At 45.3% G+C, this 72,089-nt stretch overlaps 1 protein-coding gene across 1 annotated transcript; it reads right to left on the reverse strand.

Annotated features, from left to right (window-relative positions):
* Positions 1-20,938: 20,938 nt before the first annotated feature.
* LOC146186013 (disintegrin and metalloproteinase domain-containing protein 10-like) lies at positions 20,939-59,528 on the reverse strand. The gene is made up of 12 exons (XM_084607970.1): positions 59,523-59,528; positions 57,785-57,956; positions 51,129-51,270; positions 50,183-50,301; positions 49,238-49,488; positions 47,610-48,008; positions 45,684-45,876; positions 37,998-38,160; positions 35,266-35,364; positions 34,804-34,994; positions 32,029-32,234; positions 20,939-21,115 (listed from the first exon to the last, which is right to left on the reverse strand). The coding sequence occupies exons 1-12, from the start codon at positions 59,526-59,528 to the stop codon at positions 20,939-20,941; spliced, it is 2,118 nt and encodes a 705-aa protein (XP_084464096.1).
* Positions 59,529-72,089: the final 12,561 nt, after the last annotated feature.

Consider the following 72,089-nt stretch of genomic DNA (forward strand, 5'->3'; position numbering starts at 1 on the left):
CAGAAAATACAACAGGTTCTAGAAAGGTAATTTATTTTTTCTGCTTGCAGAGATGTTTTATGCGTCGCGATCAAGGACTTAAATACAGCCATACCTTCATTCAAAGAAGGAACACTGTCGTTCGCCCTGGATGTGATCCTGAATAATTCAGTGGGGGCTTCTGCTTAGAAAGCCGCTGACGAGGAGGTCAAAGGTAAAAAGGAATTCGGCTGCCAATAACAACCCAGATTAGACATTTTAGGCTGAGATAATACGTCATCGTGTCGGCACTGCTCAATGCAAGACCACTTCACCTACTCTCGGCTTCTGTTGACATGATCGAAAGCAGTGAGCTCGTTCTGCTTTGCCACCTCAATTCCAGCAGCCGACACAGACGTCCTAAGCTACAGGAAAGCCACAGCAGGCGTGGCTTGAAGCACGGATACAGAGAATAAACAAAGGAGCTCTTACTCATTGGCTTTCCTTCAAAGCTGCACAGGTCTCAGGAAAACAAGACGCATACACAACTAAAGAACGAGCAAGAAAGAAGACTGGAGAAAATCGAAGCCATGGGTCGGGCAGCACCGGATGTTCCTCTAAGATGTTGGGAGACTGAAGGTTTGATCATAACTCAGAGGAATGTAGTTTATGTAAATACAGCCGTGGTCCTAGACAAAAGCGGTGCAATTTGCTTGCATCTTGTTTGTGCGGTTGTGTGCCGCGGATCAGTCAGAAAACTGCCCCTTTGTGGCTTTGGTCTCGATGATCGAATCTTCCTGCTCCAATTTATGTGTCGCTCGGCTGCAGAGAACTGGGACAATCACAACGACGGAATTGGCATAAAATACTAGAGGCAGGTACACCACAAGTAGTCGTTTTGAGAGCATAAGTACAGGAGATGTAAACGAATCAATTGTATGCCCGTGCTTATTAGATCAAAAAATGTGATTAAGAAACTTAACAAGCGACGCAACAGCCTGTCACGGGATCTAAAGCTTGTTGCAACTCACGCTAAGCAAAATGCACCAACGAAAATAAGAAACAACCAGCACAACAGCTCAAAAGAATAAATTGTACCTTGCGTGTGTTCTATACATCATCAGTGGCTTCCTGGAAAGTCATTTACTTTGATAAATAAAAACAATCACAGAACTTATCTGCTCAGCAGGACTGAAATACTTGCCACAGTACCTGAAAAGAGAAGCAATTTCTTTGACCACAAAGTCACATGTTACAACTCGCCTAGTGTGTAACGCACCGAAAAAATATAAATAATACAGACATAGAGTATTGGTGACCAGGTTTGGCTTTAGGTCAATAGAATGAAAAGCTAGACATTTCTGATCATGCTGTGGTCCGCCTCGGTACCTTATGCACACCAGGCGATTTTTCACTATTTACAGATTTGTACTAAAAGAAACAAACTAAGATATGTAGGCACAGTGTTTGCTGGCGGGTTGTACAGTAAGGTTGAGATTTTGTATATGTTACAGAACCTAGTAATTATGCGAATAATTATTTAAAATTATTTAATCAGCACCTTCATCCAGTTTAAGGGGCAATATTGTAAGGTGAAATTAGCATCTTGGGCAAAAAATGAGTCCCTTCTTATATTTATTTTTTTCAGAAACGTGGCTAGAAATACCGAAGCTTGAGATACGTATATGGACGCTCGTTGAGTTGGCTCACGTGCATCATACAATTATAAAATTGGGTCACTGCGTTAGGTATTGCTCCCAGAGTTATTTTGACGATTTTGCAATCAGCAAATGCGCAAGTCGGCGTTTGTATTTGAAACATAAAATAATGCAATTGGCTCATTTGCGAATACACAGTGCAAGAAAGAATTCTACCAACTTACGGATGCGTATTAAAGCCGTAGTTTGGGTTTATTGGACTGGTGTTATGTTTTGAGGGTAGATGACGAGAGCATGAGGACTTACACAGAAGCTGAGAGGGCAAGGGCGGAATTATCAAGAATATTTTCGGAGCACCGAGCAGCTTTTTAACGCCTAGCAAGAGCCTACGTTAAGCCAGGAAAAAATCCCTCCTCTCCTTTAATCTATAAGAGATGTAGGCATTAAATGGTGAAATGCAAAGCACATCGTTTGCAGATGGTATAAGACACGGTCTTGAAGTGGGTTTCGTGCACAGCACAGCACAGCACAGCACAGCACAGCACAGCACAGCACAGCACAGCACACCTTCAGCTTTTCTTCTGCGAACAAGGTAGCGCTCTGAGTCGTTCTCGTAGGTGTTTCTTGCCACTAATAAGTTATCGCTTGCCATAGTGTGGCCTGATGTAGAAAGTTGCTTTCGTCCGTGATGGCCTTGTCCTCTTCGTGAGCGACCGGAAGATTAGGGCGTTGTCGGCAGCGGCAAGCTGACTTCTCCCGTAGCGTAGAATTCGCAAAATGATCGCTTTCCGCTAGACGCTTCCAATCTTTCTTTTCACCGGCCTTCATTGATTGGCTTAAGCAGCTTTGACGACAGCGGCAGTAAAATGCGGAAAGAGGCAGATGCGTATGCAGCTACGAGCAGACGCTGGCTTGTCAAGAAGGTAAGAGAAGCACGACGTTCTAGTGCTCTCCGAGCGTTTGTACAACCGTCTATGCAAAACGAGAAACGCCATGAGCTGACGATGGAGTACAGCAACAGACTCAATTCTAAATGGCCGAACACTCTTCGAGCTGTTGCAGCCTCGACAGGGGTAGGAAACTTCCATAGAAGCACATTGTTCTCCGTTTAGGAAGCTAGCGCCAATTTATTTCACAGCAGCCGGAGAAAAGCTTATGGAAGCATTGTAAAATAACTTCGTCCTCTAGAGCGATTATAATCCCCACCGTTGAAAAAGGAGTACTTCCCGATGCCTTGTGGTTTAGACAACTCGGCCATCGCCGTATCGTATCGCGCCGCATGCGTGAATGGGGAGTCATTCTTTAATAAAAGTCAGTTTCCTTCAGTCGCTGTGTGCGCTGAAGTAGTTGACACCGAAACTAGCCGGAGTTACTCATCCCTGGCCTGGACGGCCCGCGTTGGTCGGTGTTCTACGCGCGGTTGTGGCAGCGCGGCGCCATCGTTGGGAAGTGAGCAAGTGAACTCGTCTCGTGAGATCTCGTTCGATGCCCGGATGAAGGAAAATCGGTGCCGAATGTTGGTTAGCGGTTTTACTTCGACGTCTGTTCAAGGTCGCCGTCAACGGGAGGCAAAATGATTCCATGCTTAAAACCGTAAAAGCGACTGAAGCAAATGACATCTTCACATTAAGGCATAACCATTCATGAAAGGCCCCATCAAACGTTGGCACGAGCAAAGCAAGACATCGACACCCGGCAGGCCCCGTGAGTCAAAATAAAGGCTAATTAATAATTAGAAACGATGTTTTTAAGCTGAAAATTAGAAAACGGAGCCGGATAAGTGTCAAAAACAAAGTACAGAGTTGAAAATACAATTAACAGGAAAAACGTATAATAAATTCAAAACTAAAAGACACGAGAAATAAAAACATTTTAGCGTGGATAACAGAACGCAGAGAAAGGCGAGTCGGGAGTGCGCAACCAGAACAAGAAGACAGCTGTTTTAACGGAAGCCTGCAGAAAATAATAACGCGTAGGCAAAGTCATTGCATAAATGCAAGCGCTGTGTCAAAGCTGACGACGTTCAAGGAAACCGTAATCGTCACCAGTCTAAAATTGGAGGTGGTGACACACTGACTCCCGACTTTGGTAATCAAGAGAGGCTCAATGATCATTGCTTGCTTTTCAGTCGAGACAAGTGTTTTGCTTCGTGTACGTATGTACAGTTGCTCACACATTTTACATTTTACATTGGCCGTCGAAGCGGCCGCTCGCTTTGTATGCTAGAAGTTGAGATTGTACTAGTAAACGATTAAGGCGAAAACACTTACGCCTGATGAGTGCATTGTGCGCCCGCGCAGGGTGTGATATCGTCATTGTCAAGAAATGAATGATTTTTGAGTAAAATAATAGTCGTATGAGGTATAGGATAAAAAAATGTCCTTGTGTGCAAAATTTTGTTGATGTGGAATAAGTAGTTAATTACAGTTAAAAACGTCAATTTGACGTCAAAGTAGCCAATGACGTCTATATTGTACGTAGACGTCAAAACAGCCACGGACGTAAAAATTGTGCAAGAAACATGAAAAAGCACTGCAAAGATTTAATGTCAGGCCTTGTCATTGCGTTACAACATCGAAAACAGGCAGTCAATAGCAAAAGAGGTAAAAGTAGTAAAAAAGAAAGGAGTAAAAACCGTAAAAGAAGGAAAAAAGAGAAAAAAAGTAGAAAACTAAAAAAGAGAATAAGAGAGAAGAAAAATATCAAAGGTGCAAAAAAAAAAAAGAGAAAGAAGGGAATGAGTAAAACAGAGGAAAATCAGTGCAAAGAGTCGCAGAAAAGGCTTTCGCCTTGCCGCACTTAAAAGAGATTGAAGTGCCTGCAACAAATATTTATTTATACACCTGCCGGTTTGGTCTATGTACACGTGTCAGCACTTCAGAGGGATCTCGTAGATGACGCATGTTGTGCATTCCGTCAAAGTATAGACGCGTTACTGAAAAGGCAGCAACAACGTTGTTTCGCTTCGCTATCTTCTTAAGTAGTGGGAAAGCTTATGAAGGCACCCCAAAACAGCCAGCGACGTCCTCCTTATCTTCTCTTGCGTCGTTCTTGAGCTTCCGAAGTAGGGTTTACCGAAACGCTACGCAAGTACCAGGCGTTATTTTAACTGGGCCTTTCATGGATGATGTTTTGATGTGAAGATTTATTTGCTTCGATTGTTTTTATTCTTTTTTTTTGTTGCCATGGTGACTTTGGCTAAAATTTAAAAAGATGCTCCTTCTTTTCCATAAATTGGTGGTAATTGAGCGCCTGTCCTGTCTGCTTTTTCTGTCAATTATCTCATTTTGCATTACTTACCCTGACCATGCTTCATGTGCGATTTCGGCTTTCGATATTTCGAAGCAAATTTTCCGATGAAGAAAGCTTCAAAAACAAACCAACCGTCAGCGCTTACGGTGTAAATTTCCAATATAATAGTGCCTGTTAAGATGAAAATCTAAGTATCTAATATTTTTAAATTATTTGTCTAATCATTGGCTTTCTAGTGCCAAAAACTTATGCTTTGTGTACAACCCAACTGCACAGATTACACCGAGGTATCAATTATAGGTTGTAAAATACAGATCTGTAAGCAGTTAAAACACCTTGGTATGCAAAAAAGGACTGGCGAAGAGATGCCAAATGGGGTAATTCCGCGAAAGAAGCTCAACGTATGCTCGATGACTAATGTGATGCTTTGAATTCAATTAGTGCCCTCGCTGTAAGCCGAGAGCACGCACTCGAAGGTCTTGTAAAAGATCGCAGTATCAATAAATAAAAATAAATCAAAAAATAATAAAATAAAATTAAGAATAGATGACTGTAATTGACATTCAGAGAAAAATAGAGTTTGTATGAGTTGATGCTGTAAATGATATGCTTCACCACTGCGTACGGACAGTAGTACTCTCATAAAGAGGATGGAGACACAAAACATAACGATACCACAACAAAAGACGCTCTTACAAGACTGCCTCTTTCTGAGTATAAGAATGACAGGATCAAAGAAAGACGAGCTTTGTGTAAGCGCGCTTAAATCGTCGAGGCAAACAAAGGGTTTATTCATTCACTCCCACTATTCAGTGTTTTGCTTCCTTGCTCTTTGTAGAACTCTGTGGATTCTTCATTACAGCTATGAGAAAATAACTGCTCCTCAAAGCAAGGCGAACCACAGCCGAACGTCGCGATAAGAACGTGCGAGAAAGATGACTCCGTCTCAGTGGAGTATTTACAGTGCCTTTCTATTCTCTGCGCATTCTATTCCACTCTCCATTATAAACACGAAAATAAAAGCAATGTAATGCAGATGTGTAATTTATACAAAGCAGAAGAATAACATGGGTTGACTGGTACACGCTGGCGGCAAGGAAGTAACAGCGCTAATACGACGGGACAACAGAACGACACAGTGCAAGTGTCTGCCTCGCCCTGTTGTCCCATCGCATTAGCGCTGTTGCCTCCTTACAATTAGCGAAAATAGTATCAGTAATTAATTTTACCTTTCTCACGGTTACAAATAATAGCTTGTCAGTTTCCTAGAAAGCGCTCAATAAACAGCTTTGCGATCCTAATATAGTTAATCTTCACTTATTTTCAGACTTCATTTACGCTGCCTTAAAGGAACGTGAACACATTTATTCTCAACGTAGCACCCCGTTAATGAATAAATGTGAAGTTTTGCATGAAAGGGGGCCGTGCTGTAACGTCGAATAACTAATTGCCCCTCTATATGGTAAGAGGTACTATATTCACCGAACTGTCAATATGCATTATTCCGGAAGTATTTGCAGGCTTCATTATCTGTTGGTTTTAGTTTTTGAGTCCTTAAGAAGCGAAATGCACCGACGTAATTTATCCTGAAAAAATAAAAATAAAAACTACAATATGTGATACTTATGAACCAAGGCTCAATTGAGTTCTGTCCTAATCTGCTAGAAAATAGTTTTGTAACCTCATGATTCATAAAGTTGCCATAGAAGAGTGGGAATTTCGCATTTTTACTGTTCTAAACCGACCGTAGTAACCCGAATCGGGCTTGCTCTGTCCAAGTCGTAGTTTTAGTTTTTGACGATACTCACATGTTATATACCTGCTCCTAGTTACTGGCCTCTTAGTGAAATCACGACAATATGGCGTTTCGTAGCAGACACAAATGGTATCGCTTTGTTATAGACAAATATGTTTAGACTTGATCCGAACTTGCCGCGGTAGCTCACTCCTTTTGACGTTCGGCTTATCAGCGCGGAGACGAATGGTCGTATTCTTGCTGTAGTGCCTGCATTTTGATAGCGGCGAAACCAAACAAAATTGCTTTCCATGAAAGACAGTACGCTTTAACTATGTTTCGCTTTTTTGCGGCCACATCAACCACGTCATGACGTAAATGATGATGGAAATAACGCTTTAAAGAAAGGAGAGGTAGAAAGGAACGTGATGAGGGGCACAGTGATAATTTCGTGCACTTAGCTATAAAATCACGCATACGCCTCTTGCGGATAGTCTTCATTGAATGCTATCGTTGAGATAGGGACTGAATCTGTGTCTTGTGCCTTCCCAAGTAGCACACAATACGTGACCCTCTGGGGCCTGTACGGGCAAGCCCAAATTTGGCTTTTGCCTACTTTTTCCATTTGGGCATTACATAGGAGTGGCAAGGGCTAACTGAGTACATATTCCCACATCTGGCCATCAAGGGTAGGGTTGATGCAAAGCGAATTTGGGCTTTGTGTAGAAAAAGCCGGGGCTGATATAAATGGGGCTGCCCACACAAAAGCACAATAGGTCCCGTATGGGCCGCGATAAGTTAAAAACGGGCATGCCCGCACACTGCCTACGTGGGACCCTTGAAAGGGTACACGAGGGAAGGTCAGACAGGAAAGTGGACTTCATGCAGAAAACTTCTGGGCTGCCCAAAATGGGGCTGCCCTCTTAAACCGAAATAGTTTCCGCATGACCTGTAGCGGGGCTGGAATATGCTCATACCAGCTTCTGACCACATCGGTCTCTTGCGGGACCCTTTAGCGCAGATGCGATGCAAATTTGGGCCTGGAGCAAATAGAAGATAGGCTAGCCAAAATGGGGATGCCCACTCAAAAGCCGAATAGGTCCCGCATGATTTGCTGTCGGGCTGAAAAATGAGGCAACTGCCCACATCGTTCTTTCTAGGGGTACTTGCGGGTGTAACATATTCGCATTATATGCGATAAAAATATAAAGAGCCGAATTGGAGCTACCCATGAAAGGTCGCATAGGCCCCGTATTGGCGACGTTAAAGTAATTGATAAATAATTGGGGATAAAAGAAAAAAAAATATTCAAATGTGGTGTTACGGCTACGTATAATATCCTCCTCGGTTCACACATTCATTTATCTCGCCTGTTATGGCGTAGTTATGTTCACTGTGGATATAAACCACAATTTCTTTTATGTCTCCTCTCAACAACTCGAACAGAAAATTTGAATCTGAACTGGATTGCGACGGCACAAGTCTGTCAGGTGTAGGTGACGTTTTTTGTGCTGATAAAATTAAACAGTGAAAAAGCTACCTTAAAACGGCAAACTTGCCCTAAAGTCCTTTAAAGTACCATAATTGCAGTCTTGAATCTGCGACCCCGAGATACACGGCGCCTGATTGAATTGCTTATTCGTTGTTGCCCGAATGGTAGATAAAATTCTCTCATGCTTTTTGCCTTTTTCATCTGAGACTGGGGTGTTAATTGTTTTCCCACTGTCGTCATTTTTCCATAGCCCTTGATACTGTTTCGCTCTTTTTGTTCAGCTAGTCCTTGATGACAGAATCTATAGGAGACTCATTCAGAGAGGGAGACTCCTCGCAGAAGTAAAGTATTGCGGGCGGTCGGTGATGATCGGTGGGCGCCTTTAAATAGCCGTTATTCTTTATTATGTGGCGTGTATTTCACATTTCTTGCACACTTCTACGAACTGAGTGCATCTGCATGCAGGCCTCTGCGATTCTTCTCGGACTTTACGAATTTGAGCCAGAAAATTCTACGTGTGGATATAGTATCTGTCCACTGAACATGAACAGATTGTGTGTTTGTGCTTTTAACCACGCAACAGCTGGCGGGCGTCGACGGCACCATGCACTGAATATGAATGCCCGCACAAGTTGTTTCCACAGAACAGGTAACAGTGCAAAAAATCCGCTCTCTTTCAAGAAGAAACAAAGAAATAAACAAAAGGCATGCATACGCCTTTTCGCGTGAGGCCTACAGTCATCAATTTACGAACGCTGTGATAAGTAAGAAAGACAAATCTAGAATATATTACTTATGTAAACCGCTGACAGGCTGTATTTGCCGAAATTACACAAGCTGCCCGATAAACAATTCCACGCAAAGTTTTGTGCGAGGCATGGGCTATTGCAAGGGAAACGTTTACAGAAGCTTACGATAAAAAATTAGGCCTTAAAAAATAACCTGCTAAATGCAGGAGGGCTGTGCAAGCGAAGGCAACACATAAAACATTTGGCTACTGGAAGGCTACTACAGCAGCGGTCGTTCGCACTTTCACCCTGAAAGCTTAGTTTCAGCGTATAAAGATAATATTTTTACGAAGGGCTCACGAACGCAGGAGGACAAGTTAGTTTATACGCAGGGTTCGTGTGCAAGAGAATAACTTCGTGCATTTTCCACGAGCAGTGACGCTGGCATCTGGTTTTTTCGCACGACGTTCTAAAGTGTTCCGCTTATTGACGTTTGTATATGTTCGCGTCCAGATTCCCCCCGTGCGGAGAGTTCTGCTTTAATTGAATTCGGTATTGGTATGCTTTCCTTAAGCCAGTTGTCTTGGCAATGATTTAGATAACATTCGTTACGTTCGAAAGGTCACCCATCGAATGGAAACTTATTATCAAGGCAAGGGATAACGTGAAACGCTCAGGAAAGGAGACACTTCTTCAGGGAGGCTCTTTATACCATTGCTGATCACGACGGTGTTGCTTCGATTTCAGCAACTGCCCCGGATTTTGATGCACGTGAAACGCAAGCAGTCCTTGTGCTTCAAAATGTCACCGTAAGTTAGGATGCTCTAGAGTTTTCCGCAGCCAGCACTCCGGCACTGCCACTATGAGCGTGATTCGTTGGCCCACACGCAATAACTGTCTATCTATCTGAGGTTAGAGGCTTCGCGGTAACGTCCTAATGCAGTATTCCTTGTTTATTGTTTCAAGCTTGAGGCAAGATTCTTGTAACACACAATGAATTCTGAAGCGTGTTTATGGGTTTTGCGTGAACCTTAGTGCTCCCGCCGGCTCAACAATAAACAGCAAGAATGGCAACGCCCGACCTAACAACATCTTCTTAAAGCAAGGACACTCTGCTCTGAATATAAATGTTCCACTGCTGCGCGTGCTTCCCTCATTTCAGTGCTCTAGTTTTTTGCATCATATACGTTGCTCTTCAAATGCAGGCGCTGTTAGAAGCGCACCATTTCACGTGTTTTCGCCCTCTTCTGACAACATAGCTATTGGCTGATAAAAAAAGAAGCTCCAAGCACCTGTTGCATACGTTCAGATGAATAAAAAGTCGGTAGTAGGCCGTTCGGACAGTTCAGCAATGAGGCGTTTCCTATGTCTGAACGTGACCTGTGTTCGTGGGCAGCTAGCCGTGCTCATTTTGGTTGCTTCAGTCTCTTGTTCATGCTTTGTGGAGGTACAAATGAAATACATAAATAAAGGAACGTCTAAAAAGGCGGCTAATAAAAGGCAGCATTTGTCTGTCTTGGAATTCACTCCTCTGCTCCTTGAATTTTTGCCCTTCATCAAGAAAGGAATCGAATCCCGGTCGCAGTGGCTACTTTTAGATGGAGGTAAAAAGCAAGGCAACCATGTGCTGTGTGTTGTCAGTGCACTTGAAATTTCTGGAGCACTCCACTACAGCGTCTATCGTAGTCTGGATTGATTTGGGGCAGCAAACAACATAAACCAGAGGAAACATTTATCAGAAAATCTTTAACTGGTGTATTTTGATCTAGATGGACCGATGTTAAGTCGTTAGAAAATAGCGATTTGGGCCTAGCATAAAAATATTCAAAATAAAATGTACATTACCTCAACCATGATTCCGGAGGTATACACGACCGTAATGTGGGTCTGCTTGTTTGGCAAACTTCGTATGCTTATTTTTGGCGCTGGGGCAGGCTGAATAATAAGGCAAACTGCGAGTGCTTCCTTTTACGGCGCAGTTCGCAAAATCCCCAGTAGATAGTAAGCTACTTTTATGCGTATGATATGAGCATGCGCAGCAAATCATTCCAGCGCCTTTCATACGGCTTGCACTCAGGATTCACCCAGACTAATCGTTCACGCTCTAAAATGCCAACACGAAGCTGAACATGCATCATAAGTAGCAGATTTGTTGCCTTCCACATCCACAGCAGATAGCGGCACATGTCTAGCGAAAGCAATCTCGCTATGAAGCCGCCCGTGGCATCACTGTCATATGGTGGCGCGACAATAGCGTGCCATGTGCATGCCGTTATGGCGGTTGACGTCCGTAGCACCTCACTGCGTTTGTTTGAAAACGTATCAATAATGTATAAATGTGCAGAAGTTTTCGCCGATATCTTCGTGGCAAAACGAGTGATAAGTCGTGCACATAAGTATAGTAAGTCCTGCATAAAAAATGATCCTGTTCAATGAGCCGAAACAATATTCACATTTCACCCCTTCACAGGGCTTGAAATAAAAGCTTTTATTACCTTTTAATCAGAACCACACCATCATTCCAACCGGAAACACTGCTAAAACGCGCACTTCTAGGAAGCATGTCTGAAACTCAGAGGCACAAAAAGTGCAAAGAAGACAATTGTTTCAGCAAAGCCGTATTTAATGTGTAATGCCATCAGAGTTTACGTCCGCAGGTGTTCGAAATTTTATGTAGTCAGGGTTTAAACAACAACAACAACAACAAAAAAGAATAATATTCTCTTGGAATTGGGGAATATACTTTGTTTAGGACTTTACTGTATTCACGAATTCACTGTAATCTGCGGCTTGTGCAGCTCGCACATGAATAAAGCCATCGTCAAAGGAAGGAATAGGTACATTGGTACTTAGCTGCGCTTGAAAAAATAAAATTAACACATATTTTCCCGCAAAATATGGATCTATTTTTGTAATATACCTTTGCGTCTTGAATGCGTCTTTATCTTCCACATTACTCCATGGGGGGATCAATTTTGAGGAACATGAATTCTAGGTCTGGGGAATAAAGATACCTTCGTATGTCAGCGCTCCCTCTTGGCTCACTCCAGGCGGAAACATCTAATGTTAGCTAATGTCGACGCCGCTGGTGCGGCCTGTTTTCACGTGTTATGAAGTCGGAAAAAGAAATATTTACTGTCGATTGCTTTCGGAGCAGAAAACAAACCTTGGCGTCCATTTTCCTCATTTTCCTCTCCGTGAAGGGCTGCCTGCGCAACGCGGTGTCAACATCGGCTGAGATTGGAGTCTTCTCTTCGTTTCGAGGACCCCAATTTTATAGGATGTGCTCTTCGTGAAAATAAACTGGAGCAAATATGTTCAAATTCCTCATGGGACATTGTATACAAAACATTTCCATCACTTGTGCTCAAATCATTTCATTAGATCTAAGATTCTAAAATGGACATTTTCATCAACGTTTCCAAGTACACAGTGCTGTAATCTGCACCTATCTTGACAACAGCCTTCTTGAGGGTCAGCTGCGTCTTAGACGAAACTATGGGGGAGGTGACGATATCTGATTTTGTTTTTTATTTACCGTTTGTCAGTGATGAAAGTCTTGTTTTCCTGAAATGAGCCGCTTCTACAAGGACGCGCTAACGCACCGGCTGAGCAAACATCGACTTTCTTTCAGTATTCCACCGGTACCGCTAGCGAGACGTTAAGTTTCACATAAAAATCATTTATCTAAGGAGCAGGTTTAAATAACCGTCCACAGAATGCAATGACTACTTCATCGTCAGATGGAACAATGAAGCAAGTGTATTACTAGGATACTTTACAGTGTGTCCTAGCCGAGGAGGCTTCTTCATTGCCATTACCACCACCACCACCACGACCACCACCACCACCACCACCACCACCACCACATCATCATCATCATCATCATCATCATCATCATCATCATCATCATCATCATCATCATCATCATCATCATCATCATCATCATCATCATCACTACCCCCCCCCCCCCCCTCAGCCCGAATATCCCCACATCCGAGCAAACGACACTCCCGTATGCCTCTAAATAGTCCAGTTCTGTGCTAACTGCACCCATTTAATACCAGCAAAATTGCTGATCTCGTCTGCCCACCAACTTTCTGGTGCTTCTTGCGTGCTACGTTTGCCTTCTTTTGAAATCTATTCTGTCACTCTTATAGAGACCACCACACAACTTTCCCTCGCATTATATGACCTGCCTTTGCCCATTTACTCCTAAGTTCTATTTAAATAGCAATATGCTTCGTTTGTTCTGCTGTCCATTCCGCGCGCTTCTTATCTTTTAACGTTACACCTACCATTTTTCATTACGTAGCCCACTGAGTGGTCGTGAATTTAAGCTCAGTTCTTTTCCTTAGCCTCCACGCTTCTGGTTCATAAGTGAGTACTGGTAAGTTACAGATGTTTTGTACTTTACTCTTGGGTGATATTGGCATCCTCCTATTCATTAGGAAGTCTCGAGAAGTACGTAAGTAGCAGAGATTTTCTCTGTAGGTTGAGGGAAACAATCACGTTAACGAAAAAAAAAGCCATTGGATAAAAAAAGCGCTGCGGAGATTGAGCCAGTTATATAAGAGAAAGGCGCAGTAATGAAACATAACAGCTCGTGCGAATCGAAAGCACACTACACTTTAACAAACAGCTGTAAGCAAAATCTAAAAAGCGTATTCTGAAAAAGATTATTATAAGCTATTATTTCAGTAAGTGCTCATGGTAGCGAATCGAAATACTGCTTCAGAATGTCAAAAATTCGACTGCGTTTGCGCGGATAACTTGAATGTTTCATGTTCAACCAAAGCATAAAGTTCTGATACATTCTGAAAAATTGTGAATGCGCTTCTAGAGATAATAAGATAAAAACACGATACACTCTTAGAAGCACTGGCGCTTGCTCCTACCAGTCAGTGTAGGAGCGGCCTATGTTTAGCACGCCGGCTGATGAAATTAGCCTTCAGTCCCTTGCGCAGCTACTGACAGGCTATACTTTTGGTTGTTAAATTTTGTTATCACCTAATTGAGTTTTGCGAATTGCAAGCGGTTGTAGTTTCATGTATGCTCATATCAAAACTAACAAAATGCAGTCTCTATTCAGCTGATGCCTGCCTTAGTCTCTGCTCTGCTTGAGTGTTAGCTCACTTACAATGGCAGTAAACCATCGTTCGCACTAAACGGACAGGAATGAAGAGCCAACACCTTAATAACGTCACCAGACGCATAGGTGCAAGCAGGACTTATCACAGCGCATGCAATCAGATCTCAATTGAGACAAACAGCTTCTTGCCAGTCGTGGGCGAAAAGCGACTGAAGAAGATCGGGCGACAGCTCTGCCTTTATACCTCGCGGGCAGCGATGATCCGGGCAGACTATATACCGAACCCTTCATGCAGCCTCTATTGATGGGCTACGCGAAGCCAAGAGCGGGTCTCAGGGTCTCATAAATGTCGAACGAGCTTCTCCGTCTTCCCTGCAGACTCCCACCGCCTGCGTGCACAGCCAATCAGAGATTGCCACACTTCCACCTCTGGCGGTAACACCTGTGCGACTAGAGCCAATCTGTTCGCTTGGTCTCAGCAGGGAACACTCAAGATCCATTCGGAATGAAACGATGAAGGCTTTAGGAGAAAGGCCAAAGCCATCGTGTCCTTCTCCACTGAGGAATGACATGTAGCAGAGGCAAACTGCTCTCATTGACGCAAAGCCAGGTGTTCCTGACACTGTGGCATTGGCCGGAAGAAGCAACACCAGGAAAGTGCTTGGCGGGTTCTGTATGATCCTCAGAAGCGGGGATAAGGTGCGGTTTGTATTAACGTCAATTGTCGTAATGCGAGAGAGCCCACTAGTGCTTTGTCCAGTTCAATAAATTTTGCAGTCACTACAGCTATTAATAACAAGAGTCTTAGAAAAAACAACTACACGCATGAATGTGCGCACGAACTACGCGCAGAGACTACGTATACACTTGATAAAATGAATCGCATTGAGGGCAATGTCATCTGCTTCAAAAGGATCTGCAAGCATTCATCGAAATGCCTGAGTGGCTGCCAGCTGGCTATTGCTGCACGGCGTTGCTTCCTAGCTTAGCTTAACACACGGGAGAAGGTAAAAAAGCGACGCCATAGCTGACGATTAAAAGCAGTGTTCGCACGCGTAACATTGCAAGCACTAAAAAAGCTTCCACATTAAACTGGCCATTACAACCAAGGTAGGATCATGTACGGGAGTTCACATTTATTTCTCCCCGCCGTGGTGGGGCAGTGCTTAGGGTGCTCGGCTGCTGTACCCAAGGCTGCGGGATCGAATGCTGGTCGCGGCGGGTTTTTCTCGTGGAGGCGAAAGAACAAGGCACCCATGGGGTTGCGATGTCTGTGAACGGTAAAGAACTCCAGGTGGTTTAAATTTCCGCAGCCCTCCACTACGGCCTTTCATAGCCTGGGTTACTTTGGGGCGCTAAACCCTGTATACCAAACCAAGCATATATTTCTCAAGGGATGAGGAAAACCCTGTGATTACTAAGTGGTGATGAGTATTGCTGGGGTTATGAGGCTGGCTCACAGATTTCACGCGAGTTTAACACGCAGATTTCTCTGCGCAGATGCAATGGAATCTACAATTTTCTTCTTCGTGCCTTTGAGATAACGACGTCAACGACGTTATAATGCCTTGTGCTGGGAATATCTAGAGCAGCACTTCTTTCAGGTTGGTGTTGAATTCTCAGGTAGTCTTTCTTTTACTAGATAGAATACACGCAAATTTGAAAAGAAACATGGCTTTGGGACTGTCAATATAAGGTAAAGACACAATTGGCGTAGCAGAATGCTGCTTGCAACTGAAGAAAACGACATAGCATCTTACGAAGCGCCGGTTGTGAAACGGAGCCATCGTTTTCAACTTTCTACCTTTGGCACTGGTCTGAGGACACGTCTCTCACGGCGGCTGTATAGTTACCTTGTGATTACCGGCACAAATGAGAAGTACATACGTTAAACACAAAAAAACTTCAAGCGGTGCTCAGTGCGATCCAGACTGGCTTCGCCAGCTTCCTAATATTACTGATCTTTTAAAACAACTGTATAGCGCGCAAATTAGCATTGTGTTTATTGAGATAAACTACAGGGAAATCTTTGACAAGTGACCATTCCCTCTTGTTTCCAGCGTCTCCCTGTGTAGTTATTTTCCTTGTGAACTAGTCCTTCTTGCAATTTTTTTTTACGTGAGGATTCCCCTTTGTAGTTTATAAAGAAACGGCTCCACGGCCCGCGAGCCGTTATTCCCCTGCGCAGGACTGAGAGGTAGCTATTCGAAGGCAAGCGTAAAGCTCAGTAGACAAGGACTACTCATGCTCGCAGGCCAGTTCAGCCGAATTAGCGTCAGCTACTAAAAAAATGAAAAAAAAAAAGAAAACCGTCATAAGTGCTGCAATCTCGCCTGTGATCGGGAAAAACTTCTCCAGACGCGCGCTGGACCCGGCCACCAGCGCGTGTAGATTTCACAGCATAGTGGAAATCAATAAGCGATATTAAGTTCGCGGCTGCACCGTGGAGAGGGAAGGATTTCCGCACATAGAGCGCCAGAAACAAAACGAGAGACGCCAGTGAGGAATCGAACAGAATAGCTTGCTCCGGTCTATGCTCCGAAAGGAAAGCAGATTACAAGCATACCAGCCAGGACATTAGCTCAACCTGGAAGTAAGACGCGTTAGTCTTTCCCTATATAACGAGGAGGAGGAGTATGAAATCTCAGCCGTTGAAGTCAAGACAAAGCAGAATTGGGCCTGAAAGAAACAAAAAGTCTCATAGGGACCTGTATATGCATGATTGGTCTCCTCCTGTGAAAAATGTTTAACGATGAATTAACGACTGCTAATGAAAAGTGTCCGCGCCAGGTGAAAGGCGATGACTGTTAGGAGAAATATGCAGCCTGTTTCATGATGATGTTCGCCCATGTTTCCTGTCCCATGTCCCCTTCCCCACAACACCAGAACGAAATAGGCAGAGCGCAAAATTCTTTAACGGAAATGAGAATTTAGCTGACGTTTTGAATTCCTTGCTATTCTGTTTGGGGACAGAAATTGAGTTTTCACGGAAGGAGAGAAGTGTCGAAAAAAATGAGGTGGAATTTATGTTCCGCCTTCAAGAGTATGCTGGGAAAAGTTTATGGCTTCTATTTGCCGGCTTCTTTTTCGAAGGATATTTACGTTTCGGGTGGTACACGTGCTCGCATGGTTCCGCTGTCACTCCCTCCTAATAAGTTACTGCGTTACGGCTACGCACGTGATCAGCAAAATCTGTCTTGTCAAGAGCACTGCGTGGGTTAAGGATTAAACTTTGAGCACGCAAGGTGGTGGAAATACTTTATGATAGGGAAGGAGGAAGCTTGCACAATAGGCAAACACGGACTACGTCTAGATCGCAAAATGTTTCTTCTCCTGCCCTTTTCCCATTTCGGCTCTCAGCGTGAGTGTGCGGACGTTACCGTCCGCGAAGGTATTTAAGAACGCGAGCATTTATCGGGCAGTGCAGACCTGCGTCTGCGTGGCACATTCAGAGATACACGGTATGATCTTCTTGAACAAATAACCGAGGTCGAATGTAACATTGTCTCAACGATGAAGAAGTATTGCTGCACTGAGTAATACTGAGTAATTCCGCTTTTCTTGCTCTACACCTGGTTTCGTCCTTTTTTTCTTCTAGGTTTCTGTATGAATGTCTGCAGTACGTGGCAGAAGCCCGATTACTTTCTTAGCTGACCTCCTGTGTTTTGGATTCGCACATCTTACTGTCGGCAGTGAGCGTAAGTATGAACTTGATTTGACAGTATGTATTTCTATAGCGTCAAGTTCAGGGCTCGGTCTCGGAACCACAAATAGTTTTAAGTGCAAACGTTTTACGAGCACATTCGGTAAATGCCTATGCTGGAGGATTTAGATTGCGCAGACATGTTAGATATTATTGAAGGTTTTAGCGCGAGTCCTAGCATGCATTCGATTACTATCAACAAAGCATTCCTTTTATAACCTTAATCTTGGAGACATGTTTCATTTATGGTAAGCGTTGTTGTCCTTTTAAGTTACGTTCCTTCTTGTCCTTGCCTCATTCACGCCATTTTTCTGTTTCAAACACGGATACGAACCAACTAGCCCAAAACAAAGTATTCCTAAGGTAACTAAAACGTACTCCTAAGGTAACGAAATCTGCATGCTAGCAGTACGGAGATCGGCTTCCTTGTAGAAAATATTTTGGAAAGCTTTTTTTTTTGTCTTCAGGATTTTGTTTTTTCGCTCAGGTGATTATCGCATTATGCCAAGACAAAATTAGGAATGTTGTAATTTCTGATGTCTGCAGGAGAAAGACATGCAGCCAGATGTGTCTATTTCCACTCTGCTTAGGGCTGCAGCAAAGAAGATGTAGCAAAAGCACTCAACCTATAAGGACGCTTGCGGCGAAAAAAACTGATGTTCCTTTTGGTGGTGTTCTTGTTCCAGTTCGAAAGTGGGCTATTGCTCACGGGCTTTTAGCTGGAAGATGGGTGATGAATGTGTCTGTTACATGCAGAGTTGCAATGACAGGCTGGAGAAAATGAAGAAGACGCTGGCGAGATTGTCGAGAACTTAAGCCCTTCAATTAAGGGCTTCCTTTGCGGTCGGGAGTGCAGAATATAAACCGAACAATCGAGAAGCAGCGCTAGCAAAGGCTAATGCCAGCAGACCGATATTGGCATTTGTAGTATGTCTGATTCATTTGTGAGCGCAGTTGATTGCATGTGTATTTTTGGTGATAGCATGTCTTCTATGTGATACAGTATATTCTACAGATTCCACAATTAAGTTCAGGAGAGTTCTCCTCTAGCCATTGATTGGGGTTGCCTGTGCACTACACAGTTCGTTGCTATTCAATACCACAATACAAACGTCTAGCAAAATAGGACGCTTTGTCACAACGTGCAACAGCCCAATTAAAAGCGCTTATCTTCATTGGTCCCGCGGCGCAAAGAATAACTGCTCCTTTTTATTTCGATAGTCTCGAATGCTGTACAGTGTCGGTATCGCATGAGTTTGTGGGAAACTCCGTTCTGAAAGCGATGTAAGATGTGTAGAAGAGAAGGATCTTCTAATAGAAGTGAAATAAATCTGGAATTAGGATGCAATAGGCTAGTGAGTGAAGAGAAAATGCTGGCACATTTTCTCCAAATAAATCGGAATGATCACCCATGCATTTTTGAATACTTGAAATAGATAAGTATTCTTATAGAAGTGAACTTCTTCTATTGCTCCTTTTAAAACGCCACAAAGGCACAGGAAACAGGTCATTTGGCATTTTATTTAGGTTATGTAATGTTACAGTTGCGCGTTGACACAGTCTTTAGCAAAAGGTTTTCACATTGCACTATTACGCGTCGTTTATTCCAGTGCGCCCACAGGGGAGGTTTAGAAATACGCATACTGGTGTGTGCCGTCACCACCTTGAAATCCCGTTATTACCGGAAAGGAAAGAGAAACGCGTATTCAAGAGACTCTAATAAGAAATTGAAGCTAATTTCTATCGATAGCGCGCCAGCTCCTAATCACAAACAGGCAGCTGTCACCGGTTTCGTCCAATCTCGCAAGTAGAAGCGGCATGATCTGGGACGCTGACCAAGATTACGCATGTAAATATTGACAGATGGGGAGATAGGACAATTTAATAGTACGGAAACATTTTTAAAAATGTTATGCCATCGTGCGTAAGCTTCCGCGGCTGAAATTTCTCGCACACAGCAGTCTAGCAAAAGCTCATTGCCGGCCAAAAGTCAATTAAGTAGAGGGGCAGCCAGCATTCCGTACGATGCCCTTGAATAGTTACGGGTGGTTGGTAGGTGGCTGCTCGCTCATTTACACCTAATGTTGTTGAGTGCTGAAACTGTTTTCGTTTTCGAAACTGCTAGTTAGCTTTTATCGCTCAAAGAAGGCGGAAAAACCTATACTTGCGGCCAGTTCTCTTTAAGTATATCTGCTTTTGGCGCTTCCTGGCTATGTTCATTGCGTGCCCGCTTAGAACGATTTTAAAACGGAAGCCCTACTTCTTTCTTCGCAAACCTCGAGATCATCTAGCTCCGATCATTTGACATTGAACTCCCGCGCTGTGCAAGACAGCATCGTCATTTTTATTCTTCAAGGTCACTCATTGTGCAAGGAAGCTACTTCTCATGCGCCACAGATGCACTGCAAAAACATTGTGACGACTACGTTTCGAACCAGGGCTCTTAGCACAGGCACGAGAAGAGTATTTTAACTCCGCAGCCGATCATGCCTCGTGTAAAAGTGTGACACAAGTTGCGCTGTCTACTCAACCAACATCATTGTTTTCATGAAGTTCCAACTCCAACACACCCTGACGCTGTGCAGTGAACATCACGGTGTTAAGTTTCATCTATGTCGCTTCTTTATCTAAACTAGGCAAATACTCCATACACATAAGCCATCCGCAATGCATAGCATGCCCACTAACTCTACTTTTCAAGTTGCATCTAATTCGTTTGACGAAAACTAGCACTTCAAGGACGCGTAGAAGTTTGTGTTCGAAAGGTTAATCGAAGTTACTAAACAAGGAGAAAAGCGAGTTCGTACAGTCAGATGTATAAGGGGGCAGAGTGCATATGAAGCGGTAGAAAAAAAAAAGAAAAACCTTTCTTTTTTAATTGACATTGGGCTGCCACTCAGAAACGTACGTCGCGTAGTGGAGATATAAAGCCAAGAAGGTAACTCCAGTCTAAGTGAGCAGTTATAAAACTGAAAATAAAACTATTCGCTATCTTAATCGTGTTGGTAAGTTGTGTTGCTGTCTCGTCGTTATCATATTGCAGTTATTTTCACGTCCTTATTTTCTACAGGAACAACACTTGTCGAATCGTCTCTAAGCGTTTTATTGTCGTTGGATTACTATTTCAACACTATCAGCGTTAACAATAATTCAACGCTGCAGCGCCATTTTCTGCTCCGCACTTATTTAAAATTGTTGTGCCATGGTTGACTCCCACTTCTACCTGTCGCTACATCAGGTACGACGCAGTTTTCTGAAGCCGTGCCTCGAACGGGTATATTGAGAGGGCGCTGCTTCTTGAAGAGATGGTTCGTAGCCAGTCACAATTGCGTCATCTCCTTGAGGAAGGAGATGGGGTGGCGTGCGCTGTACCGCAGGCTCCTCTCCGGTGGCATGAGGGGGTTGGTGCTGGGCATGTGCACGGCACAGGCACGCACGAAAACCAACGTCGCCGCTCCGATCACCAGGACCCCCGCCAGCGTCAGATACCAGTAACGCTGCAAGCAGCCGCGCGGAGCAAATTTTACGACGCTTTCCATTAACAAATCAATTGAGTGAATCTGTTTATCTTCGAGGGAAACACGTAGTTAGTGACCCAGTGTGGTTGGGGAAAAGGCTGCCTGTTTTTGCAATGCATTTATGTTTCAGCTATATCACAAGGAGACAAAACGTACAACAAACCGCTATCACACGCAGTAAAAAAAAAAAGAGGACCTTCAAGTTTCGCCTAAGAGTAGACGCGGAATCGTCATTGAAATCACCTTTTCTTTCCGTGAATACTTCTATAGATATTTTTGTATATACGGTTTTGGGATTAAGAAAAGCGTAGTATCTGTCTCGCATCTCAGAAGACATGCCACTTATCTTAGATACATGTCATCGGATCGAATTCGTATAGCAAGATAACCTCTAGCATGACACGCAGGTGGACGTTAAAGTAGTGGCGCCTTTATTGTGACGCGAAATCACGTGCGTATTTATTCCGATACAGTTTTTCTCAGTTCTGTGGTATTGCGACAATGAGGCCTTTTCGACCGAACGAGCTGTATGCGCTTCGCATAAAAGCAAGAGGTATCAAGAATGATGTCTAATAATAACCAGAGACACTGACTTCCATTACCTCGGCTTATCCTAGACACTTCGTGGCGCAAGTAAACGTTTAGATCAGGTTAAAAAAATTTTTTCGAGTTGATTTGCGTAAAGTCTGGTTTAGCGTAAGCAGTTCAGAAGCTTATAAATTCGGGCGTTCCAGTATAGTAAGCTTAAACTAACAACGCTATTGGCTGGACCTCTATAAGGAAGCGATTTGGTCACAGAACCCTTCCAGGGCAGCTAAGAACAGAGGAGTGTAAGCTGGTTCCTCGCTGAAAAAAAAAAATTATCTTGTAATATTTCTATTTGCCTCCTGTTTGTTTCAACGTTCCTTCAGTTGATTTGTCTTGGTATATTTTTTGAGCGAGTGTCTGAGGAAGTTGCTTGGTCAAAGTGAACCGGGATACATAGATTGATTATTTCGTATGTTTAAAATACGATTAAGGGCACAGCTAATATGGTCAGTAAAAGAGTGTATGACTAGTAAGATCCCCCTTGGTAACGAGGGCACTGATTTTCAAAACGCCCTTGATTGCTTATTTAGTGCAGTAGAATGAACCTTCGGGGTGTTATGCAATTTGATTTCATATTGGTTTCAGAACTAACACTGAAAATATCAGGACAATAGGCTTAAACAGTTAACAGTTCGGGACCCGCATGAGCCATTCCTCAGATATAAAATAAAAAGGAATTAACTCGAAAAGTCATTTCTTTCACGAGATTCCGTATTTGGCGAGTCTGTTTTAAAGTTGAGCCTTTCCTAGTCAGACGAAGTTTTGCCGGATTGGCTTTTACGCAATTGGTACCAGAACTAAAAAGTCCTTGAAACGCCCTTGGCCGCACCTGTTATTGCTCTGTTGGGCCTACCTGTCTAACTTTTAAGGAAGCAGTGGCGTAAAGGCTACGAAGTAAGGTAACACATATACTTCTCAGGCAAATCTTGTTTTGCTACTGCGTGCAATAAGGACACATACGCACACACACACACACACACACACACACACACACACACACACACACACACACACACACGCACGCACGCACGCACGCACGCACGCACGCACGCACGCACGCACGCACACACACACACACACACACACACACACACACACACACACACACACACACACACACACACACACACACACACACACACACACACACACACACACACACACACACACACACACACACACACACACACACACACACACACACACACACACACACACACACACACACACACACACACACACACACACACACACACACACACACACACACACACACACACACACACACACACACACACACACACACACACACACACACACACACACACACACACACACACACACACACACACACACACACACACACACACACACACACACACTGAGAAAGCAGCAAAAAGAAAAAATTGGGACGATGATAGCAAGCCACAAGGGAAAAACAGCGTGATGACGAAAGCGCACAGAACAAAACTGGTATAGCTGCAACTCTGTTAGGTAAGATCAGCTTACGTTGGATTAGGTTGTAGGAGAAAATACTTAGGAAAATGAAATTGTTTTTGTGATGTACTCGTCTATCTTGGCTGCTTTTTTACCTAAAGTACGGCTGCGCAGCCTCACAATTAGGCGTCGATGCGCCAGCATCAAACTTCATTACAATTTCGTGTACTCGTTGAAAAACCCAAGGAAGCAATTGCACCCTGTCGTCTAAATGAAAATCACTTCACCTTAAATTTACCTAGCCTGTGGGCTTAACCAGGTAAAGTAAAAGCGAAACATAAAAAAATAAGCTAGATAACAAAGCAAATTTAATCCTATTCGTTGTCAGATTCTGCTTCTGTAATGAAGAAACTACAAAATTAAAGCCAAAGAAGTGAGGGCTACATAACCCTTTGTTCTGTCACAGATACTTTCAAGCAACGCTGAACGCTGTTACGCTACGTTATGGTGATTTGTCTATGGGGTGATCTTTTGCTGTGCTCTTTTTTCTTTGTGGTGTTTTGTCATTAGGCTGTATTTTTCCTGTGTCGTCCTCGTCTGTCTCGAGCTTCGATTCATTAAAAAGGGCCAGCTTGGTTGTTCTGCTGCTCGCTAGCTGTGTTGGTGACATTTGGTGGATTGTGCAGAATAAAATCGCATGTACAACCTCGTCCACTTACAGCTATAACATGGTCACTGCTTTCAAAGTGCCATTCCGTCCGAACTGTCCGCACAGTAAAGCGAACTGGCAGTTCATGTGAAGCAGCACTTCCGGGTCTCTCTGTGCTTGCATCGCTTTGCATCGATATGCACCTGGGTTGGACTTAATGTTAGCGAGCCGTCGCCTCCGAGGCCTACAACCTTAGTTAGAACCACTGACCACACCGCTGCGAACCATGACATCCACGACGGGCAGCCAGACAAGTCAGCATTCCAGCAACGCCCCACCGTTCGTCCTTCTCGCACCTCTATCACCGCCATCATTCCACGGTGACCGGTTCGAAAATGTCGAAGACTGGTTGGCCAGTTTTGACCGTGTGGCTGCATTTAACCAATGAGACGACGAGCGGAAGCTAAGTGTACTTCGCGCTGCAAGACTCGGCCAAGACGTGGCTTGAGAACCGCGAGGCGTCCTTTGTCAACTGGGCAACCTTTCGCCGTGAGTTGCTTACAACATTCAGCTCGAGTGCGCGCAAAGAAAACGCAGAGGTTACAACAATTCGTTCGAGGTCGCAGCACTCAAATGAGCGTGTGGCCATGTTTTTGCCGAGGACATGAAGCGACTTTTCAATCGGGCCGATCCTACCATGCCCGAAGCAACGAAAGTACGGCCCCTCATGCGCGGAGTGAAGGAACAGTTCGCTGGCCTCATTCGCTAACCTTCAAGAACTGTCGAAGATTTCGCGAGAGAAGCTGCTAGCATATGGAACGTTCACTGCAGGAACGGAGTACCCATTACGGCCGTCAGGCAAGCGTAGCGGCTACGCCCTACTGCGCGTCCGTGCCAGCAGCCAGGAACGTGGTATTGCGGAAGCTTGTGAGGAGCATTGTCCACGAAAAGCTGCGGAACCTCCACTTGAATGCTCCACCTGCAAAGAATTATTCTACCGAAGACGTCATCCGTGATGAGATCCGGCGAGTGGTGCAGCAACCACCAACATCACAGCCGGAGCCATGCATATGGCTTAGAATGATGTCCTACGTCGACCTGCCCCCGAGCCCCATTCATTCCGCCCCGTTGCCGGACCGCCTTGCTACCTGCGCCCCGTCGAGCAGCAACAAGATCTGCGCCCTGTCGAGCCCCAGCAGGACCAGCGTCCCGCTATCAGTAAGGCGAACTTGTGGCGCACGCCAAACAGACGGCCGCTCTATTATCACTGCGGTGAGCCTGGCCACATTCTTCGCAATGGCCCATACAGAAGAATATGTTTAAGAGGATTTCCACCAAACTCGCCTCGACCCCGCTATGACGAAATACCACTGGAGGCTCAGAAATACTTGGCTGCTAACGAGATGCACCCGACGTCACCGTAACGGTAGTCGCGGTCGCCATCCCCGAGGCGTTTTGCTTCACCCATTCGATACTCTTCCTTTGGGCAATTCAAAGACATGTCCCGCCGCCGGGAAAACTAAACACGGCGACCACCGGGGGTGAGGCCGGCGCTAAGTGTCAGAATTAACCGCCTCCACCCGACGATTTGACGCGACGGCCCGAGCGGAGACGACCCGATCCGATGAACTTACCGACGTGCTGCGAACGGATTGTTTCCGGGGAAATTTTTGCAACCGCCGACAGATGGGTTGTGACCGCACCGTTTTTCCGTCATGAGCAGCCAGCTAGCCACGGCACTCTGTAAGGTTCTGACGCCTTGGTGTGGGCCAATGATGCGCACCGCCGGTGGCCATGTGATGACGTCGATTGGCATGTGCTTGCCGCATAGAGATCGGCGGTTTTACTTTCACTGGCACCTTTGCCGTATTGCAAGAGTGCTGCAAGGATGTGATTCTCGGCATGGATTTCCTTAAAGAGTACGGTGCTGTTATAGACCTTCGGGAGCAGCTTATGATATCGGTTTCAACCAAGCGAGCCATTGATAGCAACACGCACTTCCGGAAAACGTTGTTGCGCGTTTGTGACGACCACATAGCGATCCCTCTGCGTGCGAGGAGGTTCGTCATAGTCGAATGTGATCACAGCACCGGCATGCGTGGCATTGCTGAAGCTAACATGTCACTGCTTCTCACTCGACAAGTTTGCGTAGCTCGGGGCCTTGTCGAACTCGTCCGTGAGCAAGCTTAAGTGTTAGTGACGAACTTCACGTGTGAACCCCAACTTATAACGGCGAACACGACAGTCGCTTCGTTTGAAGAACTTGGAGAATGTACAGGCCAGTACGCTTTATCCAACACGTCAGGCCTCGACAATGGGACGTCTGCAGCCATTCAGACCAATGTGAATCCGCACATCTTGCCCAGTCAGAAACGCCGCATAGAGAATCTTGTCAATTTGTTCCGAGATTGCTTTGCATCAACCTCCAAGGTCCGACAGACGCCACTAACGAAGCACCGAATTATAGTTGCCGACGGCCAACGTCCACTATGTCAGCGTCTTTACTATGTGTCTTCAAAAGAACGTGACGCCATCCGCCACCAAGTAACAGAAATGCTCCAGGACGACGTTATCCAACCGTCGAGGAGCCCTTGTGCATCGCCTGTTGTCTTTGTCGCGAAGAACAATGGAACCTTGAGGTTCTGCGTGGATTACAGACGCCTCAACAACGTCACGAAAAGGGATGTGTACCCCCTGCTGCGCATAGACGGCTCCCTCGATTGCCTTCGCCGCGCCACTTACTTTTCGTCACTTGACCTCCGAAGTGGTTATTGGCAAATAGGGGTTGACTGGCGAGAGCGTGAGAAGACCGCTTTTATTACGGCGGACGGTTTGTATGAGTTTAAAGTGCTCCCGTTTAGCCTGTGCTTGGCCCCTGCCACATTTAAAAAAATGATGGACACCATACTCTCCGGCCTGAAGTGGCAGTCATGCCTCGTATATCTCGACGACGTTGTGATTTCCTCGGACACGTTCGACGAGCACCTGAAAAGCTTGCGCGCTGTTTTCGAGGCCATCCGATCTGCCGGTCGCTCTCTAAAACCCGAAAAATGCCACTTTGGTTTTAATGAACTAAATTTCTCGGCCACATAGCGCTCGAGGTGTTAGGCCAGGTCCAGAAAAGACGGCTGTTGTCGCTTCATTCCCCAAATCAGCGGATAAATGAAGCTTGCGTTGATTTCTCGGCCTCTGCGCGTACTATCGTCGCTTTGTTCACAATTTCTCCAATATCGCTGAGCCACTGACCCACCTAACAATAAACGCCGAACCGTTATTTTGGGCCCCGACCAGGAAAAAGCCTTCACGGAACTCAAGTCCTGTCTCCAATGTACGCCTATACTTGGCCACTTTGACGAAGAGACCGACACGGAACTGCACATAGATGCCCGTAGCATTGGCCTCGGTGCGGTCTTTGTTCAGTGGCAGGACGGTGCAGAACGCGTCATTGCTCACGCCAGTCGCACGTTGTCCCGTTCCGAAGTTAATTATTCGACTATGGAAAAGGAGCGCCTCGATGTTGTGTGGGCAGTCATGAAATTTCGTCCGCACTTGTACGGTCGTCCATTTCGTGTCGTGAGCGACCATCACTCACTGTGTTGGCTGGAAAACCTAAAAGATCCATCGGGTCGGCATGCTCGATGGAGCCTTCAGTTGCAACACTTGACGTTACTATCATGCACAAGTCCCGCGAGAAACACAGTGATGCTGACTGTCTGTCTCCCTGCCACACGGACGGTTGCGAAGACGATTTCGTTTTCCTCGGTGTTATCACGACGTCCACCTTAGCCCGAAAGCAGCAGGCCAACTCTGAACTTTTGCCCCTCATCAAATATCTCGAAGAACCATGTCTCCCTTCCTTCGTGTTTCGTCCCGTTCCTTGCGCTGTTTTCTTTCATTATGCAGTACCAACTAGCCCGGCATCTTGCACTTCATGTCATCTCCTCCTCAGCTCTTCAGGCGCGGACTGTCGTCATTTTGCTTGCGCGATGGTGTGCTCTAGAAGAAGAACTACGGTCCAACAGAAACTGCTTATCTGCTGGTAGTACCCACAACGCTTCATTGCCACGACGACCTTTTTTCCGGCCATCTCGGGTTTTCTCGCACATTGGCACGGATACGCCGAAAGTACTATTGGCCCAGGCTAGCTGCCGTTGTGTACCGCTACGTTCGTACCGGCCGTGAGTGCCAGCGGCAGAAGACACCGCCCAATAAACAAGATGGGCTCCTGCAGCCTATCGATCCTCCGAAATTCCCATTTCAACAGGTCGGCATGGACATACTAGGTCCATTCCCGAAGTGCTCCATGGGTAAGAGGTATATAACGGTTGCCACTGACTACCTCAGCCGCTACTGTGAGACCAAGGCCGTTCCCCGTTGTACCGCAGACTTGCGCATTTCTTCATTCACAACATTCTACTCCGTCACGGTGCCCCAACAGTCGTCTCAACTGCCAGGGGAACCTTGTTTATGTCGGCACTCACGAGTGAAGTCTGACTCAGTGGCACCACCCATGGCAAGACAGCAGCCTATCATCTTCAAACTAATGAACTAACTGAGCGCCTTAGCAAGACAATTGCCGATATGATTTATATGTATGTAGACGTCGATCATGGGAACTGGGACCGAATTCTGCCGTACATCCCGTTCGCATACAAAACTGCGCTCGAGGATACTACACGCTTCACTCCATTTCATTTGGCCCATGGCCGCGAACCCTTGACTATGCAGGATGCCATGCTTCTTCCGGATTCTGCTTTGTCCACTATCGTGGGGGCTGAACCAATTTATTCGTTACTCAGATGCCGCACACCAACTTGCCCGACAGCGAATTCGGCACCAACAAGTACACGATGCCCAGTGCTACAACTTGCGACACCGAGAGGTGACATACACGCCCGGCGACCAAGTCTGGGTATGGAGCCCAATATGGTTGCGAGGGCGCTCTGAAAAGCTTCTGCGGCGTTACTTTGGACCCTACGAGGTGTTCCGCCACCTCAGCGCGGTGAACTACGAGGTGCTATCACAAGGTACTGTCCACTCCTGTCGGCAGCCGAAGTCGGAAATAGTTCACGTCGCCAGAATGAAGCCCTATTACAATCGTTAAACGGTTTTTTAGGGTCCAAACGAGAGCTAGAGACTCCCGTATAACTTGCCCCGCTTTTCTATTGTTCCCCTAGGTTTGCGGCATCGGGTCGATGCCGAAATCTTGCCACGTGACTGAGCGTCGTCCTCGTCTGTCTCGAGCTTCGCTTCATTACAAAGGGCCAGCTCGGTTATGTTGCTGCTTGCTACGTGTGTTGGTGGCAATATAGGACACAGAGCTCAATAAGTGCACTATATATAGCAAAATATTGCTAATGAGGTTTTTCTATTTTAAACTTTCAGGTTCAATAGTTTCTTGCTAATTGAAAATACCACACACCCACAAACCCCGCAAATCAACCAATTGAAAACAGTTAAACTGAAATGAAAATTTTTAAGTAATCTTAATCGGCAGCGTGGCTCAAATAATCGAACGTCAAAAATACGGACCTCTAACATGGTTGTGTTGGCTTTGACGGATTACGGTAATACAGTGGAGTTGATGTGCGCAATATTCACGCCAAAATCACTTTAAATTCTTCGGCACATTGCAATACACAAACGTCGTAGTTCAATTCAATTCAATTCAATTTATTTGCCATCCTGGTACAAATGATGGCGGGAGCCCAGGGTAAAAGCTGCCGTTTGACAGCTTGACAGAGCCACGGGCCCCCACTTTGGGAGCACCACAGAAGTCAGGCATATATGAAAAGCACATGTCATGTGAATTTAAACACAAGGTAAGGAAACATTGAAATAATAAATACAGCTCTTGTCAGTGTGCAGTTATGAACGCAAAGTACACAATGAAAACAAGCAGATAGAAGCCCACACTTATGGCGAGAAAAAAAAAAAAGGTGAGGAAACATTGAGATAATAAATACAGCTCGTGTCAGTTTACAGTTATCAACGCAAGGTACACAATGAAAACAAACAGATAGAAGCCCACACTTACGGCGAGTAAAAAAAAAAACAAAAAACAACAACAAAAAAAAAACAGGTTAAATCAGTCATGAACAAAACCGTTCTATTGAATGCAAAAAGTACTGAAACAAATTCCGACGTGCAGCCCTGGAAAGAAAGATATTGCTTTGTGCTAAGTTGTTAAGCAGTCGGGGTAGTCTATTAGCTAATGTTTGTTCACCAAACGAAGTTCTGTAAGTTTTTACACTCCACTGCTCAGCATTTCTTATATTGTATGATGAGGTATGTTATGCATCCAAAACTAAAACGGCGCCATTTTATGAATGTGCAGTGCATGGAAGCCAAGCCGAGAATCTTTCAGATGCGTTTATTAATATTGAATATTTTGAGCCATGTTTTTGTTTGGCGGCTTTGATTTTGACGGCTTTAAGTTCCGTAATACGATGCCCCTGATATAAAAACTTAAGGAAGTGTATCAGCTAACTTTGGTGAATTCATGGTCTAACCGAAAGCCCTAATACCATACTTCATGTCCATTTTGCTATACTACATAAATGCAAAGACTGCGCTTAAGTATATTTTATGGTTTCGAGCAGAAATACCTGCATCGGACAATTTTAGACACCCGGTATGCCGTTAGCTAGTGGGCTCCTACTATAAATTTTATGATAGATAATTCCCCGATTCCTCAGGCACAAACTGTTCGCATTCTGGTCGTCTTCTTCATTCCTCTGGGACTGGCACCCTGTGGCTGGCAGCCATCCGTAAGTCCGCTCACGCTACTCTAGGTCAGATTTGTCGCATAGCTATGCGTTCTGGCGGCGCGCGGGCTCACACGGCCCGCCAGCTTGTTCGCTCTGTCCTCCAGCCGCGGATAATCTTCCAGGCACAGTTTCAACGTCTCACCCGCAGACAGTGGTACTCCCTTGAGGCTATCAATTGTGAGGCTATGCGTGCCATAACATGTCTCCCTCGCCTAACACCCATGCCACTACTTCAGGAGTACGCCCAGCTAAATACGCTCAGGGATCTCATTGATCAGCGGATGGCAAACATAGCTCGCAAACAGTCTTTACAACTACATCGTTTAAAGACACTACCTACATGGTGGTACTGCCAGCTCACGGATAATCGCCGGACTGCTTCCTTGTCGGCATCACCCGCACATCTGCCTGAAGGGTGCATAGTATATACCGATGCATCATGTACTGCAAAGCGAGGAGATACTTCTGTGTATAATCCCTCTCATCCGCATCTGAACTCACATGTGACATATATCGCAGATACGTTCCCCTCTCTGGCACTGGAACATCAGACCATTTACAATGCCTTTTATTCCCTTCCGCCCGTTCTTACATTCAACGCAGTTCATCTTTACACCGACTCTCTCACTTTCCTTAAACAGCTTGAGGCGGTTAGACGCACATTTCAAATAACACACTCCATTCATTTGCTCTGTTCAAAGTACCCATGTCATGTGCGCATACACTGAATTCACGGCCATGCTCGCGATCCACATAACATTCAAGCGGATGCTATGACGCACATTAACACATCAGGCGACCCACCACCTTCCTCTCTTCGCCCAGATCCGTTCCTGTCCCACGCTTCCGATTGTCAAGTTCGCGCAAGCGAACACGCGCTCGCATTTCTCCGTGTTCGCACCCTTTCATCCGTAGTCTTACTGGGCAAGAGGAGGTATCAGTGCGCTGGTTTCGGGCAAGGGCGGCTCTGACCCTATCTGTATGTCATCGGTGGCGTGAAAAAGATCTGCCAGTGACTGACAGGTGCCCTCACTGTGACATTGCACCTGAGACCTGTGATGTGCGCCACTTGTTGTGGACGTGCCCAGCAACGGCTCCAGTTTGACAACGGCTACTCATGAAGGTGGGCCTGCGGTGGAACCGCGATTGTGATTACGAGAAGCGGACAATGGACAACCACTACACCGCCAACCACTGCGACTACCTTGTGAAACTGGACTTCACTCCTTTTAACTTTATATCTCCTGCAACTCATTCCCCCCTTCTCAACTTATGTCTTGTGACGAACGTTTCTAATAAAAAAAAAGACGTAACGGAATGGTCAGCTATGGAGTCACCAGAAAGGTACGAGTGGCGCCCTGTTGAGAGTTTTCAAGCCACGCCTGGTATTCCGCTAGCAATGTTTGGGCGTCTCTGTGTAAGCTACAGTACAAAGACCTGAAACTCACTAAGAGAGCGCTGATGTCTCCCATGCCTCCGAATACCAGTCGCTGCAGCCTGAAGAGGATGCCTTCGACGTCCATGAGGCGGCACCTCTGGAATATGTCGCAGTAGCCCCGCAGGTCGTAGCACGGGGCGCCGGGCTGCATGCGTCGGCCGCAGAAGTCTTTCATTTGTTCGAACTCGCAGGCCTCCTTGCACTCACTTCCTGGCTCTGCAACGCGCAGGTTCCGCGATGTGTTACGGTGTCATGTTTGCAAACAAACAAACAAACAAACAAACAAACAAACAAACAAACAAACAAACAAACAAACAAACAAACAAACAAACAAACAAACAAACAAACAAACAAACAAACAAACAAACAAACAAACAGACAAACAAACAAACAAACAAACAAACAAACAAACAAACAAACACAAATACACAAACATAATGGAAAGGTGATGGATAGTAGGCTTGAGGTTTGACACCAATAACTGAGACACTAGCTGATACTGGCAGCAGATTTGGCTACCATGTCTATCACATTAGCGCTCGTATTCACGCAACGGCGGGTCTTTTCGCTCACGCTTATACGCTGTCGATCACGAGCACGTTTGGGAGCGGCCGCGAACGGCTGCTGAGAGAGAGAACCACGTCCGCGACGCAGTACGCTCCTCGACACGCCCCACAGTTAGTCCTCAGGTGAGTTATTTAGTGCGACTGAACATACGCGCCACTATATGACTATTACGCTGAGCCGAAGCCTGCAGCATCAGCTGTGTCGAAGAGGGGTTGACCTTATGGGTGCGCGACGGTGAAGTATCTTTAACACACTCCAACAGTGAGTGCTCGCGGTACTGTGATTTATTAAAGAGCGGCACCGCGCACCTATTGTGCTAGGCCAAAGGTCGCGGCGTCAACTGTTTGAAGAGCCCTTGACCTAATGCTGCAGCAGGTCCGCAATGCAAAACTATTCTTTACGCGCTCCAGTTAGTCCAGGTGGGAAAGTCTAGTGTTGCTAAGCGCACAGCCCTATCGCATGGCTACTGAGCTGCACTAGAGCCCGGCGTCAACTCAGTAAAAACGTGGCATCGCCTTCTATCCGCTGACGGCGGCACAGCGCGCGGCGAAGAGTGGCTGTGCAATTTGGGGGCTTACAGTTACCAATGGTACACCGGTGAAGTCGTAAAGCGACCACTGGGAGCAGTGACAGTCTACAGATACCCATTTGGTGGAACAGATAATATCTACAGCCAGTAGCTCCTGCCCAAGGAAAGTGCAACGAACACTCTGGGTCCGTCAGCGTGCAGAGGCAACGAAGGCAACGAAGTTATAAAAGTGTATGTTTTGAACAACAGAGCGGTTAAAATAACTATATTGCTAAAATTTGTGTCGTGTAATTATTCCTATAGACGCCTGCACCCCGAGACATTTAACCGTTTGCAGACCGATAAGCGCAAATACGTCCGTAAATTCATGTTCCTAATGGCTTTCAAGTTACGCTTTAAGACGAAGGTAAGACATATATTGCGCTCTTGCTTTTTCTAAGCGACAATACAAGGAATGTCTTCAGGTTTCGGTCATATGACTCATATCTCGCATACCCCTCCTCGCTCGCATAGGGCGTCACTTGCGAGGCAATACGACCGCTCATTTTCCCGCCTAGGGAAAGCAGTACTTACCCACTGAGCCTTGTCCACTGGAATATATATCGAGACTAGTTCTCGAGCACCACTCTAAGCGCATTGTTCTGTATCCAACGAATCTGCTACTAGCAGCACTTAGCCAGGAGGGTGGGACGACGCCGTGAAGCTTATGAGCCTCGTCGTTAGCGCGATAAACAGCTCTCTTTCTAGGTACGCTGCCCTGCAACCGAGCTCTCCTCGCCAGTTCTCTCCTCAGAGCTCTCCTCGCCAGGAGAAAACGTTGGGCAACATTCTGCGAGAAGGTAAGCAGCCGCTTGTGTGCAGTTCGCTTAAATGTGTTCGCGAGTTTGTGATGGAAGAGGTTATGGTAGGGAGGATGCTTCTGCAGCAGTCTACTATCTAGGACATCCCACTGCTTGCCACGTAATGACAGAGCCGCATCAGTCCTTCGGAACTAACCTTGAGCTGTCCGCAAACTGATCCCATGTGTAGTACAGGATGACTTGTGCAATATTTGCGTTGCGGTAAGGCCAACAGTAGGCTCAAACGCTTGTGTCATCCGTGAAGGTATTGAAAAATTTCTGCGTTCGTTATTGTGCGTTTGAATTTCATCTATAAACAGCTATCGAGGATCGAGAGAATAGTGGCGGCCCCCCATTTTACCCACATGCATGTTTCACGGTCGATGTCCCTGTGGTTGTTGCTAGATGGTGTTTCGATGCCGTTTCCCCGTGCTTCGTCACCGATCGAGTTCTGTGTACGACGTTTGCTCACGACAGTACGTTTCCAAGCAGCGCCTGACACCATCTTCACATCGGCGGCCACGGTCGTTCTCTTCATCCCTACCTTAACGGGCGTTTTCTATCTTCTCCAGATAAAGCTGCGACGATTACCATGCATTCAGTTTACCGATGAAGGCTTGTAGATGGTAATCTTATGCCTTATGCAACACAGCTTTATGCGACCGTCTCATGCCTTCAGGTATAAGACAGTCGTAATAACTTCTGAACTGCCCTGTTCAACGCATTCTCATTCGTGGTGTAAAGGCGCACCCCACTAGCAACCAAAGGGGCAGCGCAAGTAACTGCTACGCGCTCATAGGTGGCATCATCTGTACATCTTCCCACCACTCCGACACCAGGGTGCACTCACCATCTTCCTTGCAGGCGATGAGGCACATGTCCCCCATGCTCAGGTGTGCCGCAGTCAGGTAGCACTCCTGCAAGTTGTACAGGCGACATACCGACTGACTGCACTCTCCGCTCTCGCACAGTTGGGTGGCGTGGTTGCAGAGAGTGCCGTCGGGCTTCCACTCCGACGGGGGACATTCGCCGCGGACGCCGCTGGACCGACCGTCAAGGCCATTTGACTATAGCGCGTATGCAACATTTGTCTAGGGAGCACTTGTCAAGTAAAAACCATCCAGCGGGCGCTTTCATCGGGGGTATGAGTTATTCTCATCCTCTCATTGTGAGCGCCTCACTGTCCTTTCATAAGGAGTACATTTGGGCGAATACTGAGGAAATAAAAAGGCATATGTGGCTCGTTGGGCAAAATGAGCCACCATAAACGACCAATTAGGTATTTATGAATATTAGTTGGTGTAAAGGATACTCGCAGAAGGCCTCAAATATGCAGTCGTCTTCAGGTCTGCAGACCGTCGTAGTGTTTTGAAGTCGGCACTGAGAGTTGCAGCAGGCATCATTGCTTGGGCTGTAAACGAAATTAAGGCGCTGAATCTATGCATACTCTCAAAGCATGGTGAGATGTTCTATTTAACGCGTTATCATGAGAGTGTTATTGAGGCGATAATTATCCGGCTTCAGGCATCTGCATGAAGCCTCCATATGCGAGCCTTGGTTGGCAGCAGGTGATGTTAACAACGATTCTATTCTCTCAGTCGCCCACCTGCCAACTGGATTTTCCTCTTTGCACTTGCTAAGCGGAGAGAATAAAAATACAGCTTTTGCTCATCCATTCTTAGCCTGACCTCTGCCTGCTTTCCCCTAAAACAGAGATGCAAATTTCCTCTCCACTTGCAGGAGGGAAGCGGGAGAGGTTAGATTGAGCATAACTGAGCATAAAGGACTATAAGAAGCGATACGAAGGCAATCATAATTGCATACAAGAAGCGATAAAATAGAATTATATATTTTTTTGTCGATTGAAAAAGTATCTTCACAGTTCTTCCGATGCATCCACTTGATCGGCCCTAAGTTGTTTCACCCAAGGCAAGGTTATGTTTTAGAGTTCTAGCAGAATATGGGCTTCTAATCAAACACCAGTTAAGTGTGCAGGTGAGGACAAAGCAGCAATGCCACGAGGTTCGTGCGCTATGCTCGAGTCAATGTTGAAGGTGAAAAAATTCTACGGCGGCCGCTTCTCGGTTCTGATGTCGTTATGCGGTCGTCTAGGAAGACAAGTGGAGTGTCTGATAAATATGGAAACAATGCTTTCACTAAAGCTGCAGCGGTAGGAAAGTTTTTTTTTATTGTTTTATTGAGTTTATCGGCGCAAAGCGAGTGAGACTATGTGGCATGCCATAGTGCAGGGCTGAGGATTGTTTCGACCACTTAGGATTCTTCAACCTGTACTGACATTGCAGTATACACGGGGCCCATGCATTTTGCCTCCATTTGAAATGCTGCCAAGGCGGTTGGAATTGAAACCTTGGTCGACAGGCTCAGTAGCAGGAGAGTGGGTCAGATCAGGTGCATCCAATGGGAGGTATGAGATTGAGCCAGCTGCAGCGAGTGAAAGTCGTTTGGCATCGCGCCATTTGCATTCGGCGGAGATAAAGGTTGTGTCGCTTACGCTCTTCAAAGTTAAATCAAAAGCAGAAAAGCTCATGCCGTGCCGCATCTAAGTCAAATTAACCGTAGCATAAGTAATAGGGATAAATTCTTTAAATGCGTGTAGTGAGTCCACAGAAACGTTAACAAGGATTTGAAAAAGATATTTTTCACTGAAGTGATAATAGTTCGCACTTGATGACTTTTAGCCAGGCCTTACTTCTGAAATGATCATAGCGTAAGTTGAAGAACGTTAGGTTGTGAAAATCTGAAGCACATGGCTTTGGCACATCTTTCTAATCGCCTTTCTTCCCTGCCCTAATTCAAGGCGCGATTACGAACCTCCTCGAGATAGTAGCTGGGAATGCGCCTCTACTTGCTGCTTAACTAATTTTCTTGATCAGTCTAAATGACTGTATTAAATTTGTGTGTGGGCGACACTATGTTCGTGACGAGTATTTCGAGTAACCCCCAACCAAATAGTAGTAATAGGGTGAATCCCCACATGCCCAAATAATATTGTTTGTATGCAAATATCCGTTGTGCTTGTACTCACACGTGAAGCAAAAATTTCGGGTTGCGAGAGTAAAGAGACTGTTTCAAATGGTGGCTTGATTGCAGATATTGCAGAAACACGCGGTACATTCTGTCGATAGTGTAACTTATAAGTGAAATACTGATGCTTATAAACATAAACAGCAATCAAGTTGATTAATATTGCGTATGTTTAATCCGAATGAAAAATGATGGCACAGAAAAACACTTGGAGCAGAGAAAAATGTTTCATCGGATCGCTGTTCTTTTCTCGAACCAAGACTGGAGAGCTTGAGTTCATTTCCTTGCTTCCATACTAGCGCCAACCAGTTGAGATACCAACTAAAACACAATATTATGAGGAGGGGATTGTCGGTGCCATCGCATATATGTGTCTCTATGGGGGCCAAAAAGGATGTAGTATAGAAACTCTGGAAGTCAGATTCTCTGCATAGCAAAAAACCCCTTCACTATGGCGACCAAAGCTATTCTGGTTGCAGAAGTAGGGTGCCGCGCAGAATACTTTTATGTCAAGCCTGATGTCATGGGCGCAAACCTGGTGAACAGATTTCATTCGCTATTGAAAACCAGGAGGCGGGGGGAGGGGAAGGGAAGGCGATATGAATGACACTTGCGAGGCACTGGCTTCTAGGAGGGGCTCTTAATACCATAATTTCGGCAGCAACGTCAGGCAGAGGGGTGCAGGAAATGGACGTTTCCATTATTGTCACAATAGACGTCTCCTGCACTTCACCCAATTCGTGGGACCAAACAGGTTTGGCTGCCATGGTGAAGGTTTTTTTTTGCTGCGCAGAGAAGCTGACTACCACAGTTTTGCAAGGGGTCCATGGGTTGACCAGGTAGTGAAGCCGTTCGTTTGGTCATATGACCAGAAGGGTTTGTTTCTGGAGACCGCACATGAGAGGAAAGAAAGGAAAAAAAAAACTCGGTTAGAACAGCCCTTCTGTGATAAACATATGAGATGAGCTAATTAAGAGGGGAAAAGAGATGTGAGCCTACCTGCAATCAGCCCCCGGCTTTAGCGTGCACGGCCTACGGTTGATCTCGCCGTGCTCTCGCGAATAGCAGCACACGTCGATTCCGCAATCCTTTTCTTCCAAGCCGCAATCACACTCCTCGTTCTCCTCACGTATGGAGTTGCCGCAGAACGGGCCGCGAGGTTCTGCGCAAAAGGGCCGCGGTAAGCTAGCCGTGGAGATTGTTTCTTTGCCGACACATCACCAGACCTCATCTTGGCTTATCGTTATTGCCGTAATATTTTATCATGTCACAGGCTGCGCAGCAGCATCATGCCTATATTTATTCTACGCCAATTATTTCCGAAATGACACCATATTAACTATTACTGCACAAGAAATAACACTGTTGTCTCCCAGAACAAGGCATCGCATTACTATGTACAGGTTTAGTTAATCATGCTGAAGGTATTAAAAAATAACAATGTTTTACGACGCATTCTGTTTGATCCTTCCTTGTGCGGGGACTACATGTGACGGAGAGATTTTTATAAGCCTGCTGCGCAGTCTGAAGGCTCAGATGGCCGTTGTTATCATGAGCCATTTACATTGCAGGGGACATCGTGCTTATTATATCACATTTGAAAGTTACGGCAAGACAAAAACGGAGCGATAGTGAGAGCCAATATAGCAATTGTCTTTCATTTTTGAATATTGCTGCCTCTACCTGCGTTGCGCCACGATGTTTCGGGAATTCTATAGAGCGTGTATATATTGGTCATTTTCGAACTAATGAAACTTGCAACATTACGGCACTTGATTGGGGGGCTGTAATGAGTGAGGCACATGTGATTACTGCTTGATGCTTGGGAGTACAGCTAAAAGCAATGCTCCGAGTGGTAGAAACAGACTGTAAAAGTATTATCGTTACAACGTTAGAGGCTGCGTTCTCCAAGCAATCCGGCTTTGGCAGTGTCGGGGTCGGTGTATTGAGCGAAATGTCAGGGGGAGGTTGTTGCGGTCCGGTGAAATGGCCGTGCACTTAATGGTCATAAGATTGCCAGAAGCCACGAGACCACATGACATGACCAATTTGGTAGGATGTGGCAACCGGGGCTTCATATTTTAGACGAGAGGATGACATCGGGAAGTAGCCTTCTAAAACACTTCACTTGTGAGTCACACGTGCTGCTCCTAGGCCGTGCAGGTAGGCTCAAGTGACTTACAGTGGCGATTTATAAATAAGCCGGATGGTCTGTCATTTAGTCTGGTAACTTACAACTGTATACTACTTAGTATGTGCTTTATAAGAGAGAATATGACTGTCGACATACGAATAGCATTGTGCATGCACGTATGTGAGTGAGAATCCACTACGAGAATCGGCAAACGGAAACTATTAACGCCGCTTCGTCATAATCTTAAGGCGGGGCTTAAGAAGTCTGTGCTAACTTTATTTCTATAACTTACTAGTGATGACAAATAGTTATTTTGGAAAGGTTAAGGAAACAACAACAGAAGAAAATAGAAACATGCAGCAAAGGCAACGTTGTTTTTTACTGGTCGCACCCTTCTCCGTGACTTGGTGATGGATTTCGAAACTACAGATGTGCACTAAGTTGTTCAAAACTACTGGTAGCTGATTCCATCAGTAAACGGCAGGTGCGCAGGAGGGTTTATCAATATAATTGTCGCTTTCGTATGCGGATACAGATCGGTTAATAAATCTAGGAATAATAATAATAATAATAAAAACAAAGTACTATAAGGCTCGATTGTAAACTCGAGTGTGAAGCAAGGCCGTCATAGTTTGAGCAAAAGCAAAGTGGCCGGGCCGCAGTAGGGCAGATGGTAAATAACCTTACACTTTTCTAGGGCTAGCAGTATGAACCACTTAATCAGGCATCGCCGAATGGGCTGCAATTTATACTGTCCTGGCCAAATTGCGGCCCACCTTTTCCTCACAAGCCTCTTAGCCTCCTATGCTCAAATGAACCTCTACTGTCCTCCTTCGACATTACCTTTTTGACAATCCACCTTGCTATTCTAAGCGGCCGTCCGTGACCATGACCATGCCGATATATTCATCTCGTTTTCAGCTAGAACACTCTCAACTGAGGTTTATACTACCTGACACACTTTACACACTTCCTGTCTTGAAAAGACAAATGAATGCTAACACAACAATTTGACTAAAGGTGAATCTCACCCTGGAGGCAATTTGTTCGGCTGCCTTTGCTACTGAACATCTGCATGAGAACGGCTGAGATACTGCGCACGCTGCATATGGAGAAGCGTCGGTTGTTCCCCTTGTCACCGCGTGTCGCAGTGGCGAACATGATGTAGTCTCCGGCGATGCCGCCGGGAACGCACTCCGGAAGGTCATCGTGCTGGATTAGAGAGATGCCTTAAGCGCTTTCACTTTGACTGATCATTACTTATTGAGATTTAACGTTTCAAGGTGACTCAAGCTATGAGAGACGCTATAGTGGAGGGCTCCAGAAATTTCGACCCCCTGGTGTTCTGTAACGTGCGCTTACATCGCACAGCATAGAGGCGCCTTGGTTTTCGCCTCCATCGAAAAGTGGCCGCCGCGGCCGGGATTAGACTTTGGCTACGCTTTTTCAAGGTAAATGTCGTCAGTCTTCTTTTGCTAATTCTGGCAGCAAGGAAAGCAAAGCAAGCAAAAAGGAAAACAAAATCAGAAAATAACAAAATGCAATAAAAAATGCAAACATTCTCTAGGAGGCCCTTAAAATCCCTGCAAAAATACCTTCGGGGCTCGTTCTATTAGAGTGGTTATTTGACAGAACTGTTTCTTAGGCACGTTTTGAGGCAATTATATTGTTACGTGGTGACAAGCTAAGGAACGGCCCAACATGATGACAGGATGAACAATGATTTAATGTCTGGCCTAGCGCAATCGAGAGTTCCTCGCGCGCCACTGCCGATATTCTTCGCAACACTTCCCGTGGCCACCGAGCGATCATCCCGATCATTTCGTTGAAGTCGATGGTGACCTGATGGTGTAGAAGTTCAAGAAAAGATAGAAGAGAATGATGCGCTTGCCACCACGATGACGATGAACACGATGATGCTTGGGTGATCCAACTACCCTGGAGCTGTTCAACCATCCGCCACCAGAGTCCACGGGATCAATGGCTCGAGGTCGCGACAAGTGGCTGGGTGGGGGTTGCATCTACATGTCCGGTTCCTATGGGTCCTTCGGGTCTTTCCGGTCCTTCGTCTCGGGTCTGGTTGGTCTGTCTGTTCTTGTCTTCAGATCCGGGTTGGGGGCTGGACGGTGGTAGTTGGTCGGGTCTGGGCAGGAAGGGCTGGGGCGAAGCTGCTCGGCGATGTCCCAGAGCCCTCGGTAAATGGTCCCGGCTTACAGATGGCGTCGATGCTTCAGGGCGAGGATGGGTATGAGATAAGCCGCACCGCGAGATAAGAAGCGGCACAACATGGTGACAGGTTGAACGATGATTTCATGTCTGGCCTAGCGCGATCGAGGGCTCCTCTCGCGCCACTTCCGATCTTCGCAACACTTCCCGCGGCCACCGAGCGTTCGTCCCGATATATACTCGACTTGCCGTTTTCAGGGAATAAAAGGAACTGGCACCCGAAAGTGCTGAGGCGCAAGGTCACACGTAATCAGTCAACTTATCATCATCCATCCGACGCCCTCAGCTACGTTTCCTCCCCCTCTCAGGGGGGGGGGGGGGGAGTTTTTATTCGAGGTGAAGGACGTACCTGAATGAGGGCCACGACGCGCCACAATGGAAGACCTGGTTACGGGGCTGCTGCCTCATCCCCGGAAGTGAACTCTGCTCACGCCAATCTAAATGGTTGCGCAAAACGCCCCCGCAGATGACAATAGGCAGGAGAGCAGCGGCTTCGGTGCTGGATTCGAGGGCAGTAGCTCCACTCGCCGATGACCGCATGCGCTCGCTGCGCCACCTGGTCTTCGGCCACGCCTCCTCCTCCCCCTTCATCGTTTCGCTTACACCAGCCACAGCATCTCTCTCTCTCTCCCTCTCATATCGTCAGCTGAGGCAGAGTGGTGCAATTTACGCTGCCTTGGAGATGGCCAACTTTTTAATAGAGTAGGACTACGATTTGGTTCTCACGAACCCAGCGTGTAGTAGTGGTTCGCACGCTCGGCTGGTGGTCGGAGGGATACTGTTTCGACCCTCCATGGACACAGGTTTTTCCTTTAAAGGCCGTTAAGGTGGCACTTTGTACGCATAGAATATGCTGAGGCCACTCATGATCCAAGAAAGCTTTTTGCCTTAAACTATTGTTGAGCCAAGCACTTCGTGATGAGATAGTAACGCCATGATGCGCTTTGGCTCAAAAGGTGACGATTGTTGAAGCTTCGGAACGTGAGCGCAGTGACGGACTAGTTAGCATAAAAGACGAAGTGTTAGCAACGGTTGGTGCTAGACGAAGGTCGGCGCTGCTGTGTTTGAGTGTGTTGTGCGCTCTGTCATCAGCTTCTGCGTTTCTCGGACTTAGCTTGCCACTTATCATCTTGGTGGAGGTGACTAAAGATCCCCGTGTGTACAGATAAGTCCATTTAAGCAGCCACAAGCTGTATTTGCGTAGTGGCCGAACTACATGGGATCACAACGTAAACAACGGCCTCTATAACCTCTGAGGCAGCCCCTACCACCGCAGTAATGTCGGCGCAGCCACTCGTCCTCTAACAATCCCGCCACCATCCCAACTTTAATGGCGAAGACAAGACAGATGTTGACGATTGGTTGGATGAATACAAGCGCTGCAGCAGGAACAATCACTGTACCGCGAACATAATGCTGGCTAATCTTATTTTCTGTTTGGCGGGCACCGCTCGCACTTCGTTCCAAAATTACGAACAAGGGCTTCTGACTTGTTAAATTTGCAAGAAAAAGCTACAAAACTTGTTTGGAAAGCCCTTTGGACGGGCTCTCGCAGCCAAAACCAAACTTTCGTCTCGCGTCCAATCCCCCACGGAGTTCTACCTTGCCTACATTCAAGACGTGCTCGCACTGTGTCGCAAGGCGAACGTCTCCATGCTGGAAAGAGGAAGTATATATATATATATATATATATATATATATATATATATATATATATATATATATATATTATTTACAGTCGTGAGAACGACCAGACCCCGGTGGAAACGCCGACGAAGAATGAATGAAGTGTTAGCCATCTTCGCTATTTCCTCTGCAGCCAAGAACGTCTTTTTCGAAAGTAGTAGTATATATACATATAGTGTGTGTGTGGCGCCCATATGCTGTGTGATATGTAACATTAAGGGAGTTCTCTACGACGTGTCTCTCAGAGCCTGCATGATGTATTTAATGCACCATACCATTCTAGTCATCGCAGTATGCGTGCGTAACCAGAGAGTGGTTGCCTCAGAAATCAACCTCAGTGAAGGTTAGCACAGGAAAAGAAAAAGGGGAGTTAACGCCAAGTTTATTCTGAAACTTTGTTAAAAAAAGGTACAGGGGTTTATTTAAGTCTCCTTATGTGCAGAAATGCGAAAGCAATGCGACTTCAGTCTTTACTTCTGTTACGACATTTCGTTGCTTTTCCGATGTCTATAAATTTACTTTTATTTTACTTAGTCGTTGTTGTTATCATATTTGCGCTGTTTCGTTTTACGTTTATTGTTTCATACTTTGTTTTCCTTTTTATTCTTGTGCTATTTTATTTCTTCATTCTTTTTTTACTGTCACTGTTGTCCTTTTCCCTCAACGCCTACAGGCTGTCGGCGTAGAGCAGTGATTTGCGCTCTCGGCTGGGGTACGGTAGAGTATGGTGGTTTCAGCCCTGACGGGGCGACTCGCTTCTTTTTCTTATCTACTCCGTGACGACACGCCTTGGTTACGACTCGTGTACACGCTAGTCATGAGGCAAGAAATGCTTTCGCGTTGAAAGAAGCGATAACACTATGCCCATCGCTGAATCTCGACTTGCGCAGCGCATACTGGTTCTGGTGGTTTCTTACAAAAGCTTTTCAAGGGGATTATATTTGTGTTCGATATAGCCAATAATTCAAGACAACGAGTTTCGATATGTCCGGGCTCGATTCAACTGGATTATTAAATTACTGGCAATCACGTGACCTCCACATGCGTTGGCACTAACCGGTGCTCCGAAGTTGTGTCCGAGCTCGTGAGCAAACGTGATCTCGGAGGCCCGCTGCGGCACACGGCTGTTCTTGTTGACGAAGGTGACCACGCCTGTGTTAAGGCTCAGCCTCCCGGTGTAGCCGCTCTCCGTCGATGCGCCAGTGCCGGCGTGAAACTGCTCACAGATGCCACCCGAGAATTCTGACCCGAAAGAATAATTTCATTGTATGTCGAGTTATAATGAAGACATCATTTTGACAGCGAGCCTAGCTTCAGGGCTTTCTGCGGTCTGCATGAATACCTAAACCTATATATTTTGTCAGCAGCAATTGCACAGAATGCACAGAGGTTATTGAGACTCTTAAATACGGCCTACTATGATGTCATACTATAATAAACACAGCATCAGATGCTTAGCCTTTGGCGTCTCTTAGGCTGTGGGCTTAGGAACTGTAATGTCATGCTATAATAAACACAGTATTGGCTGCTTAGCCTTTTGCGTCCCTTAGGCTGCGTGCTTGGGAACTGTAATGTCATAACGTGATTCCGTTTTCTCAACGGTATAGGTCCTCTGAGAAGCGTCACCTGGCGACAGATAGCGGAAATATTGTAAAAAAGAATAATAGCGCATTAAAAGCCTCTAGTACTCGTTGCCTCAGTGGCGCGATTTTTAAAAAAAAAAAAGAAAAAAAAGAAGCCTCAGTGGCGCGATGTTTTAACACTGCTTACCTGAGCGCTTAGCGAATAAAACATGTGTTCGAATCGTGTATGTGCAACTTTTTTCTCAATTTTTTTTATTTTCACCATTAAAACAAGCTACCAATATCTTTTCTGGGGCGGTGTTTCCCTTTAGGTTGCATCATGTGATGCTTTTAATTCTTAAGAGCCACAAAACCAGCCGTGAACTGAGAAACGGGGTGACAGCATGTCAACGGTAACACTACTCAATTAGCTTCACCGTAATCATTTCCTGCCTTCAGTGAGTGTATGTTGCCTTTAAGTTGCGTTCAGAGGCACTTCTCGGCAACAATCACCGTTTAACCCGCTCGGAGCCAACCAGTGAGGAGAAAGAAGTTGCGGGACCCTACCGTTGAGGAAACGGAATTACGCAATGTCATATTATAATAAAACACAGTATCTGCTGCTTAGCCGTTCACATCTCTCAGACGGCGGGCTTAGGAACTGTAATGTCATAGTATGATAAACACAGTATCGGCTGCTTAGCCTTTGACGTCTCATAGGTGGCGGGCTTCGGAAAGAATTTCGGAATTTCGGGCTTCAAAACATTTCAGTGTCGTTTGCACGTTTCGCGAGTATTCTGGAATTTTGGTACGGCAGCTAAGCATGCAGTGAGTACCACAGAGGTAGCAAGAAAGTAGCACTCGAATGGTACTACGTCCCTATTCTTTACGAGTTAAAGAGGTAGCAAAAACGTAGCACTCGAATGGTACTACGTCCCTATCCTTTACGAGTTAAGAAATGTAAGTAATTTGTAATGAGAAATAACTAGGGGCTCTGATAGCTTAACACAGAATAAAAGATCGCTTCAGGGCACACGTTTAAACGAGCTGCCATAGAGAAGCGGACAGTTCACTGACCGGTAGGCTCGGCCATGTAGGCGAGACCCAGCGTCCCCCCGGGAAACTCCCGGTGGGTCCACACATACGAGACACAGAAGCCGTCGTGGTTTTGCTTGGACAGCTCGAGCAGCATGAACGGAGCATCCATGCTGTCCTGGCAGAATGGGTTTGTCAGCGCCGATGCTCCCTCGCAGGCGCTGGAGTCATTGATCTGCGACAGCACCTCAAATGACTAAAGAGTACGACAACAGTGCTCTAAGATGCCCAAGAAGGCTTCCCTTGACTGAACTAAGAGAAAGTTTGAAGCTGCCATGTATGACGCGTTTGCGGGCCTCTTGACAAATTGCTAGTTGCAGTGAAATCCCACCATTTATAAATTCAAAATGTAGAAAAAGAGTTGCAGTGCCTGACGCCTAATTCATGGACTTCAGTAGTCCATGAAATATGCGGGCGTACAAACTTTACTGCCGTTTGCAGTGAACTAGTTGTCTCATTGCGCTGACCTGCTAGCTACAAAGAAAAGCACACTAGTATACTGCAATTAATTAGGCAGATTTATGGCGGAGTGAAGGATGCTGAATCACCATCTGGGTAAACAAGTCTGGTTAGAATTCCGTCACGCAACTTGTTTTGCTGAAGGTTACAGTCCGGGTCACCACTGCCATATCGTGATAGCCTCTGAGTTCGCAGCTTTGAATATGGGCGCATATTGTTGTCCCCTTTTGCCACAGAATGGGCAGACGTACAGTATAACAACTACGCGAAGCAGATGAGCTAATATATTACTACAAGACCGGTGATTTGAACTTGTTACCGACTAGCTTTTTATCTGAAATGACATGAATACAAAGTGGAGGCAAAATAAAAACGAGGAGGAGTGATAGTTTTGCACCATTAGGTTAATTCAGCTTACAGTATCTGGCAGCAGTTCCGTGCATGCGGTAGCTGTTTCTGTGAGAATCTGAGGGTTTTTGTTCATAAAGAAGGTTGCTAAAAGGAGCGAAAGAAGAATAAAGACAGAGTGGTAAGCAGATATTGCCCTTTTCTCAAGGTAGCCAGGGAGATGCCAAGACAAACTGACCTCAAGACGGCTTCTGAACTACACCATACTCACCTCTAAACGGCGATCACTGATGCCTTATGCGGATTGACGTGAAGCGTTGGAAATGATAAATAAATTTCATTTGAAATTAAATTTGCAATGTGATTCTTCTACCTATAGCTACATTCTTACTAGAATAATAAATAAATTATCACTGATTCGTTCACTTCGTGGGATTACGAAATAGCAATGAAAAGTTATTTTCCCCGAAACGAGAACTTTAAAGCTGTGATTAAATGGCCTAGTTGGTCACATATTTTGAAGATCCCCCTCAAACGTTTACGAACGATAAACTGAGCGAAATGACAATACACAGGTCGAACTGACAACTGATTTTTATTGCAGCAATAATAAATGCCACCTGTCGATGAAAGCACCAAAAATATTAAAAGGGAAGATAACACAATAAAAAAAAAACTACCCAAATAGAAACACCGCTTTGTAGTCTAGATCTTCTTGTATGGTTTTTCTATAGCAGTGGTTTATTCTGCTTCCTTTTTCGTTTTAACTTTTTCACACTTTCACCAATAGGTGGTAATTGTGTCTTCTTTTATAACAATGAGTCCCGCTCTATTAAAAATAAATGAATACTTTGGTGGAGCTGGAGCACTCCTTACTGTTCCTTTAGAGCCAGAGCCTTCTGCTAGCAAGGTTGAGAATTTTGGTATCATGTAAAAGTGGTAAAATTTATAGTTCCTTTTTGTTGTTCAGTGGTTTTCTTCTCACAAGAATAAGAAACCCTCGCCCACTTGAAAAAAAGAAACAATGGAAACACTTGACGCAGTTAATTGAGTTATAATTATTTTGCTGCGAACTTATATACAATTCGTGGCAGTGCTCACCAGGAGTCGCTGCACCACGAACTTGATATCGGTGATGCCGTTGAAGTTTGTGTTGCCAAACATGTCCGAAGCGGCTTTCACGTGTTTGGACACCATGCTTATCACTTCTTGGCGGGCGTGCAGCATCCTTTCGGAGCTACCCAGCATCCGCGAAGCCACGGCGTTGAACAAGGTGTGGTCTATGGCGATCTCCAAGTTGCATACCCGCTGCACGTAGGTCTTTTGCGATATTTGGGCAGCAGTCAAAGTGGGGCGTTGACGATGCGCTGGCACCGATGAGTTACTACCATGACCGCCGGAATTGTGCATCGCGGCGGTTCTTTCAACCCTCCCGGTCGTCGTATTCATCTCGAGGTCGGCGTCTCGCGTAGAGCGCTTTGACCGGCTTAGCTTGTGAGGCTGGTGGAGTCAAAGTGAATAGTTAACAACCATACACCTTTTAAGGTTGTTCATAAGCCACACAATTTGCGAAAGCTTTATAACGTAGGTTGTAACATATATCCTTTGCTATTTGCAGTGTTTTCGAAATTAGATGTAAATAGTTAATTAAAGGGCTGAGTTGTAATTAATTCATGTGTTTAGCACAGGCATAGTTTTAAGGGCTCCATCTAGAGACTCAAGTTGTGGTAAATATTGGCTCTAAAAAGGGACCTACACTCAACATGAACTATAATATTCAAGACGATTCGTACACAGATGTATATACATGGCGTTTTCAGTTTGTTCTGGCTTTTAGCAATAACTTGAAACTTTTTTTCATTTTTAGTAGTTTATATAAGTTTTATATGCACAATAGGGTGGTATCATTGCTAGTTATTCACTGCCGTCGAAGGTTTCTCAAAGTAGCGAGCCCGCAAGAAAGCGCTTTGTCATTTTAATGTAAAAAGTTTTATATTTTTTTGTAAGTGGTAAAATGTTCTTTATATTGAGAGTTTCAGCCGTCGTATGCATCGTCGAGACATAGAGTACAAATCCTTTAGACATTCGGAGACTCATGAGAGATGTACTGTTGTCTACACGTTAAAATTTTCCAAATTGTGATGCTCGCTAGATGTAGTTCCACATGCTCGGCCATAAAGGGAATTCTGAGTTCTTGTTTAATTTTAAAGTTAGCTTCTTTCTTAGGACCTGCAGAAACGATTCGGTTCGAAAAATATCTCCTATGAGAGAAGGCGGGTGGCACCGCAAAAGAATAAACATTCCTAGTGTACTTTTCAACAGTGCTTGCGCTGCAGGCGAAGCGAGTCTTTAATGACCTATGGTATAGTGCAGATATATAGGATGAGTAATTTCTCAAAAAGGCCAACGCTATACGTTGCATGTTGACGTCAAGGATGTCATTATAACAATAGCGTTGGTACGTTATTTCCGTTTCTGCCAACTGTCTCAATAGTGCCACGCGCATACTGGAGCGCAATAAAAAAATCATATTGCCCTGCAGTCTTCAATCATTGCAAATATCATGAAAAAGTGATAAAGTTTAGCGTTCCTTTAGGTGTCCGAATTCAGACATCGCCAATCAAAGTGATGCTATAGTACATAGGAATACTATAAAGGATTGAAAACCTTTGCGACCAACACTCCTGACTCGCTCATTCATTGACTACTGTATAAACGTTTTCCGGTACCGTGGGTTGAGGTCGCCGGTAACGGTGGCGTATTCGGTCTAGAGCATCCTTGGTGGCCCCGTAAAGCCCGCAGCGTCCACCGGCGAAGCTGACGTCCCGAGCTGCGTATATGAACGAGTGGAAGGGAACGGAGTCCGGGAAGAACTGGCTGGCACGCTCGACGTAGAACTCCTCGCCTTCGCCGGGCAAAGAGATGCTGCCGCTGAATACACCGTCTATGATTGAACCGTCGACGCGACTACCAGGAGCTCCTGGGTGAAGACGTATAAACAATAATTAAAGGTGTTGAGGTGGTCTTCTTGCTTGAACAAAAAAGTGATACGGAGGCGCTATACACTTCCGAACTAACTCCGGGTGTAGGGCATTGTGTAATTTTATTGTCACAACATCGAACCGGGAAGGCACTAGAGCGAAAAATTACAGGTCTCAAGATATTTCTAAAGAGCCTAGTAGTGGTAGTAGTATTAACTAGTATTCATTTTAGTCATTACTACTTATTACTAAGCATTTTTAATCTTTTTGTGATCAAATGTAGTCGTTACAATTTGGCTTTTGACATACTGGTCATTACAAGTCAATAGTAGTCATTTTAGTCATTACTACTAATTAATAAGCATTTTAGTTATTTGTAATCAATTGTAGTCATTTCAAGTTGTCTTTAGACATATGTTAGGCATCTTGTTTATTGTCTTTATCTCAAAGCGGCCGCCGCGGCCGCGTCTGAACCCGCGTGCCTAGATTCAGCAGCCAAGAACCCTAACCCCTGAGCCATCGCGGCGGGGCTCGCGCAGTGCGTGAGCAGTGGCGATGCCAAATCAGCGTGAGCAAGTGAGAGTTGAATCCTGTCGCTTGCCTGCTATTGTGCAATCTTGATCAAGTATAGGGCCAAGACGAGGCCGACAAAAAGAAGTCTGCATTATTTGACATGGTAGTGCCAGACTTTACCAGTGACGTGGCCTGAATAGAGGTGGTCGAGATAGGGCCGCACTGAACGACTTTGCATCTGGAGGGTGAAGTCATCAGAGAATGCGGATCGGTCCTGGTGGAGGCGCAGCCTGAACTCCCTAGGAGATAAAACGAAACATGTAGTGGCATTTGCTTGTCTCGGCTCAGACAGGAATTTTACAGGTCATCAAGAAAGGATGGGAGAGCAAGTCACCACTATGAAAGGCTGCTGCCTATTTGCGGACACGAGTGGGTCACGGAAACGGCTTGCGCCGTTTTTAACAACGCAGTTTGCAATACTTTAAAATCAAACATAGCTTATCAACTTCAAATAATAGAAAGAAACGCGGCTTATATGTGAGAGCGTATGGCTAATTAAGACTGTTATATTCTATTCCATTGGACCAAGTTGTAGTAAAGGAGATCTCTTCCGACGTGGCTACTGAACCGACCGCGGTGGTATATAACCTTTAATGTTTTGGGCAATAAAAGTTACTTTGATACACACACACACACACACACACATATATATATATATATATATATATATATATATATATATATATATATATATATATATATATATATATATATATATATATATATATATATATATATATATATATATATGAATAATAACGGCACAACTGTAAAACCTATGTAAAAGAATTCGCCATGCACCCCAGCTTCGAAATTGCTGCTGCAACAAGCCAGCAAGCAGATAACAATCTCAAAAACAAGAAACGTGGATCTCATAGCGGCGGTCTCACACTGCGACAGTCCGGTCGAAGAAACAGAAGAAAACCGGAATTCTAGAGTGAAAGACAATAACACAAGCATAGTCTGTGCGTCCAACTCTTCCTTGGAGTAAGGTCTTTCCGCTGTTTTTTCTCAGCTAAACCTCGCATCAAGCGGTCAAACATCAAGCTGTGGAGAAGCTCCTTACCGGTTGTGGGCTTTGAATGCGAGCTGGATGTTACGCATGGATGGGTGTTGTGTAGCCGAGCGTTTCCAGCGTCTGCTGACCTCGCGAACGGGCTCGTACGAGAGCGGTTCGTAATGCCGCACGAAGTCGTTGAGGACACGCGCTGCGTGAATGAGCGTAGATGAAAAATGTTTTATATTTCCATTTATCCTTGAAACACTGTGCATGAATGCTAACGGCACAACTGTATATCTAGGACAATTTCAGCATTTATCTGCCTTGTGCATTCTCAGGTTATTGTACCTTAGAGAGTTTTATATGTACCGCGGATCGCTGCGTACGCTTCTACCTTACACGTGTATTGGAAATCGAGTGATAATGGCAGTCTTAGAGGGGAAGTAATGACTGCGGCATGCTCTACTGTCCTTGCAGGCACGAAGGTAAGAAAGCTTAAGATCTTAAATTGTGGGTCTCAGCGTTCTGAAGCGACACACGGGATGCCGTGTAGAGGGCTCCGAATAAATAATTTATCCCGGAGGCGCTTTAACGAACCTTTACACAGATTATAATAGTTTTTGTATGTCGCTTTCATTGGAATGCGGCCGCAGGGGCCGAAATTAATCCCATGCTCTCTCGGGGTGAGCAGCCTGATGTCAAAGCCATTGAGATATTTGCGCGGTTTAAGGGGTAAGCACGACAGAAGCTGGGAGGGTAACTCGAAGCGCCTACGTACATTGCTCTTCTTGCACACAGAGGATAAGAGAAAATGCGAAAGAAGCGAGAAGCAAAGGAAAAAATTTCGCCCGAGTCCTTTTCGGCGCAGTGCAAATTTTGTGGTCAGAAGGAAAACATGTACCATATGATATGGGCTTGTCAACAAAATACCAGTATTGACATAATACGTCAGCCAACGTGGGAAGGCTGGGAGGCGGCTCTGTCCTGCTCGGACCTCAAGGAACAACGAACCCTCTTCGCAAGAGCACGGGCAGGGGCTTTTACCAACGATGTCCCGGACTAGGGACCCGATCAGCCTTCCCTTAATCTAAGCCAATGTGGCTTTCAATAAACGTTTTGAAGAACAGCAGCTCTGATTTAGAACAGATAACGTTCTAAAATGTAATGAAAAGGCGCAAAAGGTAGCCGTGAGTGGATATTCAACATTTGTTTAGTGTAGATCGAATTGAGTATCCTCGTTTCCAACTAAATAGAAAACTCATATGGTAAGTTTGAGAGCTATTCGAGAGGAATCGAATACAATCTCGATCTTGTTTCCTAAATGGTTTCGAATAGTGGATACTACACTCGCATCTGGCACGCCGTAGTTCCCTTTATTCTAAACAGGAATTTTGGCATCGCGCCAGTGCTGCCGTGGCTGCAGGTCTACAAATTTTACGGCACGAAATAGTGTTGCTTCAGGTGCTTTGTTGTTCTGCATGAATTTTCGGTTTCTTTGAGTGCTTCTTCAACTAGCGAATAATTTTAGCAGTATTAGATTTTTGTTCTATTCGCTTTTGTCACTATTCCATTAGCTATGTCGCGCAACTGTTCATATTCTATTCGATATTAAAGCACGATGATTCTTTTAGATTCGATTTTGAAAAAAAAAGCAATATCAGCACGTCTCTAGCAAAAAGGTAGACAAAGCGCGCTTATAACGCACCTCAGTAAATATAAAGGGTTGCGTGATATAGCATAAACCTCCCATAATCTTAGTAGCTCGGTCTAATTAACCAGAAAGATATGTTGGAGTGGCTGTTGGATTTTGAGAGAGCTTGGACAAGACTGGGTTCGAAGATTAAAGGCTTTATTTCTGAGTTTGCCTGCACGTCGACATGGTTCGTGACTGTATGAATTGTAGAGTTAGAAAGCACAGAAAGAAAAACTAACAAATGTATTTGTCAGCAGTAAGAAAATTAGTGTCTAGTCCTGAAAACTCATAGCATGCAAGCAAAAAGTATTGATCCCACCTACAACAGTCCTGACGCGGCTGATGACCCAGGCTGGTCTTATTCGTATTTTTCAATTGTAGAATTACCTTTGCATGTTGGTGCGAAGGCTGTGCATGTTAAGCTTATATTTTCGAGTGTTACAACGATGGTGCGAAAATTGCGCTGTCTAGGACATAGCATCTTGTAGCACCATGCGGTTAAAGTCAGCGTGTCGCGAGGATTCACCTTATGTTCAACCCGTCTAACATTTGTTGTTGTGTTCCGCATTCCTACAAGGGAAGCCGATGTATGTATATGGACCTCCCTTGTACCGCCGCGAATAAAATAAGACCGGTCTGAAGAGATAGTACTGTCAGCTTCAGTCCTGCCGTGGAAAGATGCGACTGAAGCGCGATGCGGTCGCGTTGATATGACCATTAGGTTTGTTGTAGGGCAGGCGCGCATTATGCCAAGTTATGTTATTTTAGAATTCTATCATCAGCTGCGTGCCATGGCGTTTAATTTTTATACGTGCGACCGCGCGGCTCCCCTGATCACGATGAAATCGACGCAACCTACGACCTCCAGGTTATGTAGACAATATGATGGCGAAGTGATTGTGGTTATTCGACCCTGACTGCAGAAGTTACTGCACGGAAGCCGGAAGCACGCATTTACAAGGTAACAGCCTAAAAACAAGGAATCTAGAGGTGCCTGGATAGGGCCGAGGTTGGTAGCAAAAAGAAGCTGCTAAATATTACTCACAGCAGCCCTTGCTTTAAATTCTTATAAATGCATTTCGTCTAAAAAAAAAAAAAAAAACACCATGCGGCTAGCCGTAGATCACATAGACGTAGATCACTGCAGATAACTACATTTCCTACGAAATCTACTGTTCCGGCATATTGCAACATAACATCACACGTGCAATAGGTGGAAAACAGTCGATGACAACGGCCTAGCACGAGCACAGGAAGTACCTGGTTACATTCGCCCGGACAATTAGTTCCTTTTCTGTCGTGCTTTCGTCTAAGGCTGAATAGACTAAATAGGAAGTAGAAAGCGGGGTTTATATGAAAGCGCGTGATAGTTGTTCGCGAAAATCTACCAATAATTATGTAAGCTTCTCCGAAACGCTACTGTTCCCAAAGACATAGAAAAGCGCAATTAATACTTAAATTCGAAGAAACAGGTGAGTGCTGCAGCTTACCCGAGTAAACAGGAGAGACCATCCAGGAGAATGTCGCGACCACAGAGTAAAAGATTCCGAGGCAAACCATGAACAGCGCATAGAAAGCAACCCGAAACCTTGCACGAGTCTTCTTCTTCTTTTCGTCGCCGTTCATCTACTTCTTCTGCCTCTTTGCGTCTTCTGAAGCTGACTCATGCTGCTTGGCTGACGTCCGCCGCAAGAAATTTCGCAATATAATCTCCAGAAGTAAAAATGCATGGCGCTTGAAATGTCTACGCAAACTTGTTTAAGAGCTTGTGACGCTATAAATTCAGGGGCGCTCAGTGTCTGGCACAAATGTTAAGACTCTGAAAATGATGTAGAAAAAAGATCAGGAAATAGCCCAGACAATGTAAAACTTAGTGAAGAGGTTCCAATAATGAGGGTATTTGAGAAATTATAAATTTAATAAAGTGGCATAATGTGTGGTGTTGGGAATCAAAACAGGACTCTATGCATGCCGAATAAGCATGTTAGACTTAGGCCAGAAAGTATTTTTTTTTCTTTGTGTGTACATAATTACAAAATAAACACCACATATATATCTACAAGTTCACCAGACCGAACTATACTTTGTGGCCTAATATGAAACGACTTACTTTTAGGCCACAAAGTATAATTGGTCACAGTGTGTTAGGAGGGCCTAAGGTGTGCTGCGGTGTGTGGGCGGCATGCAGTCTCACGTGTATGAGCACTGCAGTGGCGTGCAATAAAAGAGGAAAAAATTGACAAAGAAGGAAAATGTGCTATTGGGTTTAATTCGTAAGGCAAAACGCAAGCTAACTTCAATTATTTGACACAATGCTTTGGATGTTCTGAGCACGAGAAGCCCATGTTGATCAACATCGTTCCATTGAATAATCAGAAAGGTGTAAGCGTTGGGCATGACCATTACATCAGAATCCTTGGGTGCTCTCAGCAATCAGTATATTTACGCATTCACATTTGGTGAACGTCTGGGGCCACTCGGTTGGCCTAATCGCTGACGGCGGTACTATCTCTGTCGCTCTTTTTCTCTCTGAGTGAAACAGACTTAGGTGCCTGCCAAATCACTCGTGGAATCTCTATGTAAAAGAAACAAAGTGAATAACATTGAATACTCATAATTGAAAATCTCTTTTATGGCGACTGCTTTTCTTATTCTGTAATATCGTATGGTAAGTCACAACTCACGCTGTAATATCTGAACCTATGGTTCGCAGAAAAATCCCGGACTTAGAGCTGGCAGGTAGAAGTTGCCAGCTCGCATGGTGGGACGCTGAGTCTTCAATATTTTATGCGGCTTAAAAAGACCACCGGATATCAGAAAGTTTGGAAGACCTCCCATTTGGAATTCCTGAATTGCAGTCACATGGTGGAATGATAACTAACCTTCCAGTGCTGTTGGTTGCCGAATCAGCATGCTACACATATGCTGCGCAGGAATGTTCGTATGGCCAGTTTGGTTACAGCGAGGCTTTATACGTCGGCTGGTCGCCTACGGTATCGCGTCGTGTTATTAAAGGTGGAACATAAGTGCCCCAGGTTCTATACACATGCAGAGGGTTAGGATGTTTTTACATATGCTTCGAAGAGCAAACAGGGAGGGATGTGAAGAAGATATTTAGTCCTTATGTCAATCGCAGGTGCTCGCAAACGTCAGCATTCATGATGTGGCAAGGCGCGTTCTCGAGCATGCAGTGAGTGTAAGCCGTTCTCATAACTTATAGCGTCGTTTCCCATCTGGCTTCAGAATATATGCGCAGCATCTGGCTACCTCAGTAAACAACGCAAAGAGTCGCGGTCAAAGCACAACAGCCATCGACAGACATTAAAAGCAAAGCTTTTCTGCAGTGTGCATTTCGACCCCAAATGTTTATTTTGCGTCACCACTCAAGGGACACGATGTTTATTCATTCAGATCCCTGAATAAGTCCTCACTGACGTTCTTCAGTACATATCGCTGGCCAAGTTGAATAAATAAGCCTTAAAAAAGCTGCAGCAATCACTTTTTCTGTGTCATGAATGCTAGTATATAGTTAACGTTATCAACTGCTAAACTAGCTTCAGGTCCTTGCAAGAAACAAACGAATAACAGCAATACTCCATAGGTACTGAGCCACTGCAATCACATAATGTAATCCTCTTTAGAAGCTCATAATCTGAATACTAGCTGGTTGGTAGGTACCCTACTAACCCGGACAGCACTAGCGGCATCATCTCGTGCTTCTTTCCAGGAGTCGCCTAATGGTCACTCAGTGTTCCTAAAGGCTTTCGTCGCTATGTAGAGCATATTTTAGACAGCACGTTTATCATCTCCCTTTGTCACTCACTCATTCACTCATGAATTTACTCGCTCTCTCGCTCACTCACTCGCAAACTCACCCTTTCACATATTTTATTACCACTGGCTCGCTCACTCCCTACCTCACTCGCTGCCTCACTTGCTAACTCGCTCGCTCGCTTGCTCGCTCGCTCGCTCACTCACTCACTCACTCACTCACTCACTCACTCACTCACTCACTCACTCACTCACTCACTCACTCACTCACTCACTCACTCACTCACTCACTCACTCACTCACTCACTCACTCACTCACTCACTCACTCACTCACTCACTCACTCTTTATTGTAACGTGTACAAAGCTTTAGAACAAAATTGAGGGCCAATTTCATTGTTAAGGGAATTGACGCCATAGCTTTAACCGGTCTGCTCAGCCGCACGAGGTCCTCTTTCATACAGGGATGCGGTCTCTTTGTTTTAATTTTATTCTACTATATATTTTGCAATGAATACACAAGGTTTCAATCTAGTTTAATAAACCTGCCTCGGTGGTCTACTGATAGCATGCCTCACTCATGACCAAGGGGCTGAGGTTCTATTCCCATTTAATTACCCGAATTTATTTATTAGTGTAATTTTATACATTGGATGTTTAAATATCGTAAAGCGGTTTCAGCCTTGTTGGGACTTTATAAACGTAATTTATCTAATCTTTTATTAGCTTTCAATTTTTATGTGCCGTCAAAATTAAGCCTTTAATCGAATCTGAATTTTCCGGACACACTGAGGACAATTATGGCCCAGGATTTTCCACTGAATGGGACCCTTGACGTTACCATATTAAAACACAGACTCAACAACTTGGAAACCTTGTCAGTTCTTAGGCCCCTTTCCGCTTGCATCAACCTCAGTTCAGTCTCAAACTCGTCTCTTTCTTATTTTTGCTTTTATGCAAAACAAAAGCAGCGGGCTTTCCTCTGCCCTTTGATCACAGGCCGACGAAAATTTGTTTGCCAAATAAGTTTTCTTTATATCGCACATTTTCACGTGGCCGCCATCTCAAGTTGCCTGTCTGACAAGCTTCGCAGGCCACTATATCTGGCTTGAAGCTGTAGACCAGTGGAGTACGTTATGCGGACATCGCACTGTGATTGTTTTCCTCATCGTCGACTCAGTCATACACAGCTAAGTTGGCAGCTATGATACTCGATTTCACGCGTGGTGCACTCGTTCGGTCAGCTCTTTTTCACTTACAGGCCATCACTGAAACCTTCAGCGCATAGTCTTCTGTCGCTCTTGGCTGATGTAACGTTATTCCGGAGGAAGCAGGGCTGAAAAATGCTGACCCATGCTCAAGAAACGACGTCGTTGCTCCAGGGAAAGCTTCTGATGAATTTTCAAGGCCTTTAACTTTTTTATTGCGCCTCTGAAAAGAAACACAATCACACAGATGAGAACAGAGCAACTGCATTTTAATACGTGGTTAAATGAAATATATGAAATGTCGATGGGGTGAACACCTGGCAGCAGGCGGGACGAAATTTGTGAAATCAGGAGAGTCATCGTAGCAGCATGCGGCAGTCTTTATCTGCCTGTTTATCGTGAACAGCTGGCTCTGTTGTCGTATTTACTTACTATCCTGATATACCTTAGCTTTCTTAGGGGATGACAGTACTTACCTGTCTAGTTTCCCAATATAGCTCATGCAGCATAGAGTAAAAGCTTTTTGCAATATTTGTCTCCTAGCTTTCTAACGTTCCTCGAACACTGTAACTGACAAACAGACGCATGTAAGATGACAAAGAATTTCTGTTTTTCAGTTCTTGCTCACATGTGCGAGTAAAAAGCCTTTCGGCGTTGTATGCCGAGAATGAAAAGAATAATTATTTGAGAAGACAAGGCTCCCCTGTCTTTACGATTACTTTTCGACGGCGCTTTACGATTACAAAAAAGCTGATTTTTCTGTTGCATATTGCGGACCAAATCTTTGGGTTGCGTTAGTGTGACTTTCAAGAATAACGGATAGTACAATAAGCATGTAAGGTGATCTGAAAGCGGAATTTATCATTAGAAACTGTGTGACGTGGCGTGACATGAATTCCTTTTTAGATAGAGCTCATCCGGTTCGTAATGGCAATATTTAAACAAGCAGACACTGCGCAGTTGAAAAAGCGACCAATAAGGGTCGCGTGTCGTGGGAGACGTCGTAAAAGTAGATAATAAAAATACACAATATAGAACGGTTTGACTATGCAGCTGCAAATGTCTTCGTTCCCACACTTAATCTCGATATTTCATCTCCCAAGAGAGACGTCTTAATCTTTTCAAATTGCTCGCGTGTAGAGCAAGCTATTTCCTTCGTTTTATTATGACATTTGATGTGGATTGCGCTATGTTTCTCTTTCTTCTGCAGTATTTGTCTCTAGTAATTGGACATAATCACATTAAGATGTTTATTTTGCTTTCATTTTCAACGCGCCTTGGTCTGTCAAGACGGAAAAAATATTCTTTCCTTCATCACATCGAACACTTGTTAGCGTACAATGATGCACCTTTTGAAATGGGTGCGCCCGCGTTGTGGAAATACATGTAGGAAAAGACCGGTGTTTCCAGGCTCAATTAGGAGCGGTTTACGAGTTCTTCGCGAAGTCAAAGCGGATTTCATTAGGCGCCAGTCACTTCGGATCAAGCCACCCAGGGCATCCTGTTTTAAAAATATCGAACTAAAGATGAACGATTTCTTAGTGTTTTGATATATGAAATAAAAAGGATTGGTCTTCATTTTTCTGTTTCTTTAGAGTTCCAATATTTTGCTAAGGTATCCGGAGCAAGAGGAGCCTCTTTATTCATGAATCGAGCGTGGGATGGAAATAGCAGCACATTTAGAAAATATTATCAAAACTGGAACTGGGCTACATGGATCCTACTTGAAACAGTGAATCACCAATCAAGGCATGGGCAAAAAACCAACTGAAGACAGCGCAATGCTTACCCCCATCTCCCATGTTCGTTGGTTGGCGCCTTCTTGTTCAACATTACGCAAAGTTTCAGCTCGTCTCGTATGCCATGGCCGCGGCCACGAATGACGAAGCAGAAGACGAAGAAGAAAAAGAAGCAGAAACAGGCGAAAAATAACACGAAGAAGAAGAGGAAGAAGAATGCACGGTGACCCGCAGCTAATGCTTTCGCTCCACATTCGGTTCAGCAGCGTTGAAACGTTCTCATTTTTTGGGGGTGGTCCTTAACGAGCCGTACATTTATCATCGCATCGGACATCATGCTCTCACTAGAATAATGTCGCCGAAAGGACTCGCTACGACAAAGTCTTTGGACGATTCTGAACTTACGAAGCAAAGAACAAATAAGCTATGCTGAAAAAAAGGAGCTTTACGCATAGAGATACGTAGTGAGGTCAGTATGAACGGTGGCTATCAGGTTGCACATCAGTACTACGGCTATTAGTTTTGCTTGTACTTCCTGTAAATTTTTTTTTTCCCGTTGGATATACTTTGTGATGGGTGGAATAAATGTAACAAGAATCTTATATTAACCTGTATATGCAATACATTCAGCATGAATACTACAGCGAGACCGCTGACATTGGGTTGCCATCCTTGTAAACTTTGCAAGCTCAGAAAAATTTAGGAACGAGATAAATTTTTTTATTGCTACGGTAACTTTTAGCCAGGACCTTAATATTTCGTGAAGTGCATAATTAGGTTTACTGAAATAATTGTTATAGCAGGTCCATGTTTTACGCGCTGCAGCAAAAACCTGCAGAGCCCTGGACTAAGGGAGGCGACCAACCAGCTCGTAAATTCTCTCATCTCCCTTTGTCTCCATAAAGTTTTACCTCATCTCACCTGACCTCGTACACTGCATGGACGCCTTGCTTTTCGCCTCCATAGAAAAGCGGCCGCCGTGACCGGGTTCGAACCCACGTTCCTGGGACCACAGCTGAGCGCTCTAACCACTGAAGCACTGCGGTGGGGCGAAAGAGTCATTTTTTTCGTGTTCGGGTATACTGAAGAAACCGGGGTAAAATACTGAGGACAATTTTCGCCCAAACTCTACTATTAAGCGAAAGCTATGGTGCGTAAGTTTTGCTCCTCAGGCGCCTAGCTTTGAGTCGCTGGCTGCAGCGAAACACGTGTTATAATTAAAGTGTCTCCTTTTATTCATTGACTGCGCAACTGCAGCGTCATACTGCGGGACTTGCCGTTTCTTTAGCAACGCGTCGCTATACAGGTGTTATGCAGTTGCTATGCATATAGCAATGCATCGCTATACAGCTGTTGGCAAATCAAAGCTGCTCCACAAGCAAGCAACATTTTTCTCGGGGTAGGAGTCTACTGATTACTGCTTTCACAATAATGAATTCCCAGCATGATGTTTTAAAAACAGCAGCCCAGCGAGCAGCTAGCATCGTACTCAGAGCTTTTGACCTGTTTCGGAAGCATGCAGCATATGGATGTGTGTTTTCTGTAGAAACCAAGGTGATTAGCAAGACCTTCACTAAGTTTGAGCATTCTGTAAGCTAAAAAACCACTACATTGGGAAGCGATGCAGTGCAGCGTTCGAAATCAAGATACAAAAGTAGGCGCCGGGCGTGTGCCCTCATCTTACCAGTCCTCCGATCTCATAGCACGCATATTGTTCAAAGATTGAAATAAAAAATAAAATACCTCTGTCGTTCGCCATTGCTTAAAATTTTTTAACTTAGTGGTTGCACAGTATATAATAAAAACAGAACCGAACCACTTAGAGATGCTTTCCCGAAGAGAAGTGTCAGCTTGTCGCAATGCCAACAGCCGGCGCACAGCACCGCGCGCTGGTGTCAAGGGTTGCACTACGGCGTTTATGATTTTCATATAGTGGATAATAACTAAAAACAATTAGCTGTGGTTTAGCTTGTGGTTAAACTTGGAATTACATCTGCATGGTTGTGCTTAGGTTCGGCTTAAAAGTAACGACATGGCGTTTGCACATAGTAGTTTACAGTGTGGGTTCACTGACATAGGGGACACTTTTGACCACTAAAGTGCGATGAGGCGAAAGCGTCTGTTTCGCAGCGCTTTGAAGCCCACTACTGCGGCACCTCTTTCTCTCTGTTCACCCCCACCTTCCTGATGACACGATAGCGGAAGCTACCAGCCAACAAAGCCGCGCTTTAATCGAGCCATATGAAAGGAGAGGCCTGAGTTGGCAGCTCCTGTGAAAACCAGTCCTGCCTACGCCCTTTTAGTGCTCGGCCATGTCAAGTGCCACCTACCGCCTCCCGCGACCTCTTCTCCTTCTTATTTTTCTTTTCTTCTTCTAGTGTAACCACGGCCAAAGTGCGACCACGTTGAAAGTACGATCACGGCGAAGGGGCGAAGTGGCGGGCATAGTGTAGCTCTCGCTACCAAAGTACTACCCTGCGTAGATTCTCCGTCGTGCGCGTGTTTGCACGTGTTTGTTTTGAGCCGCGGAGAAACCACGTGGCCCTTATTACATCCCTCAACCACCACAGCAGGCGGTGCTACCGAGGTAACCGCGCGGTTACCTCTGTCTAGTCACGTGACAACCATGACGCCACTCAACCACAGATAAGCATGCAGCCGCGACGCTCGCTCTGTTTAGATAGCTTCCACGGCTGATGAAAATAAAGACGAAGTGCCGCCTTGATCCGAATTAGCGCGCTCGCGCATGGGCTCGGGCAGACGCTTCTTAATGTAGCATAGACCAGACGGCTGATTGCGTTCTTTGATTCCGCCATATTTGTTGGTGCTGAAACCCGGGAACTAACTAGGGACCTTTAAACGCCGGTTAAATGCTGTTAGCCGGTGCCAACGGATCGCAACAACTCTCGACAATTTAACGGCAGCAGTTTTCATGGATGATCCATGAATTGGCTGCGTCTCAGAGATTGCGAAGACGATTGGTCGAATCCGATCGTCCACTCGAGATAGCTCACCGAGAGGCTACCAAACAGAGGCGGAGAAAGGCGAATTAAGCTAAACATGCCACTGAGACCGTGAAAGAATGTGAAGCCCGTCTCGCCAAACTTCTCAATGACGATGCCGAACGCCGCCGAAGGCGCTTTCGCTTTGTTCTTTTAGGTTTAGCGGAGTTAAACATTTCTCAAATATTTTTTTTTCTTTCCGGAGTGTGAGCGGGCGCCCTCTTCATGGCAGCTCGTTTGCTACCGCTCGCGGTCGGGTTCGGAACACTACACAAAAGTTACCTAGAAAAAGTTACAAATTTCGCGGTCCTGAAGCATCTAGAGAGTTCCTGTGACAAATTTATTGACCCTTTAGGAGGGCGAACGAAAATTTAAAAGAGCAAAAATATTTGGGAGGAAAAGAGGCTGACAGATACATCAGAACTCGTTATTCCCTGACTCTCAGTGATGGTTGTTAAGAAATATATACCGGACGCTAATGTTTGAAGCAGGCGGAACTCGCAGAAGAGTTGCAATCGCGGATAGAAATTTAGACGTGTTGACCTGCACTCCTGCGCTTTGTTCTATGGAAGACGCACTAATGGGTATGGAAGACGCAAGTGTGTAAGACGCAGTAATGAAATTTCATGGTTAGATTGTGGGGAAGCTGTAGTAAGATGTGATTTTGAGTTGGAGTGAATGACCAATTATACGGATTTACAGGGGGCTATTAACTCTGCCTCCGGAAGCGCATTTGCCTTTCTGGTCGGTTACCGGATTACCGAGGTTAGAAAATAATAGTTTCAAAGTAGTTAAACACGTGTGAAGGCTGTTGCGCGCAGAATAAATTGATAGAGATGACATGAAAAGCACACCACGATAGTTTGTTGCGGCTAACAAGCGGGGTGATCGCCCGAGGCGACAGCCACCACATCTTGACCAGATATGTGTCGTAGCTTTGCCGTTTGTGGTTGGAAGAGAAAGGAATGTTCGTACTTTGGAGAGCCCACTGTTTTTTATGCAAAAAGGGTGAATGCGTTGAACATGTTTTCTTCAAATGGGACATCCTCCAAAAGACTCTTAAAAAGGATTTCCTGCTTGACGCTCAGGGCGTCAGTCATCTCCGCATTGAGCACGAGGTTAGTATTGATAGTATTCCAGACAATCATGGAATGGTGTTGGGCCTGCATAGTATTTAGAGAAGCTGGATGGCAATACGTCACGCAGATATGGACGAACAGGCAGTCGTAGAATATTTAAGGGACCTATTTTAAGGTATTTTGAATTATCAAACCTGTGGATCCTGTATTTGACTGGCCCCGGCACTTCGAAGCATTAAAATGAGTAAACATTTTTAGCCATGTTACTGTTGACTGTTTCTGTGCATATATTTGATATTTTGTATTAAAAAACCAAAGATAGGTCGAAGGTTCTGCACTAGCTTTCTGCATTAAATTCGTGGGTTGGAATGTGCTGCATTCTAATGTTTGTTTTTCTCTAGTGCGAAGAAAACTATATTTTATAAGTGCATCTGTTAGAAGATTTTGCTAGGTTTTGAACCTATAGAATAATTGTTTAAGACTAATAAACTATCGTGTTTCGCAGGCGTATAAACCGAGCAGGTGCATTTCCATGATTTGCATATAACCGCTTCGCTGTTTTGATTGAAAAATTTAGATTACTTGCGGGCATTAGGACGTCCCTTTCGTTTCCACTAGAAAGATGTTTACTACGGTGGGCGTCAATTTTTTTTTTTTCGTATAGAAATGAGAATGGTAGGCAAAACGAACAGTTACTCTCAAGTAAATGCTTCGTACTCTAGGGATCGTTTTTGGGCCCGGCTTGTTACTATAAGTTGTATGTAAGCCTATAACAACGCAGTGGGCTTATCGTTCACTGAGTGCTCCCAGTCCAGAGAAGCAAGCGTGGTCAAAGACGGTATAATCAGCCGTTACGAAGTTGTGCTCTCTCATCATTTGCAACTAGGCGGAAATTTCGCGAGACCCTTTATTGCGTTAAGCATTCACTTAAGCACTTGCTAAATAAATCTGAACAGCTAAGCAGAAATCTATGTGGTCTTACTTATTTAAGGGATGTAGCGCAAAACGGCACAAAGACGGATTGGCAGGAAAGGCGCAGCCGATGTATTAATAACCTACTAGCAGAGTATAAAAGCGGTTTTAAGAATGGGACCGAATAACATTTACCACAACATTCTAAAGCCTGCGAGGGAAAAGAGAACATGTGCGAAGCAACCCTTTAGAAAAAAAAAAACTATATGTGGGACCTATTCATATCGGGTTACAGGACATGGGAGTTATATGAGTAGTAGGATATAGCGATTGCAGGCTGTAGTCGCTGGTCTCGGTTTCTGGAAAAAAAAACAAAAAAAAAACATGCGGGTACAAGCTAATAAAAATGGCAAGACGTATAAAATAGTTCGCCAAATTAAAAAAAAGTAAAAGTCCAAAATTATCATCCGCAACGGAAATTGAACCAGCATTCCAAAGCAATGCCTGGCCAACACACTAACCACTATACCACGGCGACTTTTTCTGTATTTATTGCATTTATTTCACAAACACTTCAGGCTGGCCGATTTTCACAGGTGCAGTCGTTCGTCAGTCGTCCACTAAACCCACTGAATCTTTTTTTGCTGATCTTTTTTTTTTTTTTTTTTGTCCGTGTCCTCCATCATTATAACGCATATTCCTAGAAAAAAGCTAATTTATTCCCTGCATTTTCGCAATGAAGGCTCCTCATGTATTGCAGATATTAATATGCAACATAAGATCGGACGAGGTATAACGATACTTGCTTGTTATTAACACATAAGCTCACGGGAGCCCCAAAATGCTTTAAATAACGTTCCATTCATTTAAATCCGAAAGACGCTTACTTGTTTCTGAAGGCTTGATCGAGCTTAGCTGGGACATCGCACGCATATATGAAAATTTGACTTTGCAACATTGCACAAACAAATCCTGATAGTATATGAGCACATGCAATCTCTATATTATGGTACATAGGGCCTATATATCCGCCCACGGTGGGACCTATTTCATATCTCTGATATCTTCTAAAATGTATCCCACATGCGACATAAGGGAGTTACAGGAGCCTGTCATCGAGAACACAGGACCTATATGCGTCCTTCTACTAGTCCGGCATGCTTCTTTATTGTTCCTTTGCGCCCACATCGACTCCTCCACATTTCCATATTAATTGTTGCAGCATGTATAAAAATCACATATATTGTTTTGTTTTTTTTTTTTTCAGTCGGGGGAAAGAAACGAAAAACCTCAAACAGGAGTAGGGGAACTGAAGGCGGCATGCTATATCAATAAAAAACGTAGTGATTGTGTAAGCACACCATGCATTGCAGTGTATAATACTGAAAGGGCGCTCTCATTTAAAACGCAGGGAGACACTTGCGTGCCTAGATTCTATATGCTGATTAAAATACGTACCCCTCGCATGAATGTTTGGTTCATCTTCCTTAGATTCTTATGCCTTATATTTACTGCCATGCGTTGTGAGCAAACAGCTGTAAGTTGCACCTGTCCTGTCTACCTACCTCTATGCTGTCCGTTTTGGCACTACATCCCTTGCACTTAACATGCACTAACTAGCAGGTATTATTAACGGCTTACGTTTATGTGCTTCTTACTGAACATGTAGCCTAGCCGTATAAGTGCTCAATCTCTAAATGTCCATAATTTGGTGTCTTTTTCTGCGGACGCTGATGGACTTAATTTTAACGCCGGGGAACATGTAAATCTTCCTGGAGCAGAAATAAACGTGCAGTGAACAAGCCAGCCTTATTGTTTTGGTTATTTTCTTCGTGGGTAGCGACGAAAGCGGGCAACAACAGTAGGAACAGCTTGTTCCATAAGAAAAGTGTCTCATCATACTTATATGAAACAATTTGCTCATGCACGGAGCGATCGGTGGAATGCGCTGTCGGAAGCATCAAAGGGACAAAAAAACTAGACCGAGTTACAGCAAATGATTCGCTTTTAGTTTGGCGGCTGTTAAAATTTAGACGAGCATAGTTGTTGTTTTTTTCATCTAAAGACCGACGTCTGCCGGCTCAGAGTCTGATTCTATGGGAAGATCTTGAATCTGCAGATTCCCTCGATGGCCTCGTAGCTGGGGCTAACGACGCTGCAATATCCCTGTCAAAAATTAAATTGGGTTCGCAGCTGTCACACGTTAGACCTCTTCTAGATGTTGCAGCGCTTTGAAATCGGTGATGTCAAAGAGTGGAATCGAAATGTAGCAGCTGCCGCGACTGCTCCGTTTTATGTCTTCACAACGGGCTCGGTTTGCAGGCATAATGCCATCTATCCTAATAGCCCAATCACCCCCGTTACACCTAAAATATAGGAAGTACCCATTACTCTCGTTTCCTTTCCGAACCCCTATCATATGTTTGTCAGATGGGGCGAATGATTGGGCCATGATGAGCGCAATGATAGCAGTAATAAAAAAAAAAAGATAAGCCCGGTGCTTCCGCCACAATACAGCAAGATGAGAGAAACGAAATCAAGCAGTTCTAGGCGAGAGAGTACGCAGCTCTTTCAGTCGAAGAGCCGTCGCCGCACCCCAGTTTTGGTTCGGGTGTCGTCGGTAGTGGTCAGAAGTGCTCGGAATGTGTTAGAAAAAATGGAGGCCTGTAGTTAAGGCTGTGTCCCTCACTTAATTGAAAAGTGTGCTGGTGTCCATTGAAACGTGAGAAAGATACTGCGCTTCCTTTCTTCAAAAACCTACATAAAAACTACTAAAACGTTCGCAGAATGAAAAGGCGGTGTTAAAGGAGCTATGTGTTTACTACTAAGGCAAAGCTTGAGCATCGCTATAATTTCTAACAAACAGAACAATTCTGGCAGCTGGGAAATGCATCCGAAAATAAATTAAGATGTAGTTCTAAAATTAGAGGGTCTGAGTTCTTCATTACACTTAAGACGTCATTCATATCTCTGCAATGGACTCCTTTCCGCCGAACTGCTGTGAGTACTGTGCTCAGTCAAGATGGCGATTATTTATTACTGCATATGTTTTGTTTTCAAGAATGTTGCGGATGTTTACTGTGGAGAGGCTGTCGAGAGGAAGCTTGGACAACTTTAGCTGCATAGTTATTCTATTCAAAATAATAGGAAACGAATGCCCTTAGTGGCGCTTACAAGGCGGTTTCGGTTGTCGAGAGAAGCTTCAGGCTAACAACTGCACGGCAAAAACACGGGCGGCGGGCAAACAGTCCCTCACGCCGGGTACCCCGACAGGCTCCGTGTAGAGGCTTGCAACCGGTGTGCCTCCGCTGCACTTCCAGCATAGGTGACACATCCGGACTTCGTCCCAGAATGTCATGGCGGGCTACGACGGGCCGTCGCAACGGTGCCTACCTGCAGCGCGTCCTTGAGCAGCCGCATTTCTCCGGAAAATACCAGCCGGTGGCTGCTTGCTCCGCGCTTATCAAGTTTCGCCGCCGCGATTCATCATATATCACGCTACAGCCAGGCATGGGTCATCAGGGCTCAGCCGGCTGCACTCGCTGTCGGAAAAAACAATAGCGCACCAGACAGCGCGGCACACAGTATGGTGAGACTAAGGCCTCAGTGGGCGGGCAGCCCACAACCTTCTAGGAGCCAAAGGACAATGTGAGGCTATAAGTATACTCTACATACCTTCCTTTTTCCAAAATATATGACCACTTGGCTGTAAAAAAGGTTATATAACACTTCTACCTGATTAAGTGTGGTATCCACCCTAAAGTATGCAGCACCTTCCTTTTCCCAACATCTAGCTTAACAGAACAAGTATTACAGATAATGGGTCTTTCCTTCACGGTGAACCAATTATTTTATAAAATCACCTCTGGCCACGGCGGTGCATTTTGCTATAATAATTTTTTTAGAGCGCAGCTCTTTGGCGTCCGTTCCTGGGTTTCGCGTCGGCGTCGGCGTCGTCGTCGGCCTCGTAACCAGCTCCGCCCCCCTTTCATCCCCCCAGCGCTAGCAGCGACCGACTGATACCGCTGGATACCGCTGACGCCGCTAGAGAGTCAAGATAACGTGACTGCATAGAACACCGTCGCCGCCATGCAGAAAGAGGAGGGGAGGGTCCCCCCTCCCCCCCCCCCCCCCCTTTCCCCCCCTTGTTCCTGTGAGGCGGATAGGGTGCTCTTCAGTTGCCGACGCGCCGGTTATTTCACGTAGGCCCCGGCACGTCGACGAATACGTGACCACCTTCCCACTGCTAGACCTGGTTCTTGGCGCTGCGGAAGCGAGGGTATCACATTGTTTGCGTCGGCATCGGCGGCGTTGTCCCTGAAACCAACTCCGCAGCTGGCGTTGACTCACTATCGGCGTCAGCAGCATCAGTCAGTCGCTGCTATCTCTTCCCTCCTCCCTTTATCGCGCTGTCCGCTTGCTGCGCGCGCTTCTGCCCCCATCGTTTGCCGCTGGGTGTACACGCCGCCCCCCTCCCCCCTCTTCCTGCGAGTCTCCGGTTGTCAAAGCGCCGGCTCGAACTTAATTCCTTTCTTCGCTCCTCCTCCAATGCAACCCCTGTGCGGTGGCAATCAGAGAGCCAGATCGGTGGCGGCGGATTTGCCTCAATCTATCGAAAAGATGAAACAGCTTATTTGCTGCGCTCAAATTTCGCATTAGGTTGGTTGGTTGGTTCATAGGAAGGGAAAGGCGCAGTATCTGTCACACTTGCTCTGTGGACACCTGAACCGCGCCGTAGGGGAAGGGATGAAGGTGGGAGTGAAACTGGATAGAGAGAAGGGGGGACCGTAGTGGAGGGCTACGGAGTAATTTCGACCACCTGGGGATCTTTAACGTGCGCTGACATCGCACAGCACACGACGCCTCTTCGTTTCGCCTCCATCGAAATGCAGCCGCCGAGGCCGGGATTCGATCCGGCACAGTAGTCGGGCGTCTTACCACTGCACCACCCCGGCGGGGCAAGTAACGTAATCGTCGGTACTTTTTTTCACGGGAAAGAAGAGGTGCAGCATGCGCGTCAGACTTTCTTGCGTGGACACCTGCACAGCACCGAAACGGAAGCAGTGAACTGGGACTTAAAGTTCAAGAAGAGAAAGAGGAGCCGCAGTGGAGTGCTGCGAAGTAATTTCGACCAACTGGGGATCTCGGGCACTGACATCGCACAGCACACAGGTGCCTTTCCGTTCTGTCTCCATCGAAAAAACAGCCACCGGTGGTCAGGTAAAACAGGGTACTCTCCTTCACAGTATTCAGGCATCTTAAAGGGACAGAACATTGGAATTAAGGTCTCGAATTGTGTTCGACGCAATGGGAAGAATGATGTCTAAGATGTTCGATTCCATAATGGTTTTGGTAGAAACGCTGTGGAAAATTTTTACCGATAATTTTTCGATCAGTACATGCGCCCGTTTTTATGTAGTTAGATGCTGAGAACCATGAGCAGCGACCGCGATGACGACTGATGGTCGATAAAAAAGACGTACCGAAAGCAAATATAAATTTTACTCACCAGGCAGTAATTTGACGTTTTTTGCTTATAGTAACGTTCTTTTCAGTTTCACACTCAAGGCTGTTACGGCACAGTAACGCATGCCTCGTGGGCGAATTTTACTGGGTACTATCATCGCTTCATTCACGGAACTCCAAACACTCTGGCGCCATGTAGTGGTAAAACCTGAAGCATTCCTCTCGCGGTACGAAAGGAGGTGTGGTGTTTATTTAACGACGTAGTGGAGAGAGCGCAAAATATAATTATGACAAGCACTCACAGAAGAACAAAGAACTGTGCACCTACGAAAATCAGCGATATTTTGCTGACATGTAGTCGCATGGGGCACTACACTGAAAGCAAAAGGATTTCGCCGCTAGATATCGCCTCAGTTGTTTTTAGGTGATTTTCAATGAAAAATTTAAATTGTAAAGACCCCTTTCTTTATATTTTAGTGCTCGATTTGTACTATATGAGGTAAGGTCATTTCATCTCCACCATAATCTCATGACATATTTTGTCCAGTGTTCTGTCCATTTAACCACTGTGCCATCGCGGCCGGGCGTCCGTGTACTGTCGACCTCGGTGCATGTTAAATCCCAAGATGGTCGAAATTAATGCTTACGCTCCATTACAGCCCTCGTTATATCAATTTCCAAACAACTTCTCTTCCTTTCCTACTGCGCACTCAAATGTCTCCAAAGAATGGCAGGTACAACACCTTTCAATTCCTCTATGTAAAAAAAGCATACAAAACCTGGATTGAAATGCAGTATTAATGGGAATATCACGGCTACTCACAGCTTTCGCTAGTATCACTAAGTTAAAGCCATGCTAAAACTGGACCATTTTTAAGGCAAAATCTTTTCTTGGCTCATGGAACGAAATCCCGAGTGCGAGATGTGCTGGAACTGTGCGCGAGATGCCGCGAGATGCGTTCTCCTTGTCTAGCGTTCCTGCGCCATGCGTAATCCCGCACTTGAACTCGCGCCAAGGAACAACGCGACAGGATCGATGGTGTACTGGCCAAACACACTTGCGAATAACGTGTGACACATACTGTGCCTTTTTTAAGGCGAAAGCCTTTAATGGCTCATGCTGTTTTGACTGTAGGAAGAAGGAAAAGAAAATGCACGGGCCTGCAATAGCTCGGCAGCATAGCCACCTCCGCTGCCTGATTGGTTGATTTGATTGATTTATAGTAATGGAAAGGTGTGGTAACTCTCAATTGTTTTCTGTGGACATCTCAACCGCGCCGTAAGGGAAGGGAGGAAGGTGGGTGTGAAAGTGGAAAGGGAGAAAGAGGAGCCGTAGTGGAGGGCTACGGAGTAATTTCGACCACCACGGGATCTTTAACGTGCGCTGACATCGCACAGCACACGGATGCCTCTTCGTTCCGCCTCCATCGAAACGCAGCCGCCGAGGTCGGGTTCGAACCCGGGTACTCCGCCACAGTAGTCGGGCGTCTTACCACTGCACCACCCCGGCGGAGAGCCTCCGCTGCCTCGTGCGGACAGAGCAGAAAATAAAGAAAAAGAAGAGGGAGAGGAAGACGCACGCCACAACAACAGCCGTCGTCCACCACCTAAGCTATGCGGGTGTAATGACGACCTACAACCGCTCATGCTGTCGTGGACAAAGTGTGTCCCGCTTTTGCGGCGTTCTTATTGTCCGAGGCGGGGTGCATTCCTGCCATCTGCAATGCCACACTTGAACGTGCGCCAAGGAACGCCACGCGACAGGAGCGATGGTGTACAGTCCAAACACGCTTGTCGGAAGTGTGGTAGATACTGCGCCTTTCTTTTGATTAAACCAATTATGATTATATGTAGCACTTCAACGAATGCCGGCAAGCTGCTAACGATGGGAGGCAAATGATAGATGAAGGGTAGGCTTTCGCTATTCTCCTCTTAGTAGAAATTTAGGAGACCCTCTAATTTTTATTAAGTTAAATTGGTTCACAGGAAGGGAAAGGCGCAGTAACTGTCACACTTGCTCTGTGGACACCCGAACCGCGCCGTAAGGGAAGGGAGGAAGGTGGGAATGAAAGTGGAAAGAGAGAAAGAGGAGCCGTAGTGGAGGGCTACGGAGTAATTTCGACCACCTGGGGATCTTTAACGTGCGCTGACATCGCAC

This window comes from Amblyomma maculatum, chromosome 6 (assembly GCF_055883805.1).
Source record: "Amblyomma maculatum isolate TAMU_Amacu chromosome 6, ASM5588380v1, whole genome shotgun sequence".
In the NCBI taxonomy this organism is placed as follows: domain Eukaryota; kingdom Metazoa; phylum Arthropoda; class Arachnida; order Ixodida; family Ixodidae; genus Amblyomma; species Amblyomma maculatum.

Coding starts and splice junctions, on each gene's coding strand:
- LOC146186013 (XM_084607970.1), bottom strand. Junction 35,365..37,997: donor AAGCCGGGGGCTGATTGCAG/GTAGGCTCACAT, acceptor TTTCGTTTACAG/CCCAAGCAATGATGCCTGCT. Junction 34,995..35,265: donor ATATTTGAGGCCTTCTGCGA/GTATCCTTTACA, acceptor CGGTCGGTCCAG/CGGCGTCCGCGGCGAATGTC.